Genomic DNA, 72,089 nt, shown 5'->3' with positions numbered 1-72,089 from the left:
TGCACCTCTCTCTTGCTTATTCTCTGGCTTGTATATGCAAGACCTTATGTGAATATTCTTTACTATAGATGTACTGTATCAAATTACAGGTGGGGCGGCTGCTGCTGTTGTCGGACTGGCAGCTTATCGTGTCTATGCAGCAAGGAGAAACGCTTCTGGTTAGGCGCCAGGATTTGTCCATCAGTCAATTCCTGTTGAAATCTACGACAATATCATTGCCGGTTAGTTTTCCATCATACCTTTCTCAGAAAATTCGGGACTAGTTCGATGGGGACATTCTCGAAACAGCACCATGTACAGAAATATTAGCAATTATTACTTTCTTCCCCGAGAGGGCTGACTTCCGTTAACATATAGGAATCTCCTTATAGTTCATACCAGAAATGCTTGTAAAAATATTTTTTACCGCCATTTTTCACTCCGAGGCGGAGAATTACACGGAGTTACGAGTCTGCTTTCACAGGGACACGAATGATTTTCTTCCTTGGGCATCAATTCGAATGCAGGTCTGGTTTTATATTCCCAGTTAGAGATGGTTATGCTGTTTAAGATTGGGCTTCTTTAAAGTCCAAAGTAACCCAAAAGAATGGATTGTCCCCGAAGCCCAAAAGTAACTCAAGACTGGGCTTCTTGAGCTTAATACATATCAAGTTCGACTCTCCTTTCTCGTAAATAAGAGTACATTATAATAAATTAAAATAAAACTCCCAACTCTTTATATTTAGGTCAATCCTTCTAAGTTGGTGGTTAAAGATATGAATCTCAGTTTTTTTGGGGATGTATGTTTGATTTGTAAAAGATAATGTTACTTCAACGTACAAAGTTAACCATATTATTAATCACCTCTCTGTAGTAGGTGAGTTTTATATACAATTGTGGAATTCACTTGTATTTAAGATGTGGTTAATATCATGATTAGCTGTGGCTAACCCCACAAAACAAATGGTCAAAATCGAAAGATTTTTTAGTATGTCTGAAACACAGGCAGATACTTCACAAATCATATTATACAAGTGGATGGACACTTAAAAACAAAAAAATAAATTCCCGCCATTTGTATAATAACATATGATGCACCGTCCCATGTTCAGGCACATTGAAAATCTCTCGTCAAAATCAAGTTAGTACATAAATTTCCACAAAACAAATGGTCAAGATCAATATAATTAACAATTTATTTTTGACCTTGATTTTTAAAACTTGGCGCAAAACGAGCGTAGTGGTTCGAGAATTTATATAGTCGATCCCACTTAGTGGATAAAACTTGATTATTATTGTTTGTGCGTGAAGTAATGTTCAAACTCGACTGCAAAAAAGCAAGCCTAACCAACTAGACCAACACACGCATACCTAAACCCACATTTGCCTTAGTACACGAAGTATGGACATTAGGTATTGCACGTGATGTGTCCCAAATGATCTCAAATCTCTATGTAGTAATGGTGTAGTTTCGGCCAAAAATTTTGTTTGCTCAATTAGGGCGTCCTTCGACTGGATGGACGGGCATATGCGAATCTTGTAGTTCTAGTAGTGGGCATATGCAAATCCTAAATTATCCTATTTCCTATGTAATTGAGTGAGAGAGAACAAAGGAGCAAAAGCACCATGATTTTGTCTTCTGGGGTGGTGTCTCTGCCTTCACTTCAAACCTTTGATGTTCCTCTTTAGGTTTACCTTGATTGAACTTGTTGGCCAAAATTTTCAATAATTTCATCAATCAAAACTTACAAATTGGGACCAAGTTGCTAAGACAACTATAATTTCATGAGTAATATTACACTAGTAAAAGGCATAATTTTATGTAAAGCAATGTAGGGGATGGTCGGCTCTGGTTTCACAGCAGCATCAGCGTGTCATTTTTTACCTAGGCTTCTTTTGTTTAGGTCTCATTGGAGGATTTTTCTTATAGTTTGAAGCTCATGTTCATGTCTTTGTTTGTAAATGATGCAGGTGGAAGTATTACCCATGTTATGTTTGCATAAGTGATATCTTGTGTATGTTTGTCGTTTCTTAGAGTTTGTTGTAAGCTTACGTGTGCACGATTGATGTACCATGTCTTTTATGAAGTAATCACCCTAATTTGAATTGATTTCATAGTGAAGTCGTCAGCACTACTAATGTGAAAATTTAAAGCGATTAAACGAAGCGTGAAAACCTAGCGAAAAGAATCAAAATAATCAACTCTTGAAATTTTGGCAAACGAACATTGCCAGCGTGAAAGTTTCTCTTTATTTTTGAATCTTATAAGTATTAGAGAGTGTATTATTTCTGTGGGTATAAATAAATCCCACATTCTTGAAACAAAAATCAAAGAATCTGATTTAAATTAAAGGATGGGATTGTGGAAGATCGACGTGTATCAAGTTGGCAGATAGAGGTGAAAAATATCGGAAAAGAATCCTTGCCGTATTCTTTTTCTAAGGATCCTAGAGATTCCGTGATCGTGAACATTTATCGTATATCGTGCGGTAAAAAATTATTTTAAAATTTAAAATTTAAAATTAAATATAAATAGTATCTAAAGATAACTAACCGTACGATATACGATAAACAGTTACGATCACGAGATTTCTAGAACCTTCAAGAAAAGGATCCGGTGAAGAATCTTTTCCAAAAATATCTAGTTCTTTGGGCCGGATCCTTTTCCAAAAATATCTAGCCATCACTCCCAGAGAAGAGCATCCCTTGGTCAAGTCTATCTCTGTGATCTATCTGCCAGACAAGAAAGAGCCGTTTTATATCTCCCAAGATCTCGATGTATCGCTTTACTTGTATACTTTTGATTATTTTACTTCATGCAACTCTGCAGCGGGCTAGCTCCTAAGATCTTTGTCCCCACAACATTGGTGCATTTGAGGAATATAAATCATGCACATGCACAAAATATTTTTCAGTGTGATCGGTATCTGAAGTAGTATATTACATATTATTATACAAATAGTGAAATATGTGTGTTAATAAGGAGAAAGAGAAAATGTTTCCATGATCGACCGATGTAAATGCACATGTTCAGAGCTATAGTTAATACAAAACTTGAATGTCGTTCTATACATGAAGATATATAATTTATCATTCTCCCCATGAACATGCATGCAACATGTTGCATGAAACTAACGTGAAAACACCTGAACTAACTCTTTATAGCACAACTGATGTCCATAGCTAGTCGGTACATACAAAGATGTACGGCTAGGATTTCCCACCAAGATATACGATCGACGTACTATAGTCTATAGCTAGGGTTCCTATTTCCTAGCTACCTAGCTAGCTAGTTAGCATAATCGAATGAGTGGGCCAGGGATTACAATCGAATGAGAGACAGACACATATATTACAAAATGGATCGAAGTACAGAAAATCTTTTCTTTTCTTTTCTCTTTTGAGAGAGATCGGTAAATAATTGAGCAAACAGACAGAGAAATCTTATGAAAAACCCAACAAAGAGCCTTGTCAAAGATATCCAGAATCCAAAATGCGTATGGAAATTTCGATCGTGGAGTCCTGGTTTGATACCGTCTTGGATCTTCTGCTCTGAATTCGTCCTTTTGTAGACCAGCAGATTCTCAGATAGATATCATGTGCCACTTGCTCATCAACTTTCATGATGACTAGTTGATTACAGTTTGCAAGCCTTTAATTAATTAAAGCATTATATGTAATATTTTCAATTAGTAGACAAACTAGATGAAGCGTAAATATAAAAACTTCAAAAAAAAAAAAAAAAATGGAAGAGAGAGTAGTTGGAGAGAAATGTGAAAGAGAGAGGGAGAGAGAACTTTTTTTTTCTTTTCGAAAAAAAAATTAAAGATCAGGCTTTGATGACATGTAGTTGAGGCACAAAAAATATAGCAAATTTTTTTGTGTGAATTTACTATAATGGCCATAATTTTTTTTATTTGTTTATTTGTTTTTAGTTTTTTTTATTGACAATTAGTGGTTTATTAATACAAATCGATTATCAATAATATATGCGTGTGTGTACATGTGTATGTAGAGGAATACTAAGGGGACCCCTTAAAGTGAGATTCTTCATAGATTATCTGTCACTTCATGTTTTTGACATAATATTTTATAATGTTAGCATGCGAATTAACGTTAAATTGTGATATGTCAGAGAGTCTTGCTATTAAGAGAGTTTCCCTAACATTCCTCATGTATGTGTGTCCATGCATGCTTTTGCTCGGGACAAAAAAAATGCATTTGTTTCACAAGTTAATTAATTAAAGGTATATATGCATAGAAATTTCTCTGGTTATCATTATTTTTTAACAAACAATATTATCTACACTAAAGAGGAGGGGGTGTGCTTAGCCTCACAATGAGCTAACAATAATGTGATTCAAATTTACCTTTAACGAGAATCAAACCTAAGATCTATCACTTATAAATGAAGATGAATACTATTAAACCATAATACTAAGGGACATCTGGTCATCATTTATTCATTGATAACTTTATGTTCTCTTTGTTATCATTATATCAATGGCCATTTACCGTTTAATTTGATATTATGGTGAAGAACAAATAGACATATTTTTTATGTTTTAATTTCAAACTTAATGTCAAATCAAAGAATGAGTAATCATGCATTTTTGGTCAACTGGTGGTGATTAAGAGAGCATTACACATGCATGCATTATTATAGTGAACTTGATTAATTCGCCTAAAAAATGAACTTCATTAATTATCATAAACAATGTCACTTAACTTAAATAGTAACGGTGCTTGATCGACTCATTAGTATCGGATGGCCGAACCTCCTTTTTAAAATCTTTGACAAGTTGCAAGTGCTTTGCCCTCACTTGCACTTTCTGTCTGTGGTTATAAAATCCAATACCAACTCAGCCATCAATATGTCATTTAGAATATTATTGGTGATAAAGATGTCTACAGAAACAAATGTTTTATGATTTTCATACACCAACCAAGTATTAAGTCGAGCCATCAGCGCCAAGGACTCTGGTGGCCTTAGTTTAATTTAAAGGAAAACTAATGAAAAGAGCTTGAAAATTTTGAGTTTTAACGATAAGGACAAAATAAATGGTAAAGTGAATAGTACCAGGATTGACTTTTTAGTGTAAAAATGTGGTTTTTCGTTAAAGTGAACAGTACCAGAAGCTTTTCGTTAAAATTCCCTTAATTTAAAGCTACCATGCATATCTATGTGCCCTTGCTTGCAATATTGCCATATTAATGGTTGGTCCTTACTCCCTTGTTATCTGCTTGCTTGTTCAGTCGACTTTTCCCGTCTCCATTATCAAACAAAAAGGACTTTTCCCATCTATATTATCAATAATCTTGTACTTCACTTGATGCTTTGAATTTGAACACTAACCCTAATTATATAGAAATAATATGAGTTATTAATGTTACGTACATATATATGTTTACAAATAATACAGTTAATTGCAAAATTTAAAATAGAAACTAGCTTTTGAAATTGTCTGAATAATATTTCCCCTAACAAACTAGGTGCAACTTTATCCATCTTAATTAACCCAACAACTACTATCGTACATTTGAAACCAACAAGGGTGAGAGTTGAAACATCAAATCAAACATGGCAGCTTCTAACCCCGGAATAGGAGAGGATTGAAGAAAGAGGGAATCGGATTAGGACGATGACATGGATATCCAACAAAAGGTCCGTACGGAACACTGTGGCCTAATGCATGGGTGATAAGAGGTCCAAAATATTATGGGACACAAGTGGAGAGCAATGGAGTTGAACACGAGGACAAGAGGGGTGACAACGCTGAGTGCAAGACCACACATAATTAATGGTGGGATTTACAGTCTTCCCATTCTCAAGGCATAATATTATGCATATCAGTATATATGCATGGCAGGATGAGATCGATCACCACAGTCCAGGGGACCTGTCGATGTTGTACATGGACCTAATTTGTGGGTTTGTATAAAGCTTAGCTTTGGTCAAGCCCCTTTTTAACACGCAACACATTAATATATATATATACAGATTGCTTAAGGAAAGGGATCTCCATTTTTTGAAAAAAATGGGAATTAGGTGTGGGGCCCACTCCACATCGAATTTCAACGATCCGAACCGTCTATTTTGTTAGTCTCGATTCATAGATCATCCTTGCAAAAATTCAATTCAATCCGAAACTGTTTGACTATTTAATTATCAAGATCAAATTTTATTTTTTCTTATATAACAAAGTATTCGTTCATTTCCTTGAACCCAATTAGATGTCTTAAACATTTCCGATTTAGCTAATATTTTGCAAGGATGATCTATGAATCGAGACTAACAAAATAGACGGTTCGGATCGTTGAAATTCGATGTGGAGTGGGCCCCACACCTAATCCCCATTTTTTTCAAAAAATGGGAATCCCTTCCCTTAAGCAATCTGTATATATATATATATATACACACACACACACACACATACACACATATACTTTTTTTTTTGTTTTTTTTTGTTTTGTGTGTGTGGGGATAACTTCCTTTATTCTCCACATGGATGAAGGTTCTTTTCCTACTTAATATGACATTATTTTATTTCATTGTATAACGTCATAATCAAAATTGTTTATTTTCTTTATTACAATCAAAGCCGCTTATCTTTTTAAAGAAATATTTTTACAGTGAAATCAAGTTAGGTTTTCCAACTTATTGAGGATTATGGAAGTTTTATGTGGTGCAATAATTTCTTAGGCGCAAAGCCACGGCATGCCATCCACGAAAGGGACAATTAAGGACATCTCAGGCGTAGCCATGCCATGCATAAACAATGGTATATAGAAATAGTGAGGGAGAGAGAGATAGCTCAGTACACAAAGTAGCATCCGTATAACACAGAGGTAGCCAAAGCTTAAAATGTGGGGACAATTCAAGATTTTGAGGTCTTTGTGCGGGCTTTTGTGTTTTTATTTTTCTTGTATCCAATTGGGTGGAGAGAGTGGTGGGATTGTTTTGAACGTCAAGTTTTGAGGAAATAAACTTGTTTGGGTTAATATTTGAATATTGGGCTTAACTGATGGGAGGCCCAAAGACGCCAAAACAAGATGAATTTGCTTGAAGCCCAGCTACGAAACCTGCAGTAAATTAAAGCCTTCTCGATCAAGACATAGGCCACGTGCCTATGATTGAAGTGACAAGTGACAGAGACCAGCTCATTACCAACCAAAAAGCACTTTCTAGTGGCACTACAAGTAAAAAGTTGATGACTCACTACCCTCTAAAAGTTTTTGGGCAAGAGCAGAGCTAAAAGCAGTCGGGCCAGATTGTCTATAAAAGAGGAAGCAAGCATCTGAGACAAGGGTACTCAACCAATCAAACAAACTCTGCTCTCAAGCCAGATTTGCATCTAGAAAGCTGAAATCAACCCAGATTCAATCATTTTAGCAATAGTTTCCGTAGAAAAGCTATCTTTTGTCTAGTATAAAAGCTCTGCTACATTCCCTAGTGTGTAGTATCGATTTCCTCGTGTAAGACCTGCTTACCATCCATCCTCTTTAGTGTATAACCTTTGTAAACTTAAAGAGAAGTGGCTGCAAGAAGTTCAACCTTTCCAGACAAGGTGAAATCTTGCCCGAATCTTGTGGTTTGTCTTTTAAATTAGTAGATCTATCATCCTAATGTACTTTTTAGTATATGTTCAAGTTATTTCCAGTTATTTTCTACCTAAGAGTCACATTTTCATCCAGATCTAGTTAACTTAAGGGGTGTGCTATCTGTACACCCATTTTTACTTCTCATACACCCTTTGTTAATTTTTGTCCGTTGATCTTCTTCAATTCATCTGATCCGATGGCAAAAAATTAGAAGGGTGTATGAGAAGTAAAAAAGTGTGGATATCACACCCCTTAACTTAATAAACTTGTTTTCATTAAGAATAATCTGGAATCAAGGAAATGGTTTAAACGGCCCTGGACTCCCTTCATTTGAACATACAAGATCATGAACTAAAAGTCCTTGTTTACAAGGCAAGAAAAAGAATTTAATGCAGACTTAATCCATCTGTGACAATCTTTTGATGACAAGAAGTTTGAGTAACTTATGGCGCAAGTAATCGACTTAAACCAAATATGTTCTACATTTGTTATATTGAGATAACAGTGGCATGCCTAGCATTTTGTTAGTTTTGATTACGAGCCTCAATGCCTATACCTAAGGCCCCACAAAGGCACATTTCAAAACTAACTTTATATTCTTCTTGTAGCATACCAAGTAGTCAGAAGTCAGCCGATACCATCACAAACACATAAAGTGTCATCCATCCCAGATGAGCTATGCGAAGGGCCAGATCCACATTTACCTCGAACATAGTTTTGGTACGCCCGGTGGGACCTCATAAAGACTTTGGTATGCCCAGAAGGAGGAAGGAACATACTTTCAGGTGGAATATAGAATATGGGCAGCCACATTGCCCAAAAGGATTAAAAATGACAGATCATCCTGAAGATTTCCCATCCCTATCTGAGAAGTTAAGAGGAAGGGTGACCAATGAAGACTTGCAAGCCACCATGGTACAAATATTGAAAAGTATGGAGAAGATTTCCCTGGAAACTAAAGGAGAAGTAAGCAGACTTTGTTCCTTAATAAGAAGTCTGCAAAGTAGGTTAGACTTGGAGTATTCTTCCTTAAGAAATGACCAAGCTAGAGAAATAATTAGGGAGAGAAGCCCTGAGAAAGAGACAATAATTCCCATATTTCCTTTGCTTGAGGAAAAGAAGGATAGGGGAAAGAATAAGAATGAGCCTAGAACCAGCCAATCAGAAGTATAAGAGATCTTGGAGATAGATTTGCCTAACCCTCTATTATTCCCATTGGATAATAGAGGCAGATCGGGTAAGATAGAAAGAAGTATGGATTGAATCAACGAACTAGAGAGACCAGTGAGAAAGGTGGATCCACAATTGCGGGCAAACTACCTCCTTATAGGCCACCATAGTTGGTTAATAAGGGATGAAAAGTCAAGTGGGGACAGTTGAAGCCAAAAAAAGAAACTTTCTCGGGCAATGAGAGAAGCCCGAAGTGGGGACCTCCTTATACCCCACACAACAATGCAGCCAACTAGCAACTCAGAAATGAGTTAGCTGAGTTGAGAATGATGGTGGTCCATAATGCTCAATCCCAAGCTCGCCCGCTGTTCAGGATCACGTACTAAAAGCCCTACCCAGAGTATATTGATGAGCAGCACCATTTTCCCATTAACTTCAAGATGCCCACGTTCCCTACTTTCAGTGGAGAAACAATGTGTCTTCTAGAAATCACATCTTCAAGTTCTCCAACCATTGCATGGCATTTGAATACAATCCTAACTATAAGTTAAGGTTGTTTAGGAACATGTTAGCTAGCTTAGCATCTCAGTGGTATTCACTATTGTCCCCTAATTTCATTGCCAACTGGGGGCAAATGGATATGGCTTTCCATGAATAGTTTTATAGGGTGGAGCCCGAGATGACAATTAATGATTTGGTGAAAGTAAAGCAATATGAGCATGAGCCCAAAGAAGACTTTATGATGAGGTTTAGAAGGACGAGGATGAGATGTCATTTCCCTATCAACCATGTCCAACTTATATCCATTCCGTAGAAGGCATTAAGACTACCATTGAGGAAAAAGTTTTATGATGTGCAGTTCAATGAATTGCAAGAATTGGTGATTGCGGCCACAAAGTATGAGAAGCTGTTGATTGAGGAACAACAGGTTAAACACTCATCCAAGGTACCTTATTTCTACTAAAGCAAAGCTACAATTCATCAGTTGGAGTTTGAAGAATCAGAAATTGGAGAAAATGACAACAATGGAGGAGAGGGGATTGAAATGTGTGTAGCAGAGATGACCACTCCTTTCAAGCCTTTAATAGTGAAGGGTTTGGTCTAGCCAGTCAAGGATAAAAAATTAGTGATGAATGATGGCAGATTCGTGCCTATGAACCCCCATAAATACCAGAGTTATTCTTTTGATTTAACTAAAGCAGCGGAGATCTATGAAGAGTTAGTGCGAGCAAGAGTGATTATGTCCAACAGTACCAAAAAGATGCCTAAGCTCGAGGAATTAAGAGGAAATAAGTATTGCAAACTGCACTGCACTTTTAACCATTCCATAACCAACTGTGTTCAGTTCAAGGACTGGATACAAGACCTAATAGTCAAGGGAAAGTTACTGTTGGAAAAACCTCATGCCATTGTGATGATAGATACAGATCCTTTCCTATAAGCTTAAATAAACATGATTAGCTTCAGTTGGGATGAGAAAGGGAAGGCAAGAGCCATATAGGAGTTAAAAAGAGAAAGGAAACAAGTTGCTAGGCCTACGGAGAGAGTAAGAGGGTTACCTGAGAAACCCAAAGCAACCATAGTTAAATGAGTAGTGTTGTGTAGCAAGTGCCAATGTGAGTGTGAGCTAGAAGTGCTAGCATCATGAGATATCATTGATCAAAAGCTAATCAAAAGAAGAAATAGGGAAGGATAAGAGGCTCACAGAAGTATCATACAAGCAGCTGAAAAAGAAACCTTCAGAAGTGTCTTCCAAAGGTGGGAATGAGACTCTGAACCAAAAGGCTTGTCCGAGGTATTTAGAAACTATGAAACTTCTGAGGAGGTGGAGGATAAAGAGGCCAATACCAAGATGGATGGATGTAAGGCTTCCCTAACCATGTTATAATGGTAGTAATGTCAGGATAAAGGGGATAACGATGAACTTGGTCCCTCAAATCACTAAGAAAGACTTAGCCCGACTCGGGCAAAAATGGTATGTAGTGAGGAAAAATGGAAAACCTGTTAAGGAAATGAGAGCTTCTATGATGATAAGAGTTCGGAGGCAACTCAAAACCCGCATAAACTCACTAAAGACCGCTGCCACATCATAAGCCTCGGAGAATGTAAAGTTTGAGAAAGTTTCTCAAGAAGGAAGATAACAACTTCAGTGGAAAAGTAAAAAGGAAGTGGAAAGAGTCAATAGTGAAACTGAAGAAGAAAGGGATCATGTGCCTCTAAACCTCTATCCAGGGAAATATAGGATCTTGATAAGAGCATAAGAGGATGTGGTGATGATGCCAACACCAAGATGAAGCCCAGAACCAATATGCTTTGGAACTATTTCACCTGAGAGAGAAATACCTTCACTTTTGTTGATTGATACCCTTTTTGAGATCCCAAATAAGTGCTGAACTTTGGCATAACCAGGGAGGAAGAAGTGCCCGAATTAATGTTACCAAAAGATGCACATGCCTGGTTAGATGAGTTTGTGTACTTGATTGGAGCCAAGAAGGAAGATTTACCTGGACCTAGCAACTTTCACGTAAACATGACTTATGTTCTATTTGCCATGTTTTGCACTGAAACTGATCAGCCTACCACTATGAATGACAATTACTTGGCAACAGAACCAATGATAGCAGTTAGTGTTGAAAAAGCTAGGAAAGGAGAATTAGGCATGACAGGATTGCCTGAACCCCTAATGAATGAGCCTGATAGGTTATATTCGGACATAATGGTCTTTAGCAGCCCGAGCTTGGCCCTTGCTAACCATTTTAAACTTATATATGTAACTACTCACATGGAAGAAGTATCATTCAAGAAGGTGTTGATTGATGGTGGAGCTACGATCAACGTACTTCTATTAAAACAGATGAAGAAACTAGGAAGAAGTGAAAAAGATCTTATTCCTACTGACCTAACAATTTCTAGTTTCTCTGGAGCCATTGCTAGAACACATGGGATATTGCCCATGGAAGTTGACTTGGGGTCCAAGCAAATCATGCTAGCTTTCTTTGTGGTGGATAACAACTCTACTTACGGAGCTTTGCTGTGCAGAGATTAGATCCATCAAAATCTATTTGTGCCATCCACTCTACATTAACAAGTTCTTGTGTACCATGAGTCTAAAGCTGGAGAATCAAGTTTTTGGGAGATGGTGAAGGCCGAATCACGACCATTTCTCCCCACAACCAATGTTGCTGAAGCTAATTTCTACAATCCTAGTATTGGGATTCTACAGTGCCTATGAGCTGATGAGAACGGCCGCCCTACCAAGGTGATAGCCCAAAAGTTTCTAAAGCAAATATTGTCTCTTACTAGGGAAAAATAGGATAGCCTCCATATATTCCCGGCTCCCAAACATCAATGATGTTAGAATAAAGGAGGAATGACCAAGTAGTGGCAGTCAGGTCCTCAATCAATAGACTGTTAGTGTATCAGAGAGAGAAAACAAGTAAGAGAGAGAGCTCAACCAAGGAAGAAGCAAAGTGGGAAAGAGAGGCTTCAACCAGCCAGAATAAAGAAGAAGAAAAAAGGTATTTTGGAAAAGAGATAGAGGCAACCATACACATGACTGAGTGTATATATGACTTGGATTGGCCAGATGATGTGCCCGAGAGTCCAGAGTCAATTGAATTTTTGTGCATCTAGCCTGATAAGCCAGCACCAGAGGTACAAGACCTTTTATAAACCATTAATTTGGGGACTGAGGAGGATCCAAGACCTATGCAACTTAGTAGTTTGTTGGAAACTGGTGATCGGGCAAAGATAGTAAGCCTTTTACGTGAATTTAAAGATTGTTTTGCTTGACATTACATTGAGATGCTAGGTTTAGATTCCACCTCAGTAGAACACAGAATGCCTATTAAGGAGGGATATAAACCTGTGAAGAAAACTCTTAGAAGAATGTCAAAAGAGATTGAAGAAAAAGTTAAAAAGGTAATCGAGAGGCTGGTAAAAGCTGGACTTATTAGGCCTGCTAAGTATGTCGAGTGGTTAGCCAACATTGTACCTGTATTAAAAGCTATAACTAATGCAGTTCGATATTGTGTTGACTATAGAAACATTAATGAAGCCACGTTTAAGGATGAATACCTCATGCTCATGGCTGACCTATCCATTGATGCAGTTGTAAAACACAAAGTTTTATCTTTCATAAATGGGAATGTTGGTTATAATCAGATAAAAATGGCTGAAGAAGATATACATAAGACAAATTTTAGATGCCCACGACATGTAGGAGCATATGAATATGTAGTCATGTTATTTGGGCTCAAAAATGCTGGTATAACCTATCAAAGGGGGATGAATGCCATTTTTCATGACTTAATCGGCCATAGCATGGAGGTATACATTGATAAAATTGGGTCAATTCTAAGAATGAAGAGCAACACTTGGAAGATCTTAGGCAAGCCTTAGCAAGAATGAGGACCCATAAGTTGAAAATGAACCCTATGAATTGTGCTTTTGGGGTAAGATTGGGCAACCTTTTGGGATTCCTTGTTCATAAAAAATGAGTGGAGGTAAATAAGAACAAAGCTCGGGCAATAATGGAATCACCTCCTCCCACCAATACAGTACAATTGCAAAGCTTACTAGGGAAAATCAACTTCTTGAGGAGATTTATTGCTAACTTGGCAGGCAAGATTCAGCCGTTGACTCATCTGTTAAGGTTAAAAGACCAAGAAGAATTCGAGTGGGGCCCATTACACCAAGAGGCCTTTGAAAAAAATAAAGGCTTACTTGGCCTCTCCACTAGTGCTCATGCCACCTCAAAAAAGGAAACTTTTAATGTCACAACCCGTCCCACATTTATATTTATCGACGGCGTGAATTGATGAGAATACCCTTGGACTTTAATTTGTATTGTGTGATTTAAGTTGGTTTTGGACCCATTTATTATTTTCCCTAAGTTTTTGGACCCAATTGGAAGTAAGGGAATTATTGATTTTTGATTGGTGGCTTTGGACCACATATACCTTCTCTCTCTCACTGCCGTACTCTCTCTCCCTCTCTCTCTCTCTCTCTCTCTCTCTCTCTCTCTCTCTTTCTCGGTTTTCACTCTTTCTCTTCCTTCTTTGTACGGACAAGCTTCAACTCACCCCAAACCTTACGGATTGAGGGTGTAATTGTCACCATTGTGTTCCTTGTGATGCTACGAATCTTTTGACACCAGTTTCAGGTAAGGAATCATTCGAAAACTTGTGAACTCGTAACCAAAAATTTCATGCATTGTTCACACTCACGTAAAATCTTGTGTTTTAGGGAAATCTAAGCTTCTAGGAAGCTTAATGAGGTCCTCACGAGTCTCGGGGTAGCTCATTCGAGGAATTTGGACGTTGGAATCACGAGAAATGTCGAGTTGCAGTTTTGGTTGGAATTTCAAAGCTTCCCCGACTTGATTTCGTGAGATTTGAAGCTTCAAATAGGTATAACACCATTCTTCTCACTCTAAGCTTTCATTTGGTTCAAATTTCATGAAAAATGGTTGAGAAACAAGTGAGAATAATGAGTTTAAAGTTTTACCTAGCTTTCCAGCGACCAGCGACTCGCCGGGGATAAAGACGGAATATTTCGTCAATTTGGACGGAATATTCTCACGGTGTCAGTTAGATTAGACGAAATCTGTTAGGTTTAACGGAATATTCCCTAACGGTGGTTAGGGAATCCGTCAGGTTTGGGCCGCGCATGGGGGCGCGTTTTGCGTGCCCTTGCTGGCGCGTGGCGGCATGTGGGAGGTCCAAAAATATTTCTAAAAATATGGGGATGATCTTGAGGTTGTGTAGATCACTGTGGTATATTCATATACCCATTTTGAGCAATGTATAAGAAGTTATTCGCTAGTTTTGCCTATGTGCTTTAAAATAACGTTTTTATAGTTAATTCGAATATAGGTGAGACTTATCTCGAGGACGAGCGTATCCACGGGCGACTTGGGGGTTACGACCCGTCGACATATCAGTGAGTGAGCTTTTGTTTTCAGTATATATTTATATACTTGATATATTTCCCAGAAATGCATTTTTTTTAAGGAAAGTATGGTTTGAAAAAATATGGCAAATGCTTATATATTTTGAATATGCATTGCATGGTTGCATATATATATATAAATGTGGTGCTGTGAAGGCACATGTGAGTTCAGGTAAGTTATGTTTGATTGTGTGAATCATCGATGATGTGATATGTGATTAAGTAATGTTAAGCTCATAAAGCTGCACCTAGGGTGATTGTGAATTAGCTAGAGATATGAAGTACAAGCCTGTTTATTTATGTCACCTCCCGCACTATATGCTCATATTGGATCCAACTTAAGTGCACAATCTTGTCGTATAGACCTTATTATGGTTCCGACTCGTAGGTGACTAGCGATTTATCGCCCGACTATTATGAGATAATAGAATTGAGCATAATTATATTTCACCCAATCTTGTCGTACATACCCTTTTCAATGGTTCCGACTTATGTGCAGTATATTGCCGTGTAGGTCATAGTAGTGGCTCCGGCTAGATTGAGTTTGAGCTATGAATTCAGTCGTACATACAGGAGTTCCGACTAACATATCACATTTCTATGAAATTATTCTTACCTGAATTGTTTACTCTATTATATCTTGGCATGACATATATACCTATGAATATGATTATGTGAAGCATAAACTGAATTGATATGATTTTAGATATATATATATATGCTTATATCTTGATTATGGGAAATTATACATGTTTTACAGCGAGGGGTTAGTATATTGATAAATGAAATGAATTTGTAAAACATTTGTTTTTGCCTACTCACGTTTTCTGTTTTACGCCCCTCCAGGTTTTAAGTAAGCTTGATGTTGGAGGCTCGAGGACGTCGGATGTTCTGACTATTCTATATTATAGTAGGACATTCCTGGTACTGTGTAACTAGTACTTGTCCTACTGGATTGCACCTAGACTTATTATGCTCTGATTATGAGTGTTCACTGTTGTAACTAACTCCTATCACTTTCGTTTAGTAGTGCATTCTAGTAATTTGGTTTTTAATTACTCATATATTTGCTATCTTTATCGCTTCCGCACTGTGCACATGGCTATGTCACTCTCACGTGACGACCAGTATGCCTTGACCTCGGTCGGGGTGTGTCAATTAAAGCTTTATTTTTCTACCTCGATAGGAAGCTTATTGGTCCAAAAAAATAAAGATGGGATGGAGCAAGCAATATACACCCTCATTAGAATCCTAACTGAGGTAAAAACAAAATATACCCCAATGGAAAAGCTATGTTTAGCCTTGTACTTTACAACCTATAAATTAAGGCATTACATGTTGCCTTGCCACATCCACATTATTGCTAAGACCGATGTGATCAAGTATATGCTGTCAAAACCAATGCTAATTGGAAGGATTGGAAAGTGGATTCTAGCACTCTCATAATTTAGTTTTCAATACGTGTCTCAAAAAGCAATACAGGGACAAGCAATTATAGACTTCTTGGCCGAGCACCAAGAATCACAGGATGAACTTATCAATATCCCAGGAACTCTATAAGTGGCTAGTCTCTGGATCCCACCAAGCAAAGCCCTCTCGGGCAAAGAATAATAGATTTAACAAGAGGTAAAGAGAATAACTAGCCTCTGGATCACTCATTGGAGGTTGTATTTTGACGGATCTTGTACTCAACATGCTGCTGGGGTCGGGATTGTCATTATTGATCCCAAGGGTATTCAACACTGTTATTCATTTCTTCTGGATTATCAAGATACTACCAACAATCAAGCAGAGTATGAGGCATTGATAATTGGCTTGGAAATCCTGATAGAGCTGGGGTTAACTGATAGAGGTGTTTGGTGATTCAGAATTAGTGATCAATTAGTTGAATGGAGAGTATAAGTTGCTTAGAAGCAACTCAACTACTGAGTTATTGGGACACTGAAATATCGGGCAGTCATATTCCTATATAATCAAATTCAATTGCTAATAAGATGGCGCAATTGACTTCGAGAGCACCAATCCAAGAAAGAAGGTTCAAGGTAGATGTGGAACTACTAAGGAAAAATCTACCTTCTATCTTTGAAAGAAGGTTTAACCTAGATGTGATGACTAAAGAACCAGAGAAAGAAGACTTGAGAACAACCATTACTCAGTACTTAAAGAAGTCTGTTTTCCCCACAAGTAAAAAGAATAAACAGCAAGTAACTAAGTATGTCATGTGGGAGGGAAATCTGCTAAGAAAGACCCTAGATAGACTTTTGTTGAAGTGCTTAGGCCAAGAAGAATCAATGAAAGTGATGGCCGAAATACATGAAGGAATTTGTGGAGCACACCAAACTGGAACTAAGATGAGGTGGTTGCTTAGAAGATATGGCTATTTCTGGCCTGAGATGGAGAAGGATTGCAAGGCTTATGCCTAAGGATGTGATGAATGCCAAAGACATGGACTTCTCCAATATGTGCCTCCAGTACCTCTAAATCCGGTGGTGAAGCCTTGACCCTTTAGAGTATGGGCAATGGACTTCATTGGGAAAATTTACCCAGCTTCTAGTAAGGGGCACACTTTTATAATTGTAGCAACATATTATTTTACCAAATGGGTAGAAGCTTCAACTGCGAAGACCATCATTTTAGCTGTTGTCAAAAAGTTCATTGAAACAAAGATCTTACACAGATATAGGGTGCCTGAGACAATTGTTACAGATCGCGGGCCATCTTTTGTCTTAAAATAAGTAGAGGAATTTGCAAACAAGTTTAAGATAAAAATGATCCAGTCTAGTCCTTACTACCCCCAATCAAATGGTCATGTAAAGGCCAACAATAAGATCTTGGCAAATATTATTAAGAGAATGGTAACAGATAGTCCAGAGAAATGGCATGAGAAGTTGGGAGATACTCTTTGGGCTTATAGAACCTCCAAAATGGTAGGAATTGGAACTACTCCTTATGCTTGAACCTTCAGGCAAGATGCTGGCTGTGCTTCATGTGGAAATCAATGTGAGTTTAGTCAGACTTCAAAACTAGTTTGGTCTATAAGTGAGGAATACATTCAAGTTATATGTCAAGGGGTTGAAGATTTGGATGTAACCCTGAATTGAAGCCTTGAATAAGATCCAAGAAGGGAAGAGAGTTGTTGCCTAAGCTTATAATAATAAAGTAAAGTTGAAAACCTTCAAAGAAGGGGAATTAGTATGGAAGGCAATTCTGCCTTTAGGGGATCAAGTTAGAGGTTTCGGGAAGTGGAGCCTTACTTGGGAAGGTCATTTTATTGTCAACCAAGTGTTGGATAGAGAAGGATTTTACTTGGCAGATTTGGAAGGAAACTTGCAAAGACATCCAATCAATGCTAAGTTTTCGAAGAGATATCACCCAACTTTGTAGGATGTCAGGGATTGTTATATTGAGGAGATTTAAATTTTTTAGAACAGTTGAAGTTAGTTTGTGCAGTTAAAGTTTCAAATAACAAAAAGACAAGTTGATATGAAGAAGGAAGTCATTTTATTTCAACAAAATAAGGAAGTTACAAAACTTTAGCTCAACAGTTTTACATCTTTTGCTAAAGCAGATATTCTAGAGTAATATGTTTGCATAATAGTGAAAATCCAGCCAGGTTCTTCTAAGTACATGTTGTTGTTGGCTAGTTGGGCTTCCGAGTCTTCAACTTCCTGGTTCACCTTCTTCACTTCTTTTATTTTCTTGTAAAGTTGACTTGCCAAGGTTATCTTCTCAGCTTTCAAAGTGGAAAGCTGTTCCTCCAACTTTTGAATCTCAGACTCTACCACCACGATCATATCTTCCATAGCTGATCCTTCCTCTTCCAATTGTTGAAGTGTGGCCGAAGTTCGAGTGTGTTTTTCTTTATAACACTTCACTTTGTTAGATGCCCATTCTGCCAGCTGATGTAGATCCTTCAGCATCCACAGATTCGCAAAGAAATTGAGAAAGAACTCGTATTAAGCCTTTGACATTAACTGAGCCTTGTAGAGCTCAGTCAAAGCCTTCTTAGCATCATGGAGAGCCTTGAGGCTGAAGGAAGTTGTGAAATCTTTCCTAATCCATTCCTTGAAGACTTGGCCTTCATCTTAAAGAAATTGAGGCTCGGAATGACGCATTGGAGATCTTAGCTTTGTCCTAATTTGCCCGAACTCTCTGACAAGTTCGAACAAATATATCATTGCAGGAATGGATGCAAGGAGTAGGGGCATCACTCCAAACATGTCCGATGGTAGTAGAGGAGGCAGCTGCAGTTGGAAGAGGAGAAATGGACCTGGAAGTAGGAATCGAAATGGCAGTAGCAGTCTTTTTCTTCTTTGGTCGAGGAATAGGGATCTCTGTAACCCCATAAGCCAATGAAGGCCTAGGAAGAGCTGCTTTGCACACTATGGGTGGAGGATATTGGCCCGAGCCCTCGCCAGAACCCTATTGCAAACCAAGGAAAAATATATTAGAAGGATAGTCTATAATTGAAATTACAGAAAGGCTAGAAAATGGAAGTTGGTATACTTGGGTTGAGCTCGAGACCTTGGAAGAAGGTGGAGGAGTTGTTGTTGCCCTTGACAGCTGAGAGGGGAGCAGCCTTGCTTACATAAGGAGGATGAGTGTTGCCCGAACCCTTTCCAGAAACTTGAAACACCAAGGTAAAAGACAAATGTTGACAAGCTTATTTGTACGATGAAGAAAACAGAAGTAAAAATACTTGTATACCTAGGATAAAGCTTGAGATTGTGGGATAGACACTTTTGTTACCACAGTTGCCCTGGAATGAGCAAGTGGGCTAACCCGAGAAGCAGCATGAGAAGCTTGCGGGCTAGTTACCTCTGAGACCACAGGGATCTCAGGAACTATGGGATCCCTAGAGATTGAAGGTGGTTGCTTGACGGCCTCAGGTACTGGAGAAAACTGAAAGGGCAATGGTAGGACATAAGTATAAAAGAAGAAAGAACTTTAAACATAGGAAGGTTTGAGCAAAGAAAACTCACCGAGTTGCTGTCATCCTCTACAAAATGTAGTATTTCCCCAGTTGATGGATTGAATTGAGAAGTTGAAGTCACCACTAGCGCCGGAGGAAGAGTTGAAGGAATGAAAGCAGAGCTTTGCTTGACTGAAGTCGCAGGTTCTCCAACCTTGGCCTATAGAGGAATAGAAATTGGTCATAAACTTCAAGATTTGTAAAGTCACAGGCCTAAACTAAGAATGAAAAATAAGTGTACCTTTGAAGATTTAGCCCAAGAAGGGGAAACATGCACTACTCATGCAGGAGAAGAAGCATCGGGCTGAGAGATCCATTCTTCCCTAGTGTCATATTTCAAGCAATCATGCAAATGATTAATACAAGGGTTAGACAAGGTGAACTTCAAGAGGCGACTTAGTGCTCAAAAGAATAGAGGTTATACCTTCAGCTCCTCAAAGATAGTGTCAAGAAGCTCTTTGTCATTTTGATGCATTTATACGCCCAATGGTTCATCTCTTGTAGCAAAAGTAGGTCTTTTGGTTGCCTGAAGCCCTAGTTCCAAGAAAGAATGAGGTATTAACTCATGCGCCGAAACGTCAACTGAAGGGGCATGGGAAAATTTGGAGGCTTTGGAGGTTTATACCAAGTAAAGAGAGTTGAGGCTGAGGCTGCGCCTCAGGCTCGAATTTAGAGGACTCTACCATTGTTGCCCTCGTCTGCCGAGGTGCTTGAGTCCCCACTTCAGGCTTGGCCTCACCTTCAGAGTCTCCAAACAGCTTGGAGATGTCCCCAGTTTCTCCAGCTATATGACTAGATCCAACTCCTTGCCTTGCAGCCTTGCCTGCAACCTTTTGAATGACAAGGGCATCCCAAACTTCTTCATTTGGCCTGTCATCTACCTCTTCAATGTTGCCTCAAGCTGCAAGTTCAAGATAATCAGGAAGAGAGTTAGTGGAGAATAAATTATAAAAACATCACAAATACAAGTTAAGGCAATTAATGATACTTATTATAAGAAGCTGGTTCTTCTGCTGGATCATCTTCTTCCAGTTCTCAAGCTCATTCAGCTTCGGGTAGGACTTGATGGAGAGTTGCCTGAAGAGATGATCATGAACCTCTGTAAGGTCCGCTCCATACTTCTTTGACCACTTGACCTCCCACCAAGTGGTGAAAGAAGGAGTGCACTCAAAGTTTAATGCCACAGGCTTGCGAGCAATCTTGCTCAGCGCCTCTAGGCTACGTCGAGCTGCCCGAAATGTTACCTCCTGAGGAGAATGAAGGCGGTAGGAAGTTTCGCAGTACACATAGTCAAAGAAAGGCACTGAGATGGTTTGTCTGAACCTCTGCTGCCTACCACAGAAGTTAGGGTGGTAGACCTCCAGCCCATGCTTTGTAGCCCATGCGATCACTACGAACTCCCCAAGCTAAGTCTATTTGCTGGATGCAGTTAATAAACTTCTCCTTGCAAAGTTGGCTAGCATCTTCCTTGAAAGCATCCTGGAAGATTTGGTCTAAGAACCATGGATATCTTCGTAGGACGGAGGCACCTTATTCCAAGTCTGCTCGAGTTTGGCAGACTCTGAAGAAATATAGACAGAAGAAGGTAGAGTGGTTAGTAGGGAATGCCTCGGCTAGGATGCGAGCACGAGCCATAGCTTCGGGGAACTCTAAATTTGGTGCCCGAAGCTCAAGGAAATACCATTGGAGACACAATTGGACCATCCAGGTTGGCCCGTTGAGGTTAGTCTCGAAGGGTTCACCTCTGGTTATCTAAAAAAAAGGTGGTACAGGTGGGCAAAAAGAAATAGCCTCGTAGCGACATCATCAAAGGAATGAAGAGCCTCAACCAGTAGGATCTACTACAGCTTCACTCATTTGGATTTGTTGAGGAATACATGTTTGTTGAGCCAGTACAAAAGGAAGTACATGTGCTCTTTATCCCTATTCGCAGTGGCAGAAGACGGGCTAAAGGTACTTTTAGCAAACGAGATGAAGTCTGTGAATGAAGTCTCGTAGCTCTTGAATGTCGAAGAAGTGTACTCTAATCGAATAATAAAGTCAGAGTCGCCCAAACCTTCAGCAGTCGGGCAAGAGGGGGAATACCAGTCATGGGTCACATCCACACCCTGGCTCGATGGCCTTAGCCCGAAGACTTGGTCCATATCAAGGATGGTTAGAGACATGAGACCTATTTGAAAGTCGAATGTGTTGGTCCCCGTGTTCCAAAAGAAGAGAGTTGTGGTTAGAAGCTCGGCCTTAGCTACCACCATGGTCTTGGAGAGCATAATGAGCTCGTAGATACCATTGCTCATCCATTTTTTTCTTCCAGATGGGTTCCACTCGTCCACCCATTATGACTAGGCTTCATCTTTCATCAGAGGAAAACCTCGACGAAGAGTTGACCATTTGGAGGAGGAAATGCCAGCCTCAGCAGAATATGGGTTGAGGGTAAACCAATTGGGACCTTGGAAGTCCAGGCAGATCCGAGGGAGTGTACTATTCCCTCTTCGAAGAAAATTGAGGTGTTCAGGCTTGCCCGATGACGATGAAGGTTGTTGAGCAGGCGACGCATAATAACAATACCCTTGCTGGACTTGCATACAGGGCGAACAATTTTAGGTGCCATCGAATGTTGTTTGGAAAGAAAATGGAAGAAAATTGAAGGTAGAAAGCAAGAATGAACTGTGAAGGCAAGTGAGTTTTGGAAAAACTGGGAATTCTGAAAACTCAGAGAATATGAATTGCTAAGGTATTTGGCCGAGAGGTTTAGGTCGAGATTATATAGTAAGCAATTAGTTAACGTTAGCGATTGTGGGTTAGTGTAAGGGTTTATTTGAAAACAGTTGGTTAAATAGTGTAAGTCTTGAGGTAAAGCATACAACGACTGTTTAATCATTATTAATGTCTTGGATTGTAGACTTAACAATGATTAAATGAGGCACTGTTTGGGTTAATATTTGAATATTAGGCTTAACTGATGTGAGGCCCAAAGACTCCAAAACAAGGTGAATTTGCCTGAAGCCCAACTATGAAACCTGAAGAAAATTGAAGCCTTCTTGGCCAAGGCATATGCCACATGCCTATGATTGAAGTGACAAGTGACAGAGACCAGCTCACTACCAACCAAAAAGCACTTTTTACTGGCACTACAAGTAAAAAGTTGATAACTCACTACCCTTCAAAAGCTTTCGGGCAAGAGTAGAGCTAAAAAGCAGTCGGGCCAGATTGCATATAAAAGAGAAAGCAAGCATTTGAGACAATGACACTTAACCAATCAAACAAACAAGCATACAAACTCAGTTCTCAAGCCAGATTTGCATCTAGAAAGCTGAAATCAAGCCAGATTCAATTCTTTTAGGAATAGTTTCCATAGAAAAGCTATCTTTTGTCTAGTATAAAAGCTCTATTACCTTCCCTAGTGTTGTAGTATTGATTCTCTCGTGTAAGACCTGCTTACCATCCATCCCTTTTAGTGTATAACCTTTGTAAACTTAAAGAGAAATGGCTACAAGAAATTCAACCTTGCCAGACAAGGTGAAATCTTACCCGAATATTTTGGTTTGTCATTTAAATTAGTAGATCTATCATCCTAATGTACTTTTCAGTATGTGTTCAAGTTATTTCCAATTATTTTCTACCTAAGAGTCTCATTTGCATCCAGATCTGGTTAACTTAATACACCTGTTTTCATTAAGAATAATCTGGAATCGAGGAAATGGTTTAAAGGGCTTTGGACTCCCTTCATTTGAACATACAAGATCATGAACTAAAAGTCCTTGTTTACAAGGTAAGAAAAAGAACTTAATGCAGACTTAACCCATCTGTAACAATCCTTTGATGACAAGAAGTTTGAGTAACTTAGGGCGCAAGTAATCGACTTAAACCAAATTTGTTCTACATCTGTTATATTGAGATAATAATGGCACACCTAACATTTTGTTAATTTTGATTACGAGCCTCAAAGCCTATACTTAAGGCCCCACAAAGGCACCTTTCAAAACTAACTTTATATTCTTCTTGTAGTCTACAAGCAGCAAGAAGTCAGGAGATACCAACACAGGCACACCAAGTGCTATCCACCCTAGGAGAGCTGTGCGAAGGGCCATATCCACATTTACCTCGAACAAAACTTTTGATGTTGCAACAATAATTCTAAATACATATATGTCTACTAGCTCTTATAGTATTTTTTTTAATTTTTTATTTATTTTTGTTATACCTCAAAAGATATTTTAAGTTCAAATTTTAGACGGAATAGTTAATATTGATTTACCATGCATGGAGACATGGACTTATTGACAATAGAATATATCATTACCATGCATGGAGATATGGACTTATTGATAATAGAATATATCATCACAACACCAAAACTCTTTTTATTTTAGAATTAAATCAATTTCTAAAAATGCAATTAGTTATTTATTTACTTCTTTTGACAAACAATAGCGTTAATAAGTTAAGTTGTTAGTTGTTAGGAAGGACTAAGATGGGGGATCGATGGAGATCTAACTTACACCAGTATGCATAAGCATGATTGCTTTTAGCTACTGCAGTTAAGCGTCATTTGGAGAATTATTTATGGATGACATCTCTTTGTAGATGTGCCTTAATGGATTTAATTTCTAGTATACTTCGGGTGCCCTATAAGGCGGAGTTTTTAATAGTTAGATCTTTATTCAAATATTAATAGCTAAAATCTAAGGATGAAAAACTTTTGGGTGCATTTGTTTGCTCTTGCTAACTTTCAATAGATTGGACTGGACTAAGTGTTACTGTAGTCCTTTGTTTGTTACCCACAGTGACTAGCTTTAATGAGATTAGGAGGGACTTGCCTTGGCTAAACGCCTAGCTAATCGGCCTTAGCGAAATTCATGGCCAGAAGTTCAATCTAATTTACAGCTTCATGTTGGAAAATATTAGTATTTAGGTTTAATGTTTGGTTTTCTGGGCTTAGCCCATTAGAATTAGGTTTTGTTAGAGATTAGGGTTAGGTTATTATAAATAGGGTGCTTTGTTATTCATCAGAGAAGTTAAGCTATTCACAATGTAGCCTTTAGGGTTCTGTAGCCATTTCGGCATTCTCGTTCTTTTAATAATATTCTTATTATTTGTTAGTCTTATTCGTTGTGCACTCTGATATTCAACTTGGTATCAGAGCAGGTTCAATCCTTCGGGATTTAATCTGCTTGGTCGGGTTGGTATTCTGTTTGTCAGTATGTATGTATTCTTGTTTTTGTCGTTGGTTTAGTTTGCAGAAGAAAACAAAAAACATGAACCTTCCTCTCCTCCAGATCCTACCTCGCCGTCTTGCCTGCTTGAACCACCGCACCACCATCTCGCACCAGACCACCAGCCATCCCCGTACCCGCCATCTGCATGCCTCCATTCGAATCTGCTACACTCCCTGTACCTGCATCCTCACCGCCGCTTGATCCGCACTTCACCACCGCTGCATCTGCACCTGTTCGACTCACCCCACCTTGCCTGCATGACTCACGCCGCTGCACCATGTACCAGACCCGGATCGAACCTGCTTGCACCTGCACCCAGATCCCTTGCCGTCGTCACGCAACCGCTTCACATCTCTGTCTGAACCACAATCCCACCACCACCATCTGCCTGCAACCGCACCAGTGAAATTGCCCGCTGCTTGACCGCCTTTGAACCTCTATGCCTGGTCGAAGTCTGCTTGCTTCACGCCTGCAATCGTACCGCCGCCGCACCAATGCTGGAGGTGTATGGCATGCATCTCCAGTTTGTCAGTCCAGAAAGAAGGAAAAACGAAAAAAGGGAAAAGGGAAGTAAGAAAAAAAATTGAAAAGAAAAAAAGAAAAAAAAGGAAAAGGGAAAAGAAAATTGTTTGCTGTTGGTTTTAGGCCCACACGGGCAAGAAAAAAAAAATAGTTAAGTTTGTTTTTGTGCCACACAAGTTGTTGGTGTTGTCCGTTTGTTGGTACAATTGAGATATGGAAATCTTGTTCGTTTAGTGACGGGTTCTTTCCATACTCTCAATACTAGCCAGTTTGCCAGTCAGAATCAGCTTGCCAGCAAGAATCAGTTTGCTAGTTCGTTTATCTGTCCGCGTTGCGGAGCTTGCCTGTATGTCTGTCTGTCCGCGTTGCGGAGCCTGCCTGTCTGTCTGTCCGCCTAACGGAGCCTGCCTGTCTGTCTGTCCGCCTAACGGAGCCAGTCCGCATCTGCTTGTTTGCAAACCCATGTCGTATACCGCCATGAGTTTGACGGGGGGTGTTGGAAAATATTAGTATTTAGGTTTAATGTTTGGTTTTCTGGGCTTAGCCCATTAGAATTAGGTTTTGTTAGAGATTAGGGTTAGGTTATTATAAATAGGGTGCTTTGTTATTCATCAGAGAAGTTAAGCTATTCACAATGTAGCCTTTAGGGTTTTGTAGCCGTTTCGGCATTCTCGTTCTTTTAATAATATTCTTATTATTTGTTAGTCTTGTTCGTTGTGCACTCTGATATTCAACTCTTCACAGTCAATGAGTTACACAAACCATCAAATCAAAACAATTTTACAAAACTCAAGTAGAAAATCACAATATGCACAGGAAGCATCATATACTTTCCCTGCAGAGAGCCCGAAGGGCTATGGCTCGGAATCATCCAAGACACGAAGGAGATCCATGCTTAGCCGTCATAAAAGAATGATGTCTGATCTAATCTAACAGTTTGAGCAGAGTGAGCAGAAGCTTCCAGAGAAAATGGGGCAAAAGGCGTGAGAAAGTAAAAGAAAGGAAAAGAGAAAGGAAAGGAAAGGAAAAGAAGAGAAAATAAAAGAAATAAATAAAAAATGATAAAAAAATATTTGGATTTAAAAAATAATTTAGTTTGTGGCTTAGTCCAACATTGCATCCGATATTCAATGATTCTTATACTACTTAGTCTATGTCAAGTTAATCCAGGTTAGTTCTTAAAGCTCCAGTTTGAGATAATTTAGTGCAACAAATGCATCTTTAGAGTATAAGATACCTCAAAGCATAATAAAACTCTCGATGCCCCGATGACCAATGGGATCCATTGAAATCAAACCAAGATGAAGACTGGAGTACTTTGATTGCTTTCAGTTCAAATATGGAAGAGTATGATCAGTTACTGAAGACTGAAGTGGCTACAGAGCTTTAATAATTTGGGAAGAAAAATGAATTTCATTGGAGGAGGAGTGAATCTCCTAACGTGCAGTATTGCAGAAAGCCCTCCACTATGGGATGTGTCAGATCCTTTCCAATGAGTAGCAGGGCAAAGACATGTACAAATTGCCATGAAAACTGGAAACCCTAATTGGTCCGCGTGCAGAAACTCTGAGAAATGCATAGTAACAACATAGGATGTACACTTACCTTTGCAAGTACTAGTGTGTCATGGTGCGAAAATTATAATCATTGACCAGTGCTATCTTCTGTTACCAAATTTTGGCCCTTATGAATTTGCACATCATCGATCATCTGAGTGAACGATACTCCGTCTCTATTTTGTTAAGAAAAAGTGTAAATCAAGTCATTTCAATAATTTTTTAATACACTAAGGGGGTGAGGGAGTGGGCAAAACCTTACAATGGGGTTGTTACAATAATGTGGTTTGAATTCGGTCTTGGTGAAAATTGGACTCTCGCTTACAAGTGAAGAAAAATAACACTAAAGCATATTTAGTTTGGAAAGATTAAGTTAATCACAGGTGTGTGAAGGCATTAATTGTACCTTGAATTTGGTCCTAATTGGTACAAGAGTAAACCGGCAGAAAAAAGAAAAGAAAAAGAACTTAAGAAACATTATATATAACTTTTCACCATCAGTTTGATCATTGATGCTTGGGTTGAATGTATACATCATGGTCTTGTACTAGAGGCACTTATTGGTGTTATTTTCTAATTGGCACAGGCTCCTAATTAATTAACATGGAGAAAATAAATAAAAAACAATTAAGGCATACATACATGCATAAAGTATTGAAGAATGTAGGTCCATATGTTAGAAAATTGACAAAATAAAATACCACCTATAAATGAATAGTTTCACTCTTAATAAATCACTTAAACTTTTTGTGATCCCACATAAGAGGAGTTTTGAAGAATGCACACCTCATATTGGAAACTTGACTCTTTTGTAAATCACAATTGTTAGTGTACTATATATATATAGATGATTAAGTTAAACACAATATGTGTAATTAGTAACAAATCGCTGACTTAATTCTAAAATCTTAACATGAACAAGCTGGGAAGCTAAAATACCCATATGAAGACGGAAAAAAATCTCCACTATATTAGAGGTGCGTATGAAACTATTATTACGAGTGTGATGTTAGCCATCTATAAGAATCCACCAATGGCTAAATGGGGCAGGTAGTTATATAATGCACCAATATGCCAGTTTCTTTCATAGATATTAATAGTACTTTCAACTGACAGTAAAATGAAAGTGATCCTTCACCAAAAAATATGAAAGTGATCACAAGATAGCTTGACCTTTCATAAATCATGCTGTGACAATATATTTATGTACCCTATATTAGGAGTATGATTCTCTCTTCTCTAAATTTTCGTTCTCTCTCACTTTCCTCTTTTTTTTTTCTCTCTATAAAGAAGTTAACACAAGTTATTAATGTAGTTTAATAGCAACCGTTAAAATACAAAGAAACTAAATGAGAAGAGAATTCAGAAAAGAAGGAATCCTACTCCATATAATTTAGGGTCTATCTAATCCATCAATAAAGCTCTTACATTAAGCACATGATGTATTAGATACACTCTTGCATGCGGCTAAGTTAACAACTTCATTTGCTTTCGCATTCTGTACCACTTTAATCGTACACTCGTTGTACAATGACGTAGGGATGCCCCAACTCCATGAACGGACAATGTCTCCTCTCGTAAAAGTACATTAGGGTTTCATTAACGTGGATGAAATATATATTTAAAGGAATAGGATTCTCCTTTCTCTTTTTTCCCTCCCTTCCTATTTGAACGGTTACGCTTAAACCACAACATCTTATATTAATTTTTTATAGAAAAAGAAAGACAAAATAGAGAATGTGAAAAGAAGGGATGGAAGGGGATGAAAAAATAAGAAAAGAGAATCCTAGTTCATATTTAAACTCCATGTGCATGAATAAAAACTCAAAAATCGCTCATGCATGCAAGTACGGAAGTACGACAGCTAAAAACCACTTTACTTGCAAAGACTCCTAATATTCTGAAAAGAACATGCATCTAGATTAACTTAACCTTGTTAATCATTGTTTTCATTGGCTGTCGATATCGTTTTTATCAACCATCATAGCCGTCGATCGCACTAAATTTGTGAAGGAAATTGTACTGCCAAAACTGCAATACAAGTGCATGTTATTATCGAATAATTTTTTTTAGGACAGTGGTCCTCCTCCTCCTGCTGCTGTACTGCACGAACGATCGATCGAGCTGACTAGCACAACTTTTGAGTCTTGAGTCTCTTGTGCGTGATGGAATATATCATATGAATTGAGAAGAGGAAAAGCGATCACACATGGATGATGAAGATTGACGAAGTCACTCCATGTTACCTTGGGAGCCCTACCCTATGATAGTTACCATGCATAAGTACCACAAGGTCCACAACTTGCAACATAGTTACTGTAACATCCTATATCGTCCAAAGAAGTGGATCCTCTAAGCCTTATATGTATATTCTCATCTCTACCTAGCACAAGACCTTTTGGGAGCTCACTGACTTCGGGTTCCATCGGAACTTTGAAATTAAGCGAGTCGGCGCGAGAGCAATCCAGGATGGGTGACCCACTGGGAAGTTCTCGTGTGAGTTCCCAGAAACAAAACCATGAGGGCGTGGTCGGGGCCCAAAACAAACAATATCGTGCTACGGCGGAGTCGAGCCCGGGATGTAGTGGGGGCTCGGGCCGTGATGTGACAATTTGGTATCAGAGCCAATCCCTAGTCGGAAGTGTGCCGACGAGGACATCGGGCCCCTAAGTGGGGTGGATTGTAACATCTCACATCGCCTAGGGGAGCGGACCCTCTAAGCCTTATATGTATATTCCCATATCTACCTAACACGAGGCCTTTTGGGAGCTCACTGGCTTCGGGTTCCATCGGAACTCAGAAGTTAATCGAGTTCGCGCGAGAGCAATCCTAGGATGGATGACCCACAGTTCTTGTGTGAGTTCCTAGAAACAAAACAGTGAGGGTGTGATCGGGGCCTAAAGCAGACAATATCGTGTTACGACGAAATCGAACCCGAGATATGATGGGGGTCCAGGTCGGAATGTGACAGTTACCTTGACACAAAATTTTCGACCACTTGGTTATCTCATGTAAATCCTCTCTTTATTTCTCAATAATAATGTCTCGTGATGAGAGGTGCCTTAAAATAGTTACCAAGCACAAGTACCATAACTTGCAACGTACGTACAACTTTTGCCTGAAACAAATTTTTAGCACACTTGCTAATCACGAGGTTTATGTGACTTCTCTTTCTATTTCTAACATTGTCGCGTAATGATATATATATATATATGATAGTTACATGACACACTATATTTACAACACACATAGTACGTACCACAAATTGCAGCACACTTACCTTTGGTTATTGGGAGTTGGTCTCTATTTCTCACATTGTTGCATGGTATGAAAGAAATTCATATTACATTATGAGATATTTACAACACACATAGTACGTACCACAAATTGCAGCACACTTACCTTTGGTTATTGGGAGTTGGTCTCTATTTCTCACATTGTTGCATGGTATGAAAGAAATTTATATTACATTATGAGATAAATACAAAAAAATTAGCATAAACTCGTTTTATGTAATTTCTTTCTTATAATGTTTGTAGTCGCCTCAAATAACGAACATTATTATTTGTTTTTTAGAGTTAACTCACACTCATTGCAAGATAGTACCACTGAACTCAACTGTGTTTGCAATGAAGCATATTATTGTGAAGTACTTTGGGAAGAATATGGGAAACATGAAAGTTGAAATTTTCCAAATACATATTATTGAACTTTCAACTTTCAAAAAGGGTCCAAAATGCTAGCCGTAAAAAGTGATTGGACACATTTGATTGGATGACAGTATATTTGGGACCAGAACCAGCAAAATGCTTTAAAATTGTGGTAGTTGGTGCAACTACGTCACTTTGTTCACGTTTGGTTGTCAGTTTGGCAATGGAATTTGGAAAGGAATCCTCTGGAGATTCCTTCCTCTTAATTTATCAAGTTTGAAATCTGGATCATTAAAATTTGATCAAATGATTACAAATAGAACCTCATTTCAAAAGTTATAATAACTTTAATGATCCAGATTCTCGAACTTAGTGGATTAGAAATAGGAATTCGGAGAGAATCACTTTCTATGGAATTTAAATTAATTCTTGTACCAAAAATTAACTGTACGTAAACCAACATTTGAAATTAAATTTTATAAATCATATGACGTGATTGTTGATGATTTGATTATTACTGAATTATTAATTAACTTGTTTATTTTCTATTGGTGACAAATCACATGATTTATAAATTTGGTCTAAAATGTTGATCTGCCTGACATTACTCAAAATAAAATCTACCTTAAAGTATTGTTATTATAATAAACGCTCATGGCCGTTATTGATAAAAAAATATTGTGTATAGCTGAAATACATTTTCATGTTATAACTAGTTACCGTGTTATACGATTGTTAGTTGGACATATAGTATAATCGATTTATGTATTACGTGAATGTTATTTACATGTTGGATACAACAGGTTAATTATATCATGAGAAAGAAACAAAGGGTAGAAAATGTCCAATAACGATAATAACTAACATTAGCATAATTCGAAATTCGAAGCTATGAAAACTTCAAATTTAAATGACTAAACTTTTCAAGGAAAAAAAGAAAAAAAATCATAGTGAATTTTGAGCAGGGACAGAAATAAAGGAGAGGGCTTAAGTGGCAACCCAAAAGGATTCCGGCCAATGCATCACCATCTTGTTGTTCCCACGCCCACCTTCCTTACATCTGCTTGGCCTTGGAGGCCTCTTTTCCTTCTCCTTTCCAACCCCAGCATTTCCATCACTCCCTTCCATATCCTCGTTTTCAACAACGTGTTCATTCTTCCCCTCCACCTCCTCTGTTTCAGCACTTTCAATATCCCCCTGCATCTCTTCTGTTTCAACATTTTCAACCTTCCCATCAAGTTCCTCTTCTTCAACTTCACCACCATTTTCTTCGTTTTTAGCCTCGATTTGAACCTCGTCGTCTTCTTCAACTTCTTCAATAATGTCACAGTTAGGGGGTGAAAAGTCCTTCAACAATGTAAGCCTGAGTCTCCCATCACCGCGCTCCACTTGGAAATATGCGGTGGGAGGGGAGACAACTGTGACGGCTTTCAAAACCAGCCGGCCGCCTTCCCGGTGAGGCGTCACTTGAACACCATTCGAGCCACTGATAGATGTCAACGGAGGAGGGAAATTCGTAGTAGTTATGCTACTACGTTTCAATCGCTTTGGTGTAGCTTGAACATTGGTGTCACTCAATATTTTTGGGCTCTCACTTGTGGAGATAGTAGTAGTAACTTCCCCACTACTTCCAAGTGAGAGTAAAGGACTTTCAATCTTGTGTAACAAAAGTGAGAGCTTTTCGCCGCCATTTTCGCTACCCGTCTCGTTACCTAAGCTTTCCGTGCACATTTCCAAGCTTCCTGGACTGAGCGCTGAAGCAGAGCGCTTAGCGAGAGGATGGACATAGACTTTCTCCGCTTCGCTTTCGCTCTTGGCGGGTTGAATTGGGTTGGCCAGAGACTGGAGGAAGCTCCAGCCAGCTACTTCAACTTCCTTCTTGTCCTTCTTGTTATTCAAGTTCAAGTTATCGATTTTCTCGATTTGGGATGCTTTCTCTTGAGATTGGGAGAGGAAAGTCAATCCGGGTGGATTCAATTTGGGCAGAACAAGAGGCTCGAGGCATGATTTCAGGCCTGGGTGACAGACAGTGCTTGATGTTGAAGACATGTTGGTAAGCGAAACAAGAATGTGAAAAAAAAACGGAGGAGTTCGAAAAAAAACTGAGTAGGAGCAGAGAGCTTGAATTTAGATGAAAAAAGGTGATAAATTTGAAGGTGTTTGAGGAAATTTGTAATGAAATCCGGCAAAAGACTTGGATTTAAAAAATAAAACCCAAATTTTGGTTTGGGTGAAATAGCAGATGGTTTGAGAAAAATGGAAGAGGGGAGGGCTTGAATTTATAGTAAAGGCAGGGTGGGGATTTTGGTAAATATATTTAACTTTCCAAAACCGTGGATTGTGGGACTTGGATTGTCTGCCCTCTAATTTTGGTGCCCTCCTGTTTTTATGGTCACGGTTAAGCCACGTCAACATTTTATATTACTATTTCTTTTTGTTTTATTATTTTTATAAAAAAATAATATAAAATATTGACATGGTTTAACCGTGACCACACAAAACAGGAGGGCACGGAGAGGGCACCGAAATGGGAGGGCAGACAATCCAAGTCCTGGATTGTGGAGTGTAGTGAAGTTGTACTTTTGTGCCCACTAGATTATACATTTATGATTTCCTTTCCCACACTGCCACACATGTTAAGTCTATTTTTTCTAATAAAGAGGATCAGTTGATGGTTTCGTCGCAACCGATCATTTTTTTTAGGGATAAAAAAGACTTATAGAGGTATTTTAGTTTAATTCTGATAATCATCGTGTGATTCATGCTAGGAATCGCACTTTAGACGTACTGTGTGAAAACGAGTTTGAAATTCGTCCTCAACCACTAGATCATCCTGTGGTAGTTTACATATCAAGTCTACTTCATATAACTAGAATTGGAAAAAGGGAGGAAAATAAAAAATAAAATGATTTAGGACGGTGGTAAAGGCATTTGGGGGTTGTAGAGCAAACCAAATCTTAGGGCATGTTTGGTTGAATGTAAAAAACTCTTGTTTAATATGATCTTCTAGAATTAAAAGGTAGAAGAAATATAATAGTTTTGACTTTCATTTGTATGATTTAATAAGAGCCAGTTGTTTTTGAATGAATAAAAAAGAAGAAAGCTAAAGGTGCATTCGGGGTGTAACACCTTGTTTACCTCCTCGTGATTAACAATTATTTCACCGTACATATGTTATGGTCAAAACTGTGTATGAAATTAGGTTAGGGTTGGCTTGGATATGAAATTAGGTTGAGATTTTTTTATAGAGATGGTTTTCAAATGGTTATTAAAAAAATATGTTTAAACATCTTTATCGTACAGTATTTCTTTTCACTTGTAAGTGAGAGGTCTTAGGTTTGAATTTTATGGCTGACAAATTCGATACCAAATTATGTTGCACATTGTGTGGTTTAACCAAACTCCCTCATTCCCTTAGTGTAAAATATATCGTTGTACTAAATATTTTTACGGTAAAAATTTGTTAATCATAATTAAGTGGACAGAGAAAACTTGGATAATTATAATAAAGTAGACATCTATACTGTGTTAATAATTCTTAGAATGACTTGGGTGTCATTCTTGGCCGATAAGACAACTCTTTTTGTTGCTTAACTATAAATTATTGTGGGGTTGAATCAATTTTTGTGATGAAAACGAGTAATTTCCTCATTTGATAGGGAACATAATGCTTTCTCAACCATTTGCATTTACTGCCAAATGAAAACCAAACAAAGAGACCGGAAATGAAGGAGGATTCTCTTTGTTATTTTTATCCATGCGATCTCTTGCATGCGTTCGGATCATAAATTACGTTTGTAGTGTGCATTTCACTAAGGATGAGCGTTACCATGACGAAAAAGTTGTTCCTTTGTGATCTAAAAGTCACGGATTTGAGTCGTGAAAACATACTCAAATGCAATACTCATTTTCGATTGACTAATTGCTTCAACTTCCATACAAAAAGTTTACAGTTAGCATAAAACATATAAAATGACCGACCAATTGAGATTAAGAGAACAACCTTGGTGGATACTTAAATAAATTAATATTAATTAAATTAACCTTGACTTTGTTTTCTTCTAAGGCAAGAGTTCAAGCACTAATCATGAGGCTTATTGTGCACTCAAAATCCCAAAATGTAGTTATCTTACTCTGTAGGGCAACAGAAAGCAACTTTCTCTCTGCTTTTTGTCCCCCCTTATTTTGCTAAATCTTCTTTGGTTAGGTAAATTCCAATATGTACGGCATGTTTTGTGTCCTTTAAAAAACACAATTTTTTGTTTCGTTTAATTAAATACAAAAGCGTGATTATTTTTTGTTTTTTGTTTTTTTTTGGGATTACATGCGATCCTTTGTTAACTCACATAGCCACATGTTCTTCAAACTTGTTAGGCAGAATTAACACCAATGGCACTTTCTAACAGTTGTTGTCAAAAGAAAATAAATACCTAGTTGCAAGGAAATATTGTGGTTCATGCACCAAATTTTTCATTAACTGGAGTTTTAACGAAACACTCCCAGTACTGTTCACTTTAACGAAAAATGACAATTTTACTCTAAAAAGTCACTCCTAATACTATTCACTTACAACACATTTTTGTCCTTTTGATTAAAACTCAAAGTTTCAAACTATTTTCATTAGTTTTCCTTTTATTAACACATTATTGCAGGCAACCTAGAGCGAGTTTGCTTAATTAAAGCAAATTACCGAGCCAACATACATTGCTATATAAGGAACAAGAAAAGACCCCCAAACCATTTTTAGTCATGAAAATTACAGCTAAGTAAAGGATTTTGTTTCTATTAAAGTTGATAGCAAAAATATTTTCCCTAGCCCAAAGTCTAAACAAATTGGTTGGCACCCCAAAAACCCACTCCACCCCATAAAATAGACCAGTCCAAAGTCTACCCCAGTCTCTAGGCCGGCCCAGAATGGGCCGAGTGAGGAACTGGCCTATCAGACGTCATGCTGACTGTGGATGCAAATTTTCGCCTTCTCCTTTTTTGACAAAATTGCACGTACAAAACAATCAACACCTTTGGTCAAGGCCAAAAGCCCCACGTGCCCACGATGATAGGGGGGCTTTGGCCGAAGAACCTGCGATGCCAAAGTTAGAATTTAGAGAGAAAAGTGTTTGGAGAGTTTTTGGGAGTTTTACAAGAGTGTGGACCTCCTTTTTTTAGAAAAAATAGGGTCATATATATAGGGAATGGAGGTGGCCGGCCCTTAGAGATTTTTCGTGTGAAAATGGGTGATTTAATTGGTGATTAATGGATTAATAATTAGGAATTAATCCATTAATTAGCCAATTAATCTCCATTTATATGGAATAATTTGTAGGTTATGAAGTAATTACCTAAGATGAGGATGGATGAGATAATTTGGAATTGGGTACCTTTTTTAGACACTCTTGGCTTGATTAAAGAATGATTGTCCACTGCTCGCGCGTAGGACAACCCGTGTGTCTCAGGGGTAACTTTGTCATTTTTACCAAAAATCCATGTGTCGCCTTGTGATTATTTTTGGCTCCACAGCTGATTCTTTTTTTTTTTTTGCAGCTGGCTTGTGGGATACATGTAAGAGTGGACGCGCATTCCAAACTTAAAAATGTCAGATTCTCACCGTGGGCCACGTGTCCACTTTTGGGCTGTTGGATTTTAACATTTTTGAAATCCAACGGTCCAGATTAATTAACTTAATAAAAAAATGTTTAAAAATATAGAAAAAAAATAAACAATTATATATATATATATATATATATATATATATACATACCTAACCATCTTCTACAAAAATTGAGTTTTCGGAAAATGACACGTGGTGTGACAAGATTGGTTATAAATTCTATCCGAAAATAAAAATAATTTTTTTTATTATTATTTTATTAAAAAAATTAATAATATTTTAATACGAATTGACTAAACTTTGGGCCAGCTCATTTTTTAGATGTGGATATTGTCACATCTCGGCCCAGGCCCCTAGCACATCTCAGGCTCGACTCTACCGTAGCACAATATTGTCTGTTTTGGGCCCCGACCATGCCCTCAAGATTTTGTTTCTGAGAACTCACACGAGAACTTCCCAATAGGTCACTCATCATGAACTCGCTTAACTTCAGAGTTCCGATAGAACCTGAAACCAATGAGCTTTCAAAAGGCCTCGTACTAGGTAAAGATGAAAATATACATATAAGGCTTACATGATCTACTCCCATGGGCAATGGGGGATGTTACAATCCACCCTCTTAGGGACCCAACGTCCTCGTCGACACACTTCCGACCAGGGATTAGCTCTGATACCAAATTGTCACATCTTGCCCCGGGCCCCCACCACATCATGAGCTCGACTCCACCGTAGCACGATATTGTCCACTTTTGGCCCCGACCATGCCCTCACGATTTTGTTTCTAGGAACTCACACAAGAACTTCCCAGTGGGTCACCCATCATGGGATTGCTCTTGCGTGAACTCGCTTAACTTCGGAGTTCCGATGGAACCCGAAACCAGTGAGCTCCCAAAAGGCCTCGTGCTAGGTAGAGATGAGAATATACATATAAGGCTTACAGGAACCATTCCCTTGAGCGATGTGGGATGTTACAATGTGGTTTGTGAAAATGGATCGATTCATCACATTCCTAACTTTAATTTAGCTTTTGTAAAAGTGTTTTTGGTTGAGAATCGAGCTCATTAGGGGCTCGGGAAGTTGGCCCAAAAATCTTCAAAAACTGCAAAAAATCGTGAAGAAGGCTTGTACACGCGTACTCGCAAGAGCGTGAACGCGCGTGACCACTTACATGCCATTAGTGCGTCCAGTGCGTGGCAGGTTGTGCAGCCATTTGTGGCAGCGCGTGACGGCGCGTCTGGCCTCTGGCTGGCATGTGGTCGACAAGTGTGTGTCCGTGATGTCGAGTAGATCGATTTCATGTATTTAAACCCTAGGTTTAAGCAAACTATGAGAGTTTTATTTAGGTTTCCGTATATGTGCTTTAATTAATTCTATTTTAGTTATTTCACATATAGGGGAAACGTATCCCAAGGACGTTCGAGGCCAAGCTAGGCTCGGGGGCTACGACCCAGCAACTTACTTGTGAGAGGACAGTTTGTTTTTATACTTATACATATTTATAGTTTCCATAAATGCGTATTTACTTCACTTTTACGCTTAATTTGCCAAGTATCGTTCTTGTGATAAATGCTGATATATGGTTGGGATATTACTGTCATGACATTCCTATATATATATTTGTAAATGCTCATCTTGCTGCACTAGTGTTAGTACTCGCCCCAAGGCCAGGGCCAGTCCTTCACGTGTATGTTCACATTGCACCGTTCGCTCTTCTTGGATCCAAGTTATGTGCCAGTCCTGTCGAGTAGATTGCATTAGGCAATCTGACTTGTATGTGACTGTGCTTCTGCACCAGCCTTCACGTGATCATAGTACTAGAGCATATTGATTACACCCAATCATGTTCGTGTCAGAAATTATCTATTCGAACTTGTGTGTCAGTCAACCTAGATGGATGAACACTTAGCTATACTTAATTATCACATTATTACATTACTGTGGCATTTGATATATCATGACTTGGCATATTTTTTGTTATAATGTTGTATTATTGTTTACATACTTACATAGTATGTTTTAAGGGAACTATACTTGTTTTACGGCGAGAGGTTAGTATATTTGGAAATAAAGGTATTTACAAAACGTTGTTTTACTGACCCACTCAACTTTGTTTTTCGCCCCTCCAGGTTTAGTAGCTATGCTTGCGTGTAAACGAGGACTCTGGCAAGATCTTAGTAGATGGGTACCTTAGTGGTATAACCCTCACCCTAATTAATGTACTGTTCTTATGCTCTACCATCACGTGTGAAATGAGTGCAATCTCGCTCACCCGCACACTCTTTTGTTTTAGGCACTTTTAGGTTTAAATTTATTTACTTTTTCAAATCACTTACCCTTATCGTTATGTCACCTCACGGTGATGGCCATCATGCTTCAACCTTCCCAGGTCGGGGTGTGTCAGATATGCACTTGACCAATTATTGTTCAATCAAATCAATTACTATTAATTTGGGTGGATTAAATGGACTTTGGGCTAAGTCATTTTTTAGGGATGGACTTGCTCTTAGCTCTCAGTTGGGTTGTTCTCAAAGAGTAATGATTTTCACGTTCTCATTTTTTCTGCATGTAATTTTTCGCTTAATTCTCATTAAATTTATTGAATTGAAAGGCTAGAAAAAATAAAGGAGTGTGCATGGGAGAAAATGAGAGGGTAAAAAATCACTATCCGTCCATAAAACCCTAATCTGCTTTATATCGTGTGGTCTAAAACATGAATTAATTTCAAGAATCAATGCCTTGTGTAATTCAAGGAACTGAGACTCGCTAGTTTCGAAGTAAAAAAAATAGTAATGCAGTACCGTATATTTTTCCCATCAGAAAAGAGACTAGGGCACTAAGACAAAAGATGAATGCTTTGCCTAAACTGGTTGCCAGAACAAAAATCCCAGTTCGTCCCATGCTTTCCAAATATTAGATAACTATAATTCTTCCTTATCTTTAATGTTTGGTCTTTTATATATATATGTTGGCCAGTTATAACCCCCAAGCAATTCTATTAATGTTCATGCAGGGTTTTCTCTGCAATTAGTTGAGCTACAATATGTACAGTTAGTAATAATATGTGTCATTGTTTTTTAAGATAAATTTTTTTTTTGGATAAATTATATAAAACTACCTCAGTTTTTGGGTCAGTTACAATTTCATATCACATCTTAAAAAAATTTCAATGTTATACCTCATCTACGATTTTTTTACAATTTCATACCTTCCGTCAATTTGTCTGTCAATTCCTCTGTTAAATAGTGACATGGCTTGAGACATGACCCACTCTTGATTAAAAAATTAATTAACTATTAAAAACTAAAAATATAAAATATTTTAATATATATTTTTTTGCATGTGGATCCACCCCTTATCCCCCTCACCCTTCTTTCCTCAACCCAAACCCAGATCCCACCAGCCCTAACATCTACCCCCTCACCCTCCCTGGCCAGCAATCAATGATGGAGCAGCTTCTCGTTTTCATCATCCTCCTCTCACTCTCTCTCTCTCTCTCTCTATAAACATTCCAATCCCACTTCTCCGTTTGATTAATAGAAAACCAAATCCCCCTCCAAGAACATTCCAATTCCAATTCCATTTCTATTCCTCTGTTTGATTCCGAATCCCCCTCCCCAATTAAAGGGAGAATCAAACCCCATGGCATCGACTCTGATTTTGAATCCCATAGCCACCTTCGATCGAGCTCGGGATTCTTCTAGAAGGAAAAAGAAGAAGAAAATCCAACCCAAGCAGGACCACCTCCACCACCAAGAACCCGCCCACAACCACGCCAAGTGGAAGTCAGAGGCCCAGTAGCACCTCTACTCCTCCAAGCTCCTCCACGCCCTCACCCAAGCCTCCATTAACTCGGCACCCGACTCATCCACCGCTGCCGCCAACTACCCTGCTTCTTCTTCCACTCCACGACGCGGCCGAGCCGTTCATGAGGCCGCCGACAAAGTTCTCATCGTCATAGCTAAGGGTAAGACCCGCTGGAGCCGCGCCATTCTCATCAGCTGCCTTAAAATCAAGTTCTGTCAGCATAAACGACAAAGATCCGCCGCGTTATCGGGGACCGGGTCGACCCGGCTCAAAAAACCCAATTTCAGTGTCCACCGGCTGAAAGGGAAGGGCTTGTCGGAGTGAGAGGAGGATGATGAAAACGAGAAGTGGGGTGGGATTTGGGTTTGGGGAAGACGGGAGGGGGAAGAAAGGGTGAGGGGGGTAAGGGGTGGGTCCCTCATGCAAAAAAAAATAGTTTTTAATATTTAATTAATTTTTTAATAGAGAGTTGGCCATGTCTCAAGCCACGTCACTATTTAACAAAAGAATTGACAGACAAACTAACGAAATGTATGAAATTGTAAAAAATTCGTAGATGAGGTATGACATTAAATTTTTTTGAAGATAAGGTATGAAACTTTGACTGACCCAATAATTGAGATAGTTTTATATAATTTACCCTTTTTTTTAACTTTTTTTTATCAGAATTTACTGTAATTCGTTGGAAAAATTAGAAATTATATAAACCTGACAATTTACATGTGAAGTTCATATTGTTTTTAATGCCAGTTCCCAGGGCCTATAATTGTCTCAGAAGATAAAATACACATGTGCTGCTGTGCATTATTGGAGCTTTAACTTTGAAAATCTGGACATTTTAATTTGCATGATAGTTTTTTTACCATGTTGGTCATTTTTATACCATCTTTCGAGAACAAATAAACATACAGCTCGTAATTTAACAGATAAGTACATTGCATGTTTTGATGCTTGAAAATGGTTGTCTTGGAATCTTAGCTAATGTGAATAATTTGGTTTACATGGGTTTCTCCGCATATCACCTTTATTTGGAGAGGATGATTAGTGATTATCTTTGGTTCCCCTCCCAATATTTAACTAATGGTTAGTCTTCACTCGTTCATGGAATCAAATAGGAAAGCAATGATATATATAGAACTTGCTTTGAACAATTGTTAGAACTTGTTTCTTACACAATAACGCCATTACCAAATTAAAACATAGAATTTAATTAGCAAGTGCTGAATTACGAGCAAAATGTGAGAGCTAGGTCAATTGATAAGGGTAGTGTGTCCGCCTATTAACACCTCAAGATCTAGACACCCTCTCCGTAAACTAGGGTGTCTGAAATACTATTCATTACTACTTTCATTTCATTTGAAACAGAAACATAGTGTATTCGTTACAAGTGTGTACCGAAGCATCTTACTCAACTTTGGTAAGTTTAACCAAATACTTAATAATATATGGAACCCATTATTGAAACAACAGAGAGATTGTTAAAGAAAGATGTGGAAAAAAAAAATGTGTGATCAGATTAATATATTGACAAAAATATACAGAGGTCAAGCTGTAATGAGATTATAAAAATATGTTTTAAATAGGGAAGTGTTATTGACACTCCAAAAATCTCATTCTACACTCCTCATAAGTGTATTTTCTTTTCTAATATAGAAAGTTTGGGCTGGGATGTGACAATTTGGTATCATAGCCAATCCATGGCCGGAAGTGTGCCGACTAGGACGTCGGGCCCTTAAAGGGGGTGGATTGTAACATCCCACATCGCCCAGGGGAATAGATCTTGTAAGCCTTATTGTATATTCTCATCTCTACCTAGCACGAGGCCTTTTGGGAGCTCACTGGCTTCGGGTTCCATCGGAACTCCGAAGTTGAGTGAGATCGCAGTGAGAGCAATCTTAGGATGGGTAACCCACTGGGAAGTTCTTGTATGATCCCGGCCTGGGCCCCCACCACATCCTTAGCTCAACTCCACTGTAGCACAATATTGTCCGTTTTAGGCGCCGACCACACCTTCACGGTTTTGTTTCTGGGAACTCACACAAGAACTTTCCAGGTCACATCCGGACCCAATCCTCCACCACATATCGGGCTCGACTCCGCCGTAGCACGATATTGTCCTCTTTAGGCCCCGACCATGTCCTCACGGTTTTATTTCTAGGAACTCACATGAGAACTTCTCAGTGGGTCACCCATCCTGAGATTGCTCTCGCGCGAACTCGCTTAACTCCAGTGAGCTCCCAAAAAGCATCATGCTAGGTAAAGATTAGAATATACATATAAGGCTTACAGGATCCACTCTCATGGGCGATGTGGGATGTTACAATCCACCCCCCTTAGGGGCCCGCGTCCTCATCGGCACACTTCCGACCAAAGATTGGCTCTGATACCAAATTGTCGCATCCTGGCCCAAGCTCCCACCACATCCCGGGTCGACTCCACCGTAGCATGATATTGTCCGCTTTAGGCTCTGACCACGCCCTTACAGTTTTGTTTTTGGAAACTCACCAGAGAACTTCTCAGCGGGTCACCCATCCTGGGATTGCTCTCGCTGCGATCTCGCTCAACTTTGGAGTTCTGATGGAATCCAAAGCCAGTGAACTTCCAAAATGCCTCGTGCTAGGTAAAGATGGAAATATACATATAAGGCTTACAAGATTTATTCTCCTGAGCGATGTGGGATGTTACATGTACATTTTGCATATTTCTATTAGAGAACTTTCCGGCCAACCGAAGATGTAAAATAACATTTCAAGGAATTTTACATCTTTCATTGGAAATTGCCCTTACATGAGCAATATTATAGAGGAGATGAGCTAAGGATCTCAACAGTCAATAAACACCTTTCCGTCGTAATCATTTGAATTACAAGCTTCTTACATACTTTTCAATAAAAAAATTTCCTTCATAATATAATATAAAGTAAATAGAACTTATCAACCAACTATTTCACACTAATGGTTAAAAATAATTGAGTCAAACTTTCTTAAATAGTGGTTTAAGATTCACCATGGAATGTCTACAAAGTAAACAAACTATGGTCGGCTTGCGTAAGGCTGACAAGAATATTTTGCTCTTTTACACATTTGAGCCCTAGACATACAGTTTGCTTTTAAAAATCTTCTACGTAACTCTGCCTTTGTTTTACAATGGCCAACCAGAAAAAAAAAAAAAAAAATTTTAACGAAACATTTCTGGTACCGTTCACTTTAACGAAAATGATATTTTTACTCTAAAAAGTTATTCCTGGTACTATTCACATACAACACATTTTTATCATTTTAATTAAAACTTATAATTTTCAAGTCATTTTTATTAGTTTTTCTTAAAAAAATGAGATTTTTTTTTTAAAAAATTTTGTAAACCAATACAAAGGGTCTCTTTGTTTCTTCTTGTCTCCCCTCTGGTTAAAATCCTTAAAGTTTAGGTTCTCAGCCTTTCTATCTTCTTCCACAAAATATATATATGTATATAAGCACAAACATAATCGGTTATAAATTTTTAATAAAAAATAAAGTCAAAAGAATACTAAATGGATAATAAACAAGCACTTAACAATCTTATAAGAATATTATGAACCATTTGTTATAGGTTTAGTGTGACCGAGTTTGCAAAGCTATTTTCACAACTCGAAATCTCAAACCCATAACCTTTAGGTCACTAAAATCATAATCAATTTTATTTGTGCATATTCCCTTTCTTTCGAAACCCTAATCTATTATAAATTGGTCAACTTCAACTTTATGATCTTTACCAAGAAAGATGATGGCATCGAATTAATGGCTTCTACAAATATGTTAACAAAGAGCACTTCTTCACACTTTTGATCTGACAACTTTTTCCTCCATTAATTTAAAACAAGCATGCATATTTTTCGCTTAGGCAAAAAAATAGATATAAATAGGGTCCTTAAATCATGCAACATGTCCTCAAGATAAATGGCTGCCTGCTAATTATTGTACTAAATTTGCAGACATAAGCTATAAATATTAGTGAGGCATTTTGATCCCACAACGAAACAACTTTATATATGGACATATCATCATAAGACTTCAAGATTAACTTTCCAAATGCTTAATTGTAGTCCTTTGATCTTAATTGGTATTGATAATGAATTTCATTAGTTAATTAGTCCAGTCGCTAGAGAAACTGATAATGTTAGTGAAAATAATATTCGGGTGCAAAGAACTATTTTAAGAAAAAATATGGAGTACTTGGAGTTAATGAAACGAAAGACATGACACAAAATCAAGCACAGTAGCATTTTAAAATTCATATGGCCAACATTTTTTAGTGGGATAAGGCTTGGTTGTTGGTTGTTGTAAAACACCATTTTGGACATTTTCCCCTTTTGGTAATGTGGTTGAGGATGTGAAGTCGTTGCTGGTATATGCCATTGGAGATGGTTTTACGGTTTACCCATATTATTTGAGGTCTGGCCAATGGTGATGTGCACTGTCTTGCTCGATTTGCTTTACATATAAGTGTAGCTTGCACTTAATTTGAAGTACTTATGGAGTTTCTGTACGTATGAATTGTTGTATTATCTGATTAGTCTTGTTTTAGTTGTTCGTCGTACACTTTTTTTTTTTATTAGGTTGAAGGCTCTGACAAAATTTTAATGAGGCTATGCTATGCACTTTGTCCTCTTTTACAATGACAATTGTCAATAAATATCGTGCTTTTCTCAAAAAACAAGGCACCCTTATAATACGTTTATGTGGACTTCGGAGTTTCCTTCATGGCATGGATCGGTACTTCGAATTTTAATCAAGATTTGAGTAATATTAACCACCAATGGAAGAGGAAATGATCACCCTCCTCCATTAGCACCAACATGACAAAAGTCAGAGCCCGAATCAGTTCTTGTCAACTATAAATATGCTGTAAAAAGTGATTCGGGCTCTAACTTTTGTTGATTTTTTTGACATCTTAATGGAATTTCTTGTTTTAATTTGTTTCTTAGTGTTGATATTATGGCTGCAAATACTAGTTTATTTGCTTAATTATGGTTTATTTTACTAATACATGATTCTGGTGTAGAATTTAAAGCCTAAGGCTCCAAATGCATCATCTGAAACTGAGGAACCACAGCCTGGGGGACCAAATCCTTCTCCTGAGAGAGTGGAACAGCACCCCAAAAACTCTGGCCCTCCTCCCCGGGAGAACACTAACTCAAACCTTAGGATGCAAGAAAATCTGCCAAACCATCTCATTCGAGAAAGAGACCAACAAGTACAATGCTGTTGTTAGGCGTTCTCTGCGCCTTCGTAACAGTATTACGCCTGTTCAAAACCAGGACATAGAGCCTGTGTACGTTAGTGATAGTGAGACGGAAGATGAGCAGCCTCTTTTGGAGAAACCCCCTTAAATGGGACAAACTTGGAGGAAGGACAGACCTCGGGCGAGAAAAGCATGGAAGGAAAAATGGACTATATTCTACAACTCTTGGAAAAAATGAACTCAAATGTAATCACCTTGCTGTGGAATAAGATTTTCTTATTTACTGACAAGAAATATGACATTTCGTTTACATGTGCAGATTGAAGCCTTGACAAATGAAAACCGTAAGCTTACTTCGAAGTCGGAAGTTGCTCATGCCAAACTTGAAATCATAGTTTATAACAGCATTCAGAGGTTTAAAAGGACAAAAACCAAAGAAAAGGATAATCTTGGTTTTTTTGGAGTACTTTGAATTCTAGGACTTTCGTTACATATGTCGAGCGGTGAGTGATTGTCATGTTTACTTTGTTTGGTTGTAGTTTGAGAAAGGGACTCAGGCATTTTCTGAAGTGATGGCGAAAACAAAGGACGTGATTTTGGTCTCAACTTTATCGAAATCTACTGAAACATTTATGAATTTCTCATCTCAAGCAGCATGTGATGCACTTTCTCCTCAGGATTCTGCTCAAGATCGCAAGTCAGCATCTAAGGACAAGAGAAAGAAGCTGTCCTGGTGGTTTAAGCGGTAGCTGTACTGGCTTAGCTTGTAAAACATGAAACCAGTAGTTTGGAAGCCAGTAGGCAGTAGCTTTAGACATTGAAGCATAACTTTGGTTGGTTGTTAATATTTAGTACTTGGTTACCCGTGTGATGTATGTTTCCTTGCTTGAATGATGAGTCGTAACTTTCATGGTAGTTAATGAAGAATGTTGAATTGTAATATTCTTTGATTTGTTATGTTTCCTTGCTGAGAACTGGTATCCGGAACTCGTTTTTGAAACTTATATGGAAAAAAGGTTGGATTATAAGATATTTTCCATTGAAATCACCTTAACATATAATTTGAGTGGGGAAACGAAGTTCCGAAAATCAAAGTAAAGCGATAATATAATTTCCATTGAGATCATGTACTTATGTTTCTGGTAAATCAGTGAAATCACAGAATAGAAGTCCATGGCATCAAAATTTACATCTGCAACAGTTTATTTCGAACCCAAAGAAACAATCTGCAAAACCATTCTGCTACTGATCTCCATGAGAACACTCATCATCAAGCGAGGCAGAGAACCCTAAAAGATTACTTCTTGGTGTCTGAGAAACTTCATTATCAGCAGCAGCATCACCATCTCCACCATTTGCCTCCTCTGCTGTCGGTCGTGGAGGAGACGAGAAGTCTAGGCACAACCCTTGTACAACTTGTTCATATGAATCAGAGAGGTCTTGGGAGGTGAGCTGGTGGTACTCCACAAGCTGGTGGAGGCATTGATTTTCCCTAACTAGGTTTGAATTTTCATTTGCTAGTCTTGATTTCTCGGCTAGCAGTGCCTCCAACTGAAGCCTCACCAGATCATCTTCCTCAAGCCTCAACCCTTTATCCCGCCCGTCTCGGAGCCTCCGATTCTCCTCCTCCAGCAAAACACAGCGCTCTTGCATAAAGGATAAGTCCAATCTTATCGACTTGAGTTCCCGAGCAAACGAAGCTGCTTTTGTTGCCATAGAAATCGCAAGCTGTAGAGAGATAAAGACACATAAGCACACAATTAGCAACCAACTCAAAACTCATCAAAGCTTTGACACTGAACAAAAGAGAGAAAACTACATTTTTCGCTTTCTTCAGCTTCCCGTCTCTCGGGACTTCTTGCTCATTTTCTTTCTGGGATTCATCTCCTTGTTCCTCTGAGCAATGGCTGTCATCGAATTTCCTCTTCAATCCAACATTGGAATCTTCTGCATTCTGCTGTTCTTCCGAATCCTTCTCTCTACTCTTCTTCTCCGAGTTGCTCAGGTGGTTATGGAATATCTCCGTCAATGTGGGTGGCTTAGCTAGACCGTTGGCTCCCTATATAAACACAGCAAACAAAGTAGTCCCATAAGCTCAAATCCCACCTGGGTTCGACTAATTTCTACAGTTCAGGCAATCAAAAAGCAAATTTCAAACATTACTATTTAGGGTCTACAATAAGAACACCTAAAAATACCATCATCGTCACCCATTGAGCGGTGTACTACACCTTCTGCTCGGTCTCATACGGTGTACTAAATGGATCATTTGTAAGTGTTCGCATTTAATACACGTTCGTACCCAAGAAAAATCGCCTATTTAAACTCTTTCCAATTCAGATCTGACATAAAAGTTCAAATCTTAGCTACAAATAGGGTAGAAATTTACCTGAAGAGCATTATCCAAAGTGTTCGAGAGCTGAGACAAAGTGTGAGCTATGGAATCAAACCCTCTCATCAAAAGCAATGAGTCTTCCTTCGTCGCTCTTGCTCGTTTCGATCCTCCGCCATTCTTTTCCCATAAAAAAAAATGTAATAACTTTCAAATTCACAACCACAGCAGAAAACCCAATTGAACAATAACCAAAATTCTACAGTAAAACCAACAACTCACCGTTTGAATTGGCCGAGACGGATCAACATTTGGTGGGTTCTGAGCAATTGGGATTGTGGAGCTGCGATCATCTAGAAGCGAGTCAATCCGGCTGCGGAGAGAGCTCCAGAAGCGCTTATCGGAGGAGGGGCTGAATACCGGAGAAGAAGAATCCATGAGTGACTGCTTGTTGAGGTGGATAGGCGATGGCGTGTCCACTGAAGCTGCCATTTTTGAGAGGGAACAGAGGAAAAAAGCGTAACGGCTAGTTTTTGGGGGTTTGGAGGGTGCTTGAGATAATGTGGGATATTTCATACATATATTCTAGTTTGATATGTCTAGAGGAGCCGAATGCCAACGTTACAAAAATAGTCAAATCGATCAATTTATTATTGATCTCAATATTCTTGACTAACAAAGGGAGTTGGCTTTTTAGGGGAAACTTTTCAGTTTGCTCGGAATACAAACGGTACACTACATGTTATTGTAAAATTGAAGGAAAGTTTCTTTTTTTTCAAGCGTCCATCTAATTGTATAATAACTTATGACGCACCGTCCGTGTTCTGAGCATACTAAATTATCTCTCCTTATTGAGGTGGGGGATGGGAGGAATTATTACGTCTTACCCTAACATTTACGCGTGTTAATATTATAAACTCAACACGTTACAATATTATAAACTCAACGCGTGTTAATTATTACGTCTCTCCTCCTCCTCCCACTTCTCCACTCTCCTCCTCCCTCTCAACTTCTCACTCTTTCCTTACACACCTTGCAACTTCCAGGCGCTTCAATCATTGCTCATTCAGCATCAGGGCCAATGCAGGGGAGAAGAAAAAGGTCCTAATAGTCAACACCAACAGCGACGGGAATGCGGTGATCGGATTCTACTTCGTAAAAGAGTTTCTGGGTTCTGGCCATGATGTCACCGTATTGACAGTGGTGAAGAGAGCTCGGACAAGATGAAGAAGCCCCCATTTACCAGATTCTCAGTTAATATCTGTGCACATTTTTTTCACTAACAATATGTATTATATAACACATTTTGTATATCTTTCTAGATTTTCGGTGTGGGATTATTCTTAGAATTTGTTTGGAATTGCTTTTGTATGAAGTAGTTCTGCTAAGTACTTTGATCAGAAACACGCTGAGATATGCATTAGAAGTGATTCCTGAAGACGCATCTAGCAAAAGCACTTATATGATTCAGAAACACTTATTGAATGTGTTTTCTTTGTTTCTCTAAGGAAATTGTAAGTGCTGGAGGGAAGACAGTGTGGGGAGAACCTAAGAAGATCGGGACGATTTTCGAATGGATAACCTGAGAAGATCAGGACGATTTTCGAAGAAGCATCATTTGATTGTTGTGTCGGATAACAATGGCAAAGATTTGGACACCGTGAGTGTTAGACAAGTAGAAACACAGTTAGAGAATATGTATGATTGTAATCCTAATTATAGTTGTATTCCTAACTTATAGGGATAATGCCTTGCCATGCAAGGAATGTAATTATATATATTCGTATTCACGTATCAATGAAATATACTTTTCAGCCTATATATTCTTTTTCTACATGGTATACAGAGCAAGTTTCAAACCCTTGCTTTTCTTCAATTTTTTTTTATAGCCTTCCTCTGCCATTCCTTTTCTTCCATCATGGGAGACTCTAATAGCAATACCCCATTTTATCTTCACCATTATGATCACCCTAATCTTGTTCTTGTCTCCAAAAAATTGAATGGAGATAATTAGACAACCTGGGCGCGAGGTATGGAGATTTCCTTGAGCACCAAGAACAAACTTGGTTTTATTAATGGCGATGTTGAGGAGCCTTCCTCCTCCGAGGATCTCGATGTTCATGCCGTTTGGCGCCGTTGCAACCACATGATTCTTTCCTGGCTTCTTCATTCTTTAGAGCCTGATCTTGCCGAGTCCGTCCTCTTTTCCACCACTGCCAAGGCCGTATGGGACGACTTTCGCGAACGGTTCTCCCAAAGTAACCCCCCCCCGCATCTTCCAACTCGACCGTGAACTCGCCACCATCTCCCAAGGTATTTCATCTGTCTCCGCCTATTTCACTTGCCTTAAAGGCCTTTGGGATGAACTTGCCTCGTTCAACGAGCATTGCACTTGTTTTTGTGGCATAAAGAATGAACAGCAGTAGCTCATGCAATTTCTCATAGGCCTTAACGAATCTTTCTCCGCCGTTCGGAACCAAATTATTTTGATGAACCCTCTGCCCACTGTTCACCAAACTTGCTCCTCGGTTTCTCAAGCTGAAAAACAACGCTCGTTGGGCTCCCTTCGTTCTGCAAACCAACCTGCGGCCATGGCGGTTCGTGGCTCTTCCCGTACTTCCTCCGACCACCCTCATCTCCACTGCACCTATTGCAACTATGATTTTCACACCCGCGATACTTGTCACAGGCCTCACGGTTATCCTGTTGGACATCCCCTATATGGACAACTGTGGAGGCCACCCCGAATTTCCTCCACGTCTGCTGCATTTACTGGTTCCTCCCGCAGCAATGGCGCTGCTAATCCCGCACGCAACACCAGCGTTGCTACTGTCTCCAGGCCCAACAACAACCCTCAGGCCTCCCAGCCCAATAACACCTCCCAGGCCCGCAATGCTCATGTCTCTCCATTAGCCCATCACGTGCAATGCCAGCCCACTTTGCATGACCTGCAGGTTGCGATGCCCCACCTTTCAGCTGAACAGCATTCCCGTGTCCTTGCTGCCCTAACTGACAACGCATACTCTTCTCTTCAGGCCCATGCCGTTTTCAGTGATGATTTTGTCAAAGGTTTGTTATCTGTAGCTTCTCGTCATGGTCAATAGATCATTGACAGCGGTGCTACTGATCATATTACTTATTCCGCTTCATGTTTGGTTAATATTTCTGCTTCGCATTTGCCACCTATTTCTTTGCCTAGTGGTGCATTAGCTCCCATTACTTTAACTAGCACTCTTCGTTTAAACTCCTCGATTAATTTAAAAGATGTTTTATGTGTCCCTAATTTTAAAGTGGACCTTTTATCAGTTGGTAAGCTTACAGATGGATTATCGTGTTCCGTAACATTTTTTCCTTCTTGGTGTGTTTTGCAGGACTTCGCAACCGGTTCTGCCAAAGGTACGCGATATCCACTTTGTAATTTTATTTCTTACCACCGTTTCTCTCCCAAACATCTTTCATATATTTACCCTGTCAGTCGAAATGTGGAGCCGTCTTCCCTTGTCAAGGTTGCCAGTGATCCTAATTGGCGTCGTGCCATAAATGAGGAACTTCAAGCTTTACATGCCAATGGTACTTGGACCTTGACTACCTTGCCCCCTGGCAAACTTCCCATTAATTGTAAGTGGGTGTACAAACTGAAGTATAATTCTGATGGTTCCACTGAGTGTTACAAAGCTCGCTTGGTTGCTAAAGGTTTCACACAGGCTAAAGGTATTGATTATCATGACACTTTTTCTCCTACTGCTAAGATGATTACTGTGTGTTGTCTTCTTGCTCTTACTGCTAGGTCTCTTCATCAGCTCGATGTTTATAATGCTTTCTTGCATGGTGACTTGCATAAGGAAATTTATATGTCTCCTCCTCCTGGTCTTCGGCAACAAGGGGAGAATCTTGTGTGTCGCCTTCACAAGTCACTTTATGGTCTCAAGCAGGCTTCTCGCCAATGGTTTGCCAAGTTCACTACCTTTCTTTCTGTTGGGTTTCAACAATCCAAAGCTGACTATTCACTGTTCACAAAAAAGTTTGGTACTTCTTTCACATCCTTGTTCATTTATGTGGATGATATTGTGATTACAGGCAACGATGTCAGTGCCATTGATTCTTTGAAATCTTTTCTCTATAATCATTTTCGGATAAAAGACCTTGGTGATTTAAAATATTTTTTGGGTATTAAGGTTTCTCGATCCAAACGTGGGATTTATATTTCACAGCGTAAGTATGCATTAGAGATTCTCAATGATTATGGTTTTATGGGAGCACGGCCCATTGCTTTTCCTATGGACGATACAAAATTATCTGATAAAGGAGAACTTCTCAAGGATCTTGAAAAGTATTGGCGTTTAATAGGACAGTTAATCTACCTCACTATAACTCATACGGATATCACCTATTCTATGCGTGTTTTAAGTCGTTTTATGCATGAGCCAATGATACCTCATATGGATGATGCGCTTCGTGTTGTTCGTTATTTGAAGTCTACTCTAGGTCAAGGCTTATTATTCTGTTCTGACAACCATACCAAGTTAACTGCATTTTGTGACTCTGATTGGGCAAGTTGTCCTATCACTCGCCGTTTGACTACTGGGTATTGTGTATTCTTGGGAAATTATTTGATTTCGTGGCGAACGAAGCGACAGAAAACTGTTTCAATCTATTCAGCAAAAGTGGAATATAAGGCTATGGCAGATGCTTGTTGTGAGGTAATTTGGCTTCGGTTTTTGTTGAAGGATTTGAACATTCCCTTGGTTGGTCCTTTTGTTTTATTTTGTGATAATCAAGCAGTGTTACATATAACCGCTAATCCTGTTTTTCATGAGCGGACTCGTCACATGGAGATGGATTGTCACTTTATATGAGATAAGATTGTAGATGGCGCTATAGAAACCAAGTATGTTGGTACGGCACAACAATTGGCGGACTTGTTCACCAAGCCTCTCGGGAAGGAGAAGTTTTCAACTGTGTTACTCAAGTTGGGAGTTCTTGACATCCACTCTCCAACTTGAGGGGGAGTGTTAGACAAATAGAAACACATTTAGAGTCTATGTATGATTGTAATCCTAATTATAGTTGTATTCCTAACTTGTAGGGATAATGCCTTGTTATGCAAGGAATGTAATTGTATATATTCATATTCACGTATCAATTAAATATACTTTTTAGCCCATATATTCTTTTTCTACAATGAGGTCTGTTTCTTCAATGCTTAAGAACTCAATTTCAACTAATATGTTGTCAGGGCCGTCTTGAGATTTTGAGGGCCCGTGGGAAACTTGAAAATGAGGCTGGTTGGAAATGAAACAAATCGTCCTAATTTTAATCTTCATACATATATGCCCTTGGCAGATTGGGTGAAGAGCTCTGGTGCGAAGCAATTCCTCTACATAAGTAGTGCCGGAATTTATAAACCAACGGAGGAGCCTCCTCATGTTGAATGGGTATGATTTCAATCTGCATTCCCTATTTCTCTCGAGCAAGACTTCCAGCCCATTTGGGATTGCTTGTATAAGAAGCAATTTTGCTCGTAAGCGTTTTTGTTAGAAGTGTTTTTACTAGAAATAAGACTTCATTGGATTTAGTTCATTTTTTGCAGGATGTTGTTAAAGCTGATGCTAGTCATGTTGCAGTAGAGATGTACATTGGAGAGATATTTGGCAGTTGTTCTTTTCGTAAAATGAACGCCCTGAGTTTTGGAGTTATTTACGATAATGTCATGGCACAGGTGTGCGTTGGGCTTTTGGAAAGTTGAGTTGGGATTTGGCATTGGGTTGAGGCATCTGAAGATATTTGGATTGGGCCTAAATTTTATTATTTACAGTTGAACTTGAATGGACAACTTCATGTACACACATAAACAACAACACGTGGTATTTCATGTCAATGAAACAAGGATATAAAGACAAAATTTATACATTGCTTTTATTTCATTGGCACGAAAGGTTAGGTAACGGTGTATCTGTGTCAATGATTAAGAAGATTATCTTTTTGTTTTATATGATATGATAAGTAATGTATACACGTCAATTGTCGTATTCAATGATTTACTAATAATACAATACACAAATGTGGTTTTCCTAAACTTTCACGACATAACAATTTCTCAATTTAATTCTGCACCGACATTATTTGCAGTCCATATTTCTAATGCGGTCGGATCCGACATCTGCTGGCTGTTCCCACCGGCCTGTAATTTCGGCCTGGAATTGAGGACTGATGAGGAGGGGATGCCAACAAAACAAAAACTTACAATAAACATGCAGTCTTACGTTCACTTGTCCCCTCAGCCCTATGCCAACATGGAATGTCAATACCATCTAGTTTCGCTCGTCACGTGACTTGTAAAGTGTCAAATATCATATGTTGTTGCCAGAAAGATTTGAGTAATATCGAGAGTGATGTCTACTTATGGTGAAAGTTTAGAATATCATTGAGAATATACCCATTTGTAATTGTTTCACTCAAAACGTTTGAAATAAGAAGAAAATCTTGAGTATAACTGCCGGACTAGACATTTCTAAAGTGATAAGTTATTTAAAATCCAATCAAACAGTAAAAACGAAAGGAGGAAGACAACCACTCACCCCACTTGGATGATGAATCATAAACGCATTTGAACTTAATTAACATTTGGGGATTAATCAAGATCCACACCTTATATTAATCCAATTCTCCTTCCAGTCACAATTTTTTTTGAAACTTTTTATTTTTGAAAATATTAGGTAGATAAATTTTTAGATCATTTTTTGCAGATTATATGATGTGGCAGTTGATGGTTAAAATCATTTTTAATAATTTAAGGAAGAAGTTCAACCAAACAAAATGTGCTCTATAAAAAATTATCTAAAAATATGGTGTAGCATCACTTTTTTTTAAGTATATATTGTTGGTTGCCAATCATTATCATTACAAGTGACCCACTAAAAGGTGTCATGTGGCATTGTCTGGCTGGGGAAATAAAATTATATTATGAATTTGGATTATTCATATTTTACTTAGTAAAAGATACAGATGGAGATCCTCATTATGTAGGATAGGAAATAAATTAGGGTTCTTTAAGAAGATTAAATTTTTAAATAAAATTTTGTAAATTAAATAATATAGTTGTTGATGATTGAAAATGTTAATTAACGTGCTTATTTCAGATTAATGACACAATATTTAGTTTTGCAAATTTAATTTCTATAGCTTTGTCCAAAATATTATACAATGTACATGCATGTATTGTGTTCGATGCAATAACTTTTTTAGTTTCTATCTAACGAGAAATTATGATGTATAATGACAATTTATTTGATATCTCTCCATCTCTCATCTTACGTAATGGTAATGGACCTAATGATTGTATTACTATTAACACTTTCCCTTAACGTTTTGAAGGATGTAAATTGTAAAAACGTAAAGTTAAGTTTTCCTAACTTTTAATTACATGGTCTAACTAATTTTTAATTACATGGCCTAGTTTTTAATTACATGGAATTAAATTTGCAAAAAGATAAATACTGAAATTTAAATAACTAGAAGGAAAGAAAAGGAAAAGGAAAGGTATAGTCTTGGGGGTCCCACTTAACCACCGTGAAGGCAAGAATAATAAGAAGTCTTTTGCATTTGCAGCCCATTCCTAATAAAAATTGGTGTTGAGTACACACCGACACCTTCTTTTTGCCAATTCCATGTGGAGAGAGAGAGAGAGAGAGAGAGAGAGAGAGAGAGAGAGAGTGAGTGAGTGAGGAAGAGAGGGAGTAGTTGTAGATGTAGCATTGCCTTTGCCTTGGGGATTCCATAGAGAAAGCAAAGCAAAGCTCTTTCTCTCTCCTCTCTATCTCTCTATCTCTCTCTTTCTCCTCCTGACTCTGCAGCAGATAATTTGCATAAAAGAGATTTGGCGCCAGAGAGAAGGAAGAAGAAACTCCATGAGCTAATATTGTTCTGCCTTTGCTTGTTTTCATGTAAGCAAAACTCTCTCTCTCTCTCTCTCTCTCTCTCTCTCTCTCTCTCTCTAAATTATCCTTATATGCCCTGCATGAACAGCATTGTTTAAATTAGTGACTGGAATTTGGATATTGCATCTTCTGGTTTGGGATTTGATTAAATTTTGATGAAAAGGTTTATCCTTTATATGTTTCTTGATCAGATAATTTGTGGGTTGCTCTTGGTGTGCTCAGTTTCTTGATTTCCTCTTCTGGGTCTGTTCATTTTTCATTTGTAGATACTTTGATTCTATGACTTCAAATTCTTATATTTTATCGAAAAAATTGTTCATGGGATTCAAATTTTTGAAGATTTGATGATAAATTCGTATCGAATATATATATTTGGACATTTTAATTATCTCAAGTTGATAATTTTAGAACTAGTTTCATGCTAGTATTGACCAAAGGTGACAAATCAACCCATTGAATTGTTAATGCATACTCGTTAAGACCCATTTAATTTGATATCACCATAATATAGAGGTGAGATTGGTAGTGGTGACGACGGTGTAAGGTGAAATCAAATTAAATGGATCTTAATGAGTAACCATTAATATCCAATGGGTTGATTTGCCCCTTCTAGTTTTGACGAGTAAAGAAAGAGGGTAGCAATTTCGTGTTTGCTAATCGATGTTTTACTTTCCAGCTTGAATATGGCAACTTTAGCACTCGACAATGAAATTGTAAGCCCTGATGTTTACCTTTCCTTGGGGCTCAAGACATCGGGCAAAGGCGTGATGAAAATTCCGCGGGTGCTGTCACCTCTCTCGTCAATTCTTGAGAGATATGTTCAAAGGAACGAGATGCTATTGGAGACAACAAAAATTAAACAAGTTATAACCATATATCATGGTTTACGAGCACCCCCTCTGAGCATTCGACAATATATTGATCGCATCTGTAAGTACTCTGGTTGTAGCCCATCGTGCTTCGTTGTTGCACAGATCTACCTTGACCGATATCTTCAGTGCATGCAAGTGCATTTAACTTCTTTCAATGTTCACCGGCTACTGATAACAAGTGTAATGCTAGCAGCGAAATTTATGGATGACGCGTAAGTTCTAAATCTTAGAATCAGATTTATGTGGATCGTTTCTGAACACGATGTTTTTGTTATGTGAAACCTTCTGACATTAAAGATGAACGCGGTTTTGCAGATTCTTCAACAATGCATACTATGCAAAAGTGGGAGGAGTGAGCACAGCAGAGTTGAATAGGTTGGAAATCAAGTTCTTGTTTACCATAGATTTCAGACTGCAAGTTACTATAGAGACATTCAATAAGTATTGCTCTCAACTGGATAAAGAAGCTACAGGAGTCCAGATCGAACGCTCGATCCAAGCTTGCAGGATCAAAGAGAATTGGTCGAAGTCAAAAAAGAAAGATTCAACTTACGTTCACACAGTTGCGAGATGACACAAATTGTCGTATCATCTCAGCGTTTATTACACGAATTTTCTGAATTCCGATTGAGTTACAAAAAATCCTATTGTTTGGTAAAACACTTGAGTGAACAATAATTTTAGTATCTCGCTTTCGTTTTGTGCAAAGTTTTGGTTTCCATTTAAGTATCCGTCTCGTCAATCGACATCTTCACTCCAAGATGAAGCTGGTTTGTATCTTTCGTGGCACCGGCATCTTCACTTGCCTAGACTGTGATACTCCATGAAGATGCTTAACTTGTGTTTGCAGCAATTTTGGATTCTTTTGATATCTATAGAGTGACCTTAAAGCCTGACTACTTGCCTACCACCAAGTCGTCCCAATAAAACATCATCTGGGGGACTCTCGAGTGCAATCCAACCAAACTTCCCTTTCCGAAAATCCGAGAACACACGAAATGCCCCTTGATGACTATCCATCCCCATTGAACATGTGAACGGCAAGCTTCTGAACAAATCTGCAATTACGAATATATGGTCCTCTTTGACAGTTTGCAACGCTAGGAGAAGGCCGAACATTATCCCAGTTATCCCAGTTACTCGTTGTAAGTTTCGTGAAATTGAAATCTCAAAACCAAAAACTAGAAGAATGTACAAGGAACCCACTGCACGCAGAAGAAGTCCTTTGGCTCTGCGTTTGACATTCACATCTGCTGCTAGCGATCTTGCTAACCGGCTTAGTTCATAGCGCCCTGTACTTGCCACGTCAAAGAAACCATCATCTGCCATGAGCGTTTTAAGTCGGGAAAAGAACATTTAGTTAGTACTCACGTCCAGAACTTTTACTTAACTTCACTATGAAGCGGAACATATTAATTTATGACACCTCGTCCGCGTCTTTCTATTCCGTAGCCACTTGTTCTTCATACTTGTTATGCAACCAAAAGCATTGTTGTATATAGCAACAAGAAAAGACCCCCAAACCTTTTTTCGTTTACATGTCCATTGAAAACATGTGGCTCTTTCATGTTTCTGAATGGTAACAAACCTTCATTGCGTTTGCTACAGAAAACCCAAGAATTTATCCATTCCCATATTGTGTGAAGGTAAACAAATAACTCTTTTCTGTTTGCTACAGAAAACCCAAGAATTTACCCAACGAATATGTTTGAATACCCATCTCTCTCAAACCGTTAACTTAAAATAGTAGAACATCGGCTACCTGCAGACATCCACCATCAGCAATCATCAACCCAATAACCTTGGTTTTCTTTTAACTTTGGTAGGACTTCTTTGATATAAAAATTTGGAGAAATCGAATTTTTTTTTTTCATCGGGTCTGATTCATTGCCTTCGTAACTCCCATTTCATATGTCTAATTCATTTGTTTCATCTTGTTAAAAATCGATTGTTTTCTTTACAAACATGAGCAGTACTCTGTAAGGTTTCTCGCCGAGATTGGTGTAAATGATTTTTTTTTCATGTTAAAAATTGATATTTTTTTCATCGGGTCTGATTCATTTGCCTTCGTAACTCTAATTTCATATATGTCTAATTCATTTGCTTCATCTTGATAAAAATCAAATTTTCTTTTGCAAACATAAATGGCATCGGCCATGGTGATTGGTGTATACGAAGGGAGACGCATGAAAATGTTTGAAAGAGTTGCAAGGCTTCTTGCCGAGATTGGTGATATAAATGTGTTTGTACTATACTTGACCAATCCCGAAATTACTGAGCACCGGTCAACGTTATACCGTCAAGGACCCATAAGAGTTTCCCTCCAACCAGGAGGCCAATCACAATGCGACATGTGTCGACATCAGAAGCCAATCACAGCGCGACAAGTGTCAACATCAGAAGCCAATCACAACACGACATGTGTCAATGTCAGAACAAAGCTAGAAACTCTTCTATAAAAGGAGATCATTCTCCCACAATATTGCCTAATGTCATTGGTACTAAATCATTCACTTTACTCACTAAAGGAGAGTTTGAACATATGTACTTGTGTAAACCCTTTACAATTAATGAGAACTCCTCTACTCCGTGGACGTAGCCAATCTGGATGAACTACGTACATCTTGTGTTTGCTTCCCTGTCTCTATCCATTTGCATACTTACCCACACTAGTGACCGGAGCAATCTAGCGATGGTCACAAACCTAACACTTTCTGTTGTACCAAAGTCCTCACTGATTTTGTGCATCAACATTTGGCGCCGTCTGTGGGAACGACACTTATTCCCACTCTCTTCAGCTTTGACAAGCTGGTTTCCACCATTCGTACACTCTCTTTTGACCAGGCATCCCTCTTCAACATGGGGAGCGAAGGAAGCCACAGCACACAGAATGACACCCCTCTTGCACCTATTGCGAAGCAATGAAAGAAGGAAGGAAAGAGGGCTACTCTTCAAGCTAAAGTCGATGAGCTAGAAGCTCAGAACAACAAGATAGCAATGAAGAATGAGGTCCTTCAGGAGCAGTATGAGAAGCTCTTTGAGACGCTCCACGAAACTAGGCGTACTCAAACACGCGAGCTCGTTGCCCCTGTGGACATCAACCATCATCTGGGTGCCCCCTAACACGGAGGGTCACCTCCATTCGACATGGGTATCCCTGATGAGGAGCGAGCTAATCATCAAAACATTGATCAAAATGAGACTTCTCTCAACCCAGATGCTTCGACCCGAAGCAAGAGAAGTGGAGGAAGACACCTTCTTGCAGAAGGGTTGGAAGGATCGAAAACCGTTTATCGTGACTGTCGAGGCTTCCTAAAGCAACGTCGAGAGAATCCCCTCCACATATGCTCGAAGATCAATGACCCAAGAGTTTCTGAAAGACTCGGTACCATCCCACGACCCAGGCTAGCTGCCAATCTAGGGAATGAACGACAGGTCCCAGAGGAACATGAAGGTACAAGGGACTCTGAGGTATTCTGACAGACTCGCCCTAGAAGTTAGTACGGCGAGTCCAAGTAAAAACCACACGCCCTTGCTCAAACTTTCCTACTTCCAAGAGGCGATGGAAACTTACGAAAGAAAATTCCAGTGGTACATGACTCCACTCAGGATCCCCTTGTCCTACAGCTCTTTGAGGAAGTAAACAAGTTGAAGGCCGAACGTTAGGCCGAGATACCTGACTGGAACCAACCCAGGTCTGGCCCTCTCACAATGAGGATCCTCGACACCCCCTTCAAGCGAAGACAAAACAAAAGCTTGGTTTACAACTCTATACTGGAAGGGAGGACCCGATTGAACACCTTAACCTCTTTAAGTCCACCATGGCATATCGGATGCACATCGACGAAGAGCGATGTCTTCTCTTCCCCTCCACCCTCTCTGGCGGAGCTCTAAACTGGTATTGCCGTCTTCCACCTAAGACAGTATACTCATTTGAGGAACTGAGGAAACTGTTCATCTCTCAACACATCTTCCAGACCGATCGCTTGCATTATGCAGATGACTTGTACACTATTCGCCAGAAGCCGGACGAGTCACTACGAGAGTATGCCGGTCACTTCAGCCATGAGTATTCTCGCTGCGCTGAGGCAGATGACAAGATCGCCCTCAAGGCCTTCATGGCATGCCTACGTGATTGTTTCTTCAAATACATGATCAATGCCACCACTTGGAAGACTTACTCTGAGGTGATGGCACAGGCTTACAACCACGCCTCCGCCGAAGTAAGGACATACCAAAGGAACCCCCATATGGTTAACCCCTATCAACAAGTGGGAAGTGGAAGTCAAGTTCTACCAAGTTAGGAGATCTTGGCCATACAGACACCCATTGCATCATCTCCTGCCTCATTTAGCTACTCGCTAAGTCACCAAACGTATCTGTCTCTTTGTAAGAAGAAGGATTTTTACTCTCAGCAAGCCCATTACAACAAGAGGAATAAAAGTTCGTATCAAGACAACCAGGGGTGAACATACCGTCGACTATTATGACTATGGGGCCAAGCCTCACTCTTTCAAAGTGAAGGACTAGGTACTGAAGGAAATGCTATTATAAGAAGGCATACACATTACAAATGTTTTGACTCTCAACCGCTTGAGATCTTTTGTCACACAAGCCATTCGGCAAATATTTAAAGAAAAGGGAATTCAGACAGCTTCTTCTGAGCCTTTTGCGTTCCTAGCACTGGAACACTTAGTCTACGCTGACCTAACCTTATACTCCAACTCAGAGTTTCAACATGCGTACTTTGACACAAAGTATGTGATACTAAGTATTACAACCAACATGGTTCACATATCAAAAGCATGGATCCCTTCATGCATAGCAAAACATTCATAAGCATCATTCATATCAATCAACATAAACATCATACATTCCAACACATTCATACATAAACATCATACATTCCAACACATTCATACACAAACATCATACATTCCAACACATCCATACATAAGCCAACTGTGCTTCGAAATGGTTCAACATACTTTGTGTCATTCGACACTTGCTACAATGTGCCTCGACACGTTGCCCTTATTCTCACAAACCAGGTGATGGAATGTGAAGAAGGAACTCATCTTCATGCCACCAACCAGGTGATGAAATGTACAATCCGTACTCTAATATCATTTGGCAACTTGCCACTCATGCCACCAACCAGGTGAAGAAGGAACTCATCTTTTATGCCACCAACCAGGTGATGAAATGTCCAACCCGTACTCTCCTTCATGCCACCAACCAGGTGATGAAATGTACAACTCGTACTCTAATATCATTTGGCAACTTGCCACTCATGCCACCAACCAGGTGAAGAAGGAACTCATCTTCATGTCACCAACCAGGTGATGAAATGTACAACCCGTACTCTCCTTCATGACACCAACCAGGTGATGAAATGTACAACCCGTACTCTAATATCATTTGGCAACTTGCCACTCATGCCACCAACCAGGTGAAAAAGAAACTCATCTTCATGCCACCAACCAGGTGATGAAATGTACAACCCGTACTCTCCTTCATGCCACCAACCAGGTGATCAAATGTACAACCCGTACTCTAATATCATTTGGCAACTTGCCACTCATGCCACCAACCAGGTGATGAAATGTACAACCCGTACTCTCCTTCATGCGACCAACCAGGTGATGAAATGTACAACCCGTACTTTAATATCATTTGGCAACTTGCCACTCATGCCACCAACCAGATGAAGAAGGAACTCATCTTCGTGCCACCAACCAGGTGATGAAATGTGATGAAAGGTGATGAAGGAACTCACATTCGTACCACCAACCAAGTGATGAAAGCAACTCACCATTCATTCCACCTACCAGAAGACGAGTGGTACAACTTCTACATGTGAACTCCTAGCATTCACAAATAATCAAAAACCCTCAAGCTTGACAACTCAACTAGGGGAGCACTTATGCCCAACAAGAGTTATAGTCACCAACAAAGTCTTATTGCAAGCCAACAATAACTTCAGTGCATGGCATATGAAGATCAAGCTATTCAGTCCTCTTACATCTGGTTCAGACATTTCTCATCTGTAACAATGCAAACACTACAACTCGTAGAAAGCTTCACACACTCTTGATCAAGACAGTGTGAAGCAAAACCAATTTATGGTGCCAACAAGAACTTAATCAAAAGAGTTCAACTACAACTCGTACAAAAGCTTCACACACTCTTGATCAAGACAGTGTGAAGCAAAACCAATTTATGGTGCCAACAAGAGCTTCATCAATGCAGGGCAACCACAATTCTCAAAAGCTTCACACACTCTTGATCAAGACAGTGTGAAGCAAAACCAATTTATGGTGCCAACAAGAGCTTCATCAATGGAGGGCAACCATAATTCTCAAAAGCTTCACACACTCTTAATCAAAACAGTGTGAAGCAAAACCAATTTATGGTCCCAACAAGAGCTTCATCAATGGAGAGAAACCACAATTCTCAAAAGCTTCACACACTCTTGATCAAGACAGTGTGAAGCAAAACCAATTTATGGTGCCAACAAGAGCTTCATCAAAGGAGTTCAACCACAATTCTCAAAAGCTTCACACACTCTTGATCAAGATAGTGTGAAGCAAAACCAATTTATGGTGCAAACAAGAGCTTCATCAAAGGAGTTCAACCACAATTCTCAAAAGCTTCACACATTCTTGATCAAGACAGTGTGAAGCAAAACCAATTTATGGTGCCAACAAAAGCTTCATCAATGAAGGGCAACTACAACTCGTAGAAAGCTTCACACACTCTTGATCAAAACTGTTCGAAGCAAATTCAATTTATATGGTTCATCCAAACCTTCGACTACTACAAGGTGTGACTTGCATCACAATCTCTTGCTCAACAATGTGGAAGCAAAATTTGTATATGTTGTCTCTCCCACATTTTCAAATTTCTAATTTTCCCAAAAAAAAAAAAAAAAAACAAAGGAAATTGGGAAATTCAACAAAGCTTTATCAATGGAGGACAACTACAAATTCTCAAAAGCTTCACACTATCTTGATCAAGATAGTGTGAAGCAAAATCAATTCATGGTACCCTACAAAGCTTCAACACAAAAGCTTCACCTACAAAGCTTCAACTCCAAAGCTTCACCTACAAAGCTTCAACACAAAAGCTTCACCAACAAAAGCTTCATCAATGGAGGACAACTACAAATTCTCAAAAGCTTCACACTATCTTGATCAAGATAGTGTGAAGCAAAATCAATTCATGGTACCCAACAAAAGCTTCAACTCCAAAGCTTCACCTACAAAGCTTCAACTCCAAAGCTTCACCTACAAAGTTTCAATACAAAAGCTTCACCAACAAAAGCTTCATCAATGGAGGACAACTACAAATTCTTAAAAGCTTCACACTATCTTGATCAAGATAGTGTGAAGCAAAATCAATTCATGGTACCCAACAAAAGCTTCACCTACAAAGCTTCAACTTCAAAGTTTCACCTACAAAAGCTTCAACACAAAAGCTTCACCCACAAAAAACTTGACCTACAAAAGCTTGACCCACAAAAGCTTCACCTACAAAAGCTTCACCTACAAAAGCTTCACCCACGAAAGCTTCACACACTCTTGATCAAGATAGTGTGAAGCAAAATCAATTCATGGTACCCAACAAAGCTTCAACCTCAAAGCTTCACCTACAAAGCTTAATATATATATATATATATATATATATATTTTCGAAAATTCGAAAACTCGAAAATTCAGAAATTCGAAAATTCAGAAATTCAAAAATTCGAAAATTCGAAAAATAAAATCGAAAAAAAAAAAAAATTTGCCTAGGCCTCCTCTTCTTTGGGCCTAACAACTTTCATAACAAATATATATGAATGAGGAGTTTTGGGCTACCACTTAGAAAGGAAAATGGTGAAGTTTTGTTACTTTAGAAGCTTGGCTACTAGCAAGACACTTCCTTCGTCAACTCCCTCGACCTCGACCAGAGACTTGGGGGACTCCTACCATATGCTACTGCACCTTGATACTCGGAAGTCTCACGACCACTCAGTGACTAGGATTTTTCAAGTCTCCAACCGAGAAGTTTTCCTCACTCGGGAAATTAAGGGAACACTACCTCAACCTACATGCTTCACTCACAAAGCTTCAACATACAAGCTTCAACAAAAGAAAAAATTCAAAGAACTTAGTGAAGAAGACTTTGGTGTATTTAACACAATACGTTGAAATGAAGCAAAGCTTATTTATTGATATCTCCGATAAGTTACAAATATGTACATATACATGAGTCAAAATAAACAAACAACAGGGAGCCTTCACAAAGGTTGCTTAGGATAAGTCTCAGCAGTCGGCAGAGCCCCAGAAAGAGAAGGCACTGGAGGGTGATCATTCGGAGCCTCAGTACTGGACAGAACCCCAGAACGAGAAGGCATCGGAGGTTGATCATTTAGAGCTTCATTACGCGGTACAGCCCCATAAGACGAAGGCAATAAATGCCTTTGGAACAAACCCACAAACCTCTGATGATCAAGTAAAATCTGACCATCAGATTCATGCATCTGGTCAAGCTTCATCTTCATGTTTATAGCATAGTCATGTGCGAGCCTGTGCAACTGTTTATTCTCATGCTTGAGCCCTCTAATCTCCTGTTTGAGACTTATCACTTCAGCCGTCAATGATTCAACTTTGCGGGTTCGAGCAAATAGTCGTTGGGCCATATTAGACACAGAACCTGCACACTGAACACTGAAAGCCAGGGAATCCTTAACAGCCAACTCATTAGACCGTTTGGAAAGTAGTCTGTTATCTTTAGGAGTGAGAATGTTCCTGGCCAACACCACAGCGGTCATATCATTCTTCATTACAGAGTTTCCAACGGTAAGAGGACCAATAAGGGATAAAAAGGATGGGCATCATATGTTGTCTTGAGGAGACATAGCTGCCTCTTCACCAAAGTTCTAGTCAAAACGACGGTCGGATGGGCCAGACATTTTCAGAAATGATGAAGGAGAAATGAGGTCCAATAAATCTCTGAAGTACAAAAATAAGGGGAAAATTCTTACAAGCAATAACTCTCTGAATGTACTTCTTGCACACAATTGGTGCCCTTATAAAAGAAAGGGCAATATGGCCGTTGGTTCAAAAATCGAAGAGGCACCACTCTCCGGATTTCGAAGAGGCACCACTTTCCACACGCAACATCAGCTCTTCGAGTACCACAGATAACTTTGCCAAAGATCTCTGACAAAGTTTAGACACATAAATTTTGAAGATCCAACTACCCTACTATTACACACAAGGGTAAAGGAACAGCACCACTGCTTGATAACTGGAAAGTCCCTATGTGTGTCAACTTCCGTGCTCCGTGGCAAGACAGACTGGCAAAAATGCCCAACCTTTACTCACATTCGAGAAAACACTCCCAACAGGATTACTTTCTCAAAAATCGAAGGGACACCGCTCTTCGAATCTCAAGAGCCAAACTCCCAACAGGATTACTTGCTCAAAAATCGAAGAGGCACCGCCCTTCGAATCTCAAGAGCCAGACTCCCAACAGGATTACTTTCTCAAAAATCGAAGAGACACCGCTTTCCGAATCTCAAGAGCCAGACTCCCAACAGGATTGCTTTCTCAAAAATCGAAGAGGCACTGTTCTTCGAATCTCGAGAGCTAGACTCCCAACAAGATTACTTTCTCAAAAATCGAAGAGACACCGCTCTCCGAATCTCAAGAGCCAGACTCCCAACATGATTGCTTTCTCAAAAATAGAAGAGGCACTGTTTTCCGAATCTCGAGAGCCAGATCCCCGACATGATTGCTTGTTCGAAAATTGAAGAGGCACTGCTCTCCGAACTTCAAGAGCCAGATTTCCTTGGATAAAGCTTGTCTGCAATCTTCACACGCAACATCAGCTTTCCAGATACCACATACCACTTTTTCAAAGTGCTCTGACAAAGTTAAAACACGAGAAGCTTGCAGCTCCCATTACATTGCTATGACCAAGAAGGGTAAATGAATAGCATTACTACTTGTTGTTAGGGAGACTCCTATATATGTCGACCTCCATCCTCCACGGACAGGTAGACCTGCAAAAATGCTCAACCCTTCCTCATATCTGAGAGGGCACTTCCAACGAAGCCTCTCGAAATACTCAGCTTTCTTCCCCCCCAATAATACCTATGCAAACCAGCCACACCAGAGCAAAAGTATCTCATATCATCAGAGTTAAAAGCAAGAGTATCCCATATCATGCTTTTTCCCTGTCTTTTCCTTTGTCATTGTTCTTACCTGCAAGACAAGGAGAAAGAGAGCAATCAGTCAGCACTTGGAATCAAGCTTCCAGTCAGGAACTGACTGCCTGGAACCTCTTACCTGATTACTTACCTGGCATTGCTCTCGAGTACTCATCTTCAACATCTTATGCTTCCAGAGAAGATACCACATCTGCCTGAGGAACAGATAGAGCAAGTGAGAAGGATACACGGAAGCATGTGGAGACAAGCATAACAGAACACGTGCCGATACATCCACTACTTTGTCAACAGCAAAAGTATCCCATATCATCAGGGTCGAACGTACTCTAGATTTGATGGACTTGTTTTGACCCTCAAATTCTTGAGTCGACCTTATACTCTGGAGGAAACCGGAAAACCCTCCAGCCCAGTTCAAGAATAAGCTTGTGGAAAATTACTTATTCAAAAGCAAAAGTATCTCATATCATCTCTTCTCCTTTTTCTTCTCTTTATCCTTTATGATGTCTGCAAGATAGGGAGAACGAGAACAATCAGCCGGAACTCGAAATCAAACTTCTGATCTGGGACTGATTGCTTGGAGCTCTGATTGCTTACCTTGTCTGTCACCTTTTTCGGTAGATCTCCTAGCTCAGCGACTTGGGGGACTCCTACTACATGGTTTGTATCGCGCTTGACCAAGTCTGAAACTACAAGTAAGCTTCAAGTGAAATTGATACATTACCTTGTGTATCTCCACCGGTTAAAGATACCACCCCTGGATGGAGGAAGAGTACTTCCAGAGAAGATGCCACATCTACCTATGAGACAGATAAGGCAAGTGAAGACGATACCATACTTCGGTACTTAGAAGTTTCGTGATTACTCAGCAGCTTGGATCTTGCAAGTCCCCAACCGAGGAGCTTCCCTCACTCGGGAACTTAGGGGAGCACTGTTTGTACCATACTTGACCAATCCCGAAACTACTGAGCACCGATCAACGTTATACCGTCAAGGACCCAGAAGAGTTTTTCTCCAACCAGGAGGCCAATCACAATGCGACACGTGTCGACATCAGAAGCCAATCACAGCGCGACACGTGTCAACATTTGAAGGCAATCACAACACGACATGTGTCAATGTCAGAACAAAGCTAGAAACTCTTCTATAAAAGGAGATCATTCTCCCACAATATTGCCTAATGTCATTGGTACTAAATCATTTACTTGTACTCACTAAAGGAGAGCTTGAACCTATGTACTTGTGTAAACCCTTCACAATTAATGAGAACTCCTCTACTCCGTGGACGTAGCCAATCTGGGTGAACCACGTACATCTTGTGTTTGCTTCCCTGTCTCTATCCATTTGCATACTTACCCACACTAGTGACCTGAGCAATCTAGCGATGGTCACAAACCTAACACTTTATGTTGTACCAAAGTCCTCACTGATTTTGTGCATCAACAAAATGATTATTTTTGTTCATGTTAAAGATCGAATTATTTTTTTGTCGGGTCTAATTCATTTGCTTTTCATTTCATTTGGTTCTAAACAGGCGACGATTTGGCACCAGATATCTTGATAAAAATCGGTTTTTTTCTTTTACAAACATGAATGACAGTCTGCCATGGTGGTGTAAACAAAGGAAGACAAAGGAAAATGTTGGAAAGAGTGCAAAGTTTCTCTCCGAGATTGGTGTAAATGATTTTTCCTTCATGTTAAAAATCTGTGTTTTTTTTTTCATCGAGTCTGATTCATTTACCTTAGTAACTCCCATTTCATATGGGTCTGATTCATTTGTTTTATCTTGGTAAAAATCGATTTTTTTCTTTTACAAACATGAATGGTAGTCTGCAAAATTTTTCGTCGAGATTGGTTTGGCTCTGATTCATTTGCCTTCATAACTCCAATTTCATATGCGTCTAATTCTTATGTTTCTTATGGGCTATCAATCACGTTACGTTAGTTTAAATGGTAGGAATTAAAAATCTTTGAAATTTCATTACAATTTAGGACAATACTTGGGTAGTGATCCGTCAGTACCCAACTTTATTCACTTCCCACATGGTCCAATAATTTAAAACTTTGATATCATTGTAACCAAACATCCAATTTTTTCTTTAAACCCATTAACAAACAGAAACCTTCTTCCTCCACCTCCCTCTGAATCCGTGAGAACAAGACAAGGTCGACTTTGAGATTTCGGAGGCCATGTGCGAAATTTATAAAAGAGTCCATTTTTAAGATATTTTTTTTAAAGTAGAACAATGTATTGGTACTAGAAAATATTAACTTAAATAAAAATAACTTTTAGGACTCACTGATTGTAAGTTTACAAGTGTTATTAAATAAGTAAAAAAAGTTACAAATATAACCTTCACTAAATAATAAAAAACAATTCAACTTAAGCAACCAAATAAAGAAAAAAAAAAAGAACTTTAACGAAAAGTTCCTGGTATTGTTCACTTTAACAAAAAACCACATTTTTACACTAAAAATCAATCATGGTACTATTCATTTTACCCTTTATTTTTGTCCTTATCGTTAAAACTCAAAGTTTTCAAGCCCTTTTCATTAGTTTTCCTAAAAATAAAAACTTCAAAAACTTTAACTTTAAAGTTTCACTTGAATCTATAGCATTACTATATAATAAAATTGAAAAGAAAATCGTTTTTTAAGGTGTTGTTATTGGCACTCCTAATATCTCATTATGTACTCCAATTTTTTTTATTTAGAAAAAAAAATTTACACTTATAAAAGTGCACTATAAGAAATTTTTTTTTTGAACAAACGATATTACTACATTGCCCAGGGGAGTGATCCTTATATGTATATTCTCATTTCTACCTAGCACGAGGCCTTTTGGGAGCTCACTGGCTTCGGGTTCCATCGAAACTCGGAAGTTAAGCGAGTAGCGCACGAGAGCACCCCATGATAGGTGACCCACTGAGAAGTTCTCGTGTGAGTTCCCAGAAACAAAACCGTGAGGGTGTGGTCGGGGCCCAAAACGGACAATATCGTGCTACGGTGGAGTTGAGCCCAAATGTGGTGGGGGCCTGAGCCGGGATGTGACACCTGGGCTTGGAGCTCGTGGACAATGGGTGATCCGATGAGGCAACGGTGGTCGGTTGACACTTATGGATGGGGTGTCTGCTTGTCTTCTTGTTGAGAGAGAAGATGAGTACTTGGATAGTGATTAAGAGGGAATTTGGAGTGTTTGGTTAGGGAAATAGCAGGTGTTTGGTTAATAATAAAAAATTGCTTAAAGTGCCAGCTATTTCAATATTATTGGTCCACCTCAAAAATTCAGTATGTTGCGTCCTGACCAGTTAGCACCCAAGTGTTTTCCTACAATTTATCTAGATATATGTTAATAATGTTTTCTTTTTTAGTATGTTTTCTTCTGCCATGCAGGAAAATTCAATATCTATAGTTATCCAAAGTTTCGTATAACCAAACAAGTGGCTAGCTATAGTTATCCAAAGTTTCGTGAACTGTACCAAAACATCTACATGACTGCTACGACCTTTAACTTTGTTTTTGAAATAGTCTTTCGTAAATTACACACATTTGGTAAGAATTTTGTGGGGTTTGATAATTAAGAGGATCTTGAAGAAAAATTTTCCACCAAAAATTTGGTATTCAAACTATTTTGGACTAAATATTTAAAAGGCCTATGTATGTAATTTGTTGATAAAAATGAAACTTATTTTTAAGTGGAACTTGAGATTTAAGTTGTTCTTGTCTTTATTCATTTGAAGCTAGTTCTTGTCTTTATTCATTTGATCCCAAGAATATTTTATTTGGAAAAAAAAAAAAAAACCATAATTATGTAGGATGCTTCACTGGTTAAATAATCCTCAATTAAGTAGTAATAAAAGATTCACTAATAATTCTAATTTCGGGAAGGATGATGTTGCACTGTCATCCTTGAAACATCGATTTTTTTTTCATGTGAAACATCGTTTTTTTTTAAGGAAAACTAATGAAAAATGGCTTGAAAACTTTGAGTTTTAATGATAAGGACAAAATAAAGGGTAAAGTGAATAGTACCAAGTTTGACTTTTTAGTGTAAAAATGTGGTTTTTCGTTAAAGTGAACAGTACCGTGGGCTTTTCGTTAAAACTCCCTTTTTTTTATCGGATCTAATTCAGTTAACTTTGTTACCCTAATTTTCATATAGGTCTGATTCATTTTATTTTTCCATCTTGGTAAAATCGATTTTTTTTCTTTTACAAACATTAATGGCAATCTGCAAGGTTTCTTATCGGGATTGGTGTAAATGATTTTTTCTTCATGTTGAAAGTCGATTTTGTTTTTCATCGGATCTGATTCATCTGCCTTCATAAATCCCATTTCATATGTTTTCTTCTAGCATGTAACTTGTAAGAAGATTCAATTCATCTAATCTTTACAAATTTTATTTTTTAAAATTGCCATTAGAGGACTACCATGGCACCGTTAATAGCACTAAAGTTTGGGAAGATTGTATGTGCATAACCGTTGATTTAAAGGTTGGTATAACCAACCTTACACACTTAAGAATTTTGTGGGGTTTTGTAAAAATTGTTAAATAGCTTATTGTTATGTTTTAAAATAATTATTATCATTTTATTAGTTTCAACTTTGTCACCTGTTAACTGTAGACTTGGCATTCGTGTCGTGTTTTCCGTGTTCGTGTCGTTTTCATATCATACCCGATATCTTAACGGATCGTATCGTATAACACCTGTTAAAAAAACGGGTAAAATGACCCGACCCGATAATATTAACAGGTAATATGACCCGACCCGTTAAGAAAAATATTTTTTAAACCAATAAATAATCAAATGAAAAACATAATACTAAATAAGTATATACATACCATATTGTCACATCCAAAACATAAAACACATTTTTCTTTTAAGTATATTTTCACTTACCTAAAGTCTTTAATAGTTTTTTAATTAATGTAGGAATGTAAAAAAATATAGAAAAAATATATAAACGCTCGTAATGACCAGCTTTACAACTTTCATGAAGAGCTTAACTTCGAAATTCGCCACTATAATCATATAAATCATAGATCAAAATTTAACCGTTGATTGTTGTTTACATTTACGCTTCATTGTTCTCATCAAAATTTTTTTTTTCTTCGGATTTTCTATTTTGAAAACTTGATCTATTAGAGGATGCATGAAGATGAACGGTTTGGATCGTTGATATTATATTCAGAGTTTTACGGTTAGTGAAAATATTGCTTAATGTTTATAAAGTTTCTACAAACTATATGACATCGACTCATATTTCAGTTAACCGTAAATATTGAAACGTGATATCAAAAATCTGAACAGTTCATCTTTTTACATCCACCATATGATCATGTTTTCAAAAAAGAAAATTTAAAAAGTGAAATTCAGTAAGAAGAATAAAGCGTAAATGGCAATCGACGGTTAAATATAAATTTAAGGTTTATGAATTATAGTGTTGGATTTCGAAGCTGACCCCTTCATGAAAGTT

General features: G+C 38.6%; 4 protein-coding genes and 1 pseudogene across 6 annotated transcripts in view; 3 read left to right on the top strand and 2 right to left on the bottom strand.

Moving 5' to 3' along the window:
• Positions 1 to 464, top strand: part of LOC126615484 (mitochondrial Rho GTPase 2-like) — a 5,250-nt gene extending 4,786 nt beyond the window's left edge. The window contains exon 14 of one of the 2 annotated variants that reach the window (XM_050283302.1): positions 90 to 464. In XM_050283302.1, the coding sequence (XP_050139259.1) occupies positions 90 to 163 (74 nt within the window). In that variant the 3' untranslated portion in view covers positions 164 to 464. Of the gene's footprint in view, positions 1 to 68 lie in introns of both variants that reach the window. The other variant, XM_050283301.1, reaches the window with a different exon arrangement.
• A 30,984-nt stretch (positions 465 to 31,448) lies between these two features.
• Positions 31,449 to 32,879, bottom strand: LOC126614525 (protein FANTASTIC FOUR 1-like). The gene has a single exon (XM_050282193.1). It carries the CDS (start codon positions 32,666 to 32,668, stop codon positions 31,607 to 31,609), a length of 1,062 nt encoding a protein of 353 aa, XP_050138150.1. The 5' UTR covers positions 32,669 to 32,879; the 3' UTR covers positions 31,449 to 31,606.
• A 6,748-nt stretch (positions 32,880 to 39,627) lies between these two features.
• Positions 39,628 to 40,378, top strand: LOC126616412 (transcription factor bHLH147-like; annotated as a pseudogene).
• Positions 40,379 to 46,346: 5,968 nt separating this feature from the next.
• On the bottom strand, positions 46,347 to 48,157 carry LOC126614590 (uncharacterized). Its single transcript, XM_050282239.1, has 4 exons — positions 47,866 to 48,157; positions 47,641 to 47,763; positions 47,071 to 47,310; positions 46,347 to 46,979 (listed from the first exon to the last, which is right to left on the bottom strand). The coding sequence occupies exons 1-4, from the start codon at positions 48,073 to 48,075 to the stop codon at positions 46,494 to 46,496; spliced, it is 1,059 nt and encodes a 352-aa protein (XP_050138196.1). The 5' UTR covers positions 48,076 to 48,157; the 3' UTR covers positions 46,347 to 46,493.
• A 7,077-nt stretch (positions 48,158 to 55,234) lies between these two features.
• On the top strand, positions 55,235 to 57,100 carry LOC126614378 (cyclin-P3-1-like). 2 transcript variants are annotated; one of them, XM_050282037.1, is made up of 4 exons: positions 55,235 to 55,252; positions 55,291 to 55,526; positions 56,197 to 56,604; positions 56,708 to 57,100. In XM_050282037.1, the coding sequence occupies exons 3-4, from the start codon at positions 56,204 to 56,206 to the stop codon at positions 56,964 to 56,966; spliced, it is 660 nt and encodes a 219-aa protein (XP_050137994.1). In that variant the 5' UTR covers positions 55,235 to 55,252; positions 55,291 to 55,526; positions 56,197 to 56,203; the 3' UTR covers positions 56,967 to 57,100. The 2 variants fall into 2 exon arrangements, with proteins under 2 accessions (XP_050137994.1, XP_050137993.1); XM_050282036.1 differs by lacking the exon at positions 55,235 to 55,252 and having other exon boundaries at positions 55,273 to 55,526.
• The last annotated feature ends 14,989 nt before the right edge of the window (positions 57,101 to 72,089 follow it).

Source organism: Malus sylvestris, chromosome 3, assembly GCF_916048215.2.
Source record: "Malus sylvestris chromosome 3, drMalSylv7.2, whole genome shotgun sequence".
NCBI lineage: Eukaryota > Viridiplantae > Streptophyta > Magnoliopsida > Rosales > Rosaceae > Malus > Malus sylvestris.
Note: the sequence above shows the minus strand (reverse complement) of the source record. Positions and strands in the feature narration are given on the sequence as shown.

Bases quoted from the DNA above. Each gene is read 5' to 3' on its own strand.
- LOC126614525 (XM_050282193.1), bottom strand. From the start codon at position 32,668: ATGTCTTCAACATCAAGCACTGTCTGTCACCCAGGCCTGAAATCATGC.
- LOC126614378 (XM_050282037.1), top strand. From the start codon at position 56,204: ATGGCAACTTTAGCACTCGACAATGAAATTGTAAGCCCTGATGTTTAC. The intron at 56,605-56,707 runs GTAAGTTCTAAA...GCGGTTTTGCAG, and splicing joins GCGAAATTTATGGATGACGC to ATTCTTCAACAATGCATACT.
- LOC126614590 (XM_050282239.1), bottom strand. From the start codon at position 48,075: ATGGCAGCTTCAGTGGACACGCCATCGCCTATCCACCTCAACAAGCAG. The intron at 47,764-47,865 runs GTGAGTTGTTGG...TTATGGGAAAAG, and splicing joins CGTCTCGGCCAATTCAAACG to AATGGCGGAGGATCGAAACG. The intron at 46,980-47,070 runs GTAGTTTTCTCT...ATCTCTCTACAG, and splicing joins AGCTGAAGAAAGCGAAAAAT to CTTGCGATTTCTATGGCAAC.